Genomic DNA, 72089 nt, shown 5'->3' on the forward strand with positions numbered 1-72089 from the left:
ACCTTCCTGGTGAGGTTCAGGATTTGAAGGAGGGGTTGATGCACAAATGAAAATGCTATACAAGAAATATGAATTAAGAAGGCATTGGGAGGTCAGGTGGAGACCTCTTTCCTGAATTGGCACATCGACCTCTGGCCTGGTCTGCTTTTTATGTACTTTAATACACATTTGTCCATTAGCAATGCATAGACGCAGATGAAAGGTAAATTTTGGTAAACAATGTAAGGATTATCAGGTTAGGAAATTGCCTTGAGCCATTGATCCCACAGCAGGTCACTTTTATTCTGATTTTCAGCTCTGCTGAATATCAATGTCCATTGGCCTTCCAATGTTTTTTTCTACATTTTTATGCCAACTGCTTTTTGCTTTAGCCTCCAGCAAGGTCTTATTTTGTCAGACATAAGTATTGCTACCCAACCTTTTTTTTATTTGCCTGAAAAATATTTTTCCATCCCTTCACTATCAGCCTGTGTTACTCCTTTGTTTTGATGTGGGTCTCTTGTAGACAGCAAATATATGGGTCATGTTTTCTTATCCATTCAGCTACCCTATGTCTTTTGATTAGAGCATTTAATCCATTTACATTTAAGGTTATTGATTGGTACTTGTTTGTTGCCATTTTTATTCTTTATGCCCATGTTCCTTCTTCCTTTTCTATTTCTTCTCTTTAAAGCAATCCCTTAGCATTTCTTGCATTGCTGGATTGGTGGTAATAAAATTCCTTAGCCCCTTTTTTTTGTCTGTGAAGCTTCTGGTTTCCTCTTCAATTTTGAATGATAGCCTTGCTTGGTATAGTATTCTTGGATTCAGAACCTTGCTTTGCATCACTTTGTGTACTTCATTCCATTCCCTTCTGGCCTGATGTGTTTCTGTTGAGAAATCAGTTTATAGTCTAATGGGAGATCCCTTGTTAGGTAACTTTCTCTCTTTCTGGCAGCCTTTAAGATTCTTACTTTGTCATTGTTGTTTGCCAATTTAATTATGATGTGTTTTGGTGTCAATCTTTTTGGAGTCATCTTGTTTGGGACTCTGTTAGCTTCTTGGACTTGTGTGAGTTTTTCTCCCCAATATCAGGGATGTTTTCTGTCATTATTTCTTCAAACAGGTTTTCTATTCCTTTCTCAGTTTCCTCTCCTTCTGGCACTCCTATTATGCAGATGTTTTGTTTCGTGTTGTCCCAAAGTTCCCTTAGGCCAGCTGTAGGCAAACTACGGCCTGCGGGCCGGATCCGGCCCATTCAGCTGTTCTATCCAGCCCACAGAGCTGAAAGAGCAGAGGGTTCTCTTGCTCTCCCCTCCGCTCCTTTACTTTGAATTTATATTAGTTCACACAAACACTCCATCCATGCTTTTGTTCTGGCCCTCCGGTCCAGTTTAAGAACCCATTGTGGCCCTCGAGTCAAAAAGTTTGCCCACCCCTGCCTTAGGCTCTCCTTTTTTTAAAGTTTTTTTTTTCCAGTTCCTGTTCTGCTTGGGTGTTTTTTCTACCTTGTCTTCTAACTCTCCTGATGTAGTCCTCAGCTTCTTCTAGTCTCCTGTGGATACTTGCCATTGTGTTCTTTATTGCAGCTATGCCATTCTTTATTTCTTCTTGATTTTTCTTCATTTCTTCTTTATTCTTACACATAGTGTTTAATTTGTCTTTCATCCTTTCCAGCATCCTTATAACCATTGCTCTGAATTCTTTCTCTGACAAATTGCCTGCCTCCATTTCATTTATTTCCTTTTCTGGTGAATCTCCTTTTCTTCCAATGGTTGTTGTTGTTCTTTCTCCCCTCTTCTTTCAAATGGGTTTTGTTTCTTTGTCTTCCCATTTTTACTCCCCATTGTTCCTTTGTTGTTGTTTCTGTGTATTAGATCAAACTTCTATGTCACCCAGATTTTTTTGAGTTTGTCTTATATAGTAGACTAGAGGCCTGGTGCATGAAATTGTGCATGGGGGCGGGGTGTCCCTCAGCCCAGCCTGCACCCTCTCCAATCTGGGACCCCTCAAGGGATGTCCGACTGCCCGTTTAAGCCCGATCAGTGGGATCGGGCTTAAACGGGCAGTCGGACATCCCTGTCACAATCCAGGACTGCTGGCTCCCAACTGCTCGCCTGCCTGCCTTCCTGATTGCCCCTAACCACTTCTGCCTGCCAGCCTGATCACCCCCTAACCACTCCCCTGCCAGCCTGATTGATGCCTAACTCCTCCCCTGCCAGCCTGTTTGCCCCTAACTGCCCTCCCCTGCAGGCCTGGTCGCCCCCAACTTCCCTCCTCTGCCAGCTTGGTCACCCCTAACTGCCCTCCTCTGCAGACCTGGTTCCTCCCAACTACCCTCCCCTGCTGGCCTGATCACCCACAACTGCCCTCCCTTGCTGGCCATCTTGTGTCCACATGGGGGCAGCCATCTTGTGTGTTGGAGTGATGGTCAATCTGCATATTACTCTTTTATTAGATAGGATAGAGGCCTGGTGCACGGGTGGGGGCCAGCTGGTTTGCCCTGAAGGGTGTCCCAGATCAGGGTGGGGGTTCACTTGGGGCATGGGGCGGCCTGGGTGAGGGGCCTGTGGTGGTACGCAGGCCGGCCATGCCCCCTGGTGACCCAAGCAGAGGCCCTGGTATCTGGGGTTTATTTATCTTCTACAATTGAAACTTTGTAGCCTGGAGCGGAGCCAAGCCTTCTTCTTGCTCCGTGGTGGCAGCCATTTTTGTTGGGATTTATGTATCTTCTATAATTGAAACTTTGTAGCCTTAAGCAGAGGCCTGGGCCTGCCAGGGCTGCAGAAGCTTGGCTTCCTCCATCACCGCGGGCAACCCTAGCCTCCTGCTCTTTCCAGCTTCGTGCTGTCACCATTTCTGTTTGGATTTATGTATCTTCTATCATTGAAACTTTGTGGCCTTGAGTGGAGGCCTAGGCCGGCAAGGGCAGGCAGAAAGCTTGGCTTCCTCCATTGCCGGGGAAACCCAAGCCTCCCTCCTGCTCTCTGTGACCATAGCCATCTTGGTTGGGTTTATGTGCATATTTGCTCCTGATTGACTGGTGGGGGTAGCTTGTCGTCGTGGCTTGTGGGTGTAGCGGAGGTGCGGTCAATTTGCATATTACTCTTTTATTAGATAGGATGTTTTGTGGGACCCAGTGCTGCAATCTCTCAGGTCTTCTGGGCTGGTTATTCTAGGGATGCCCCCTACTTGGGATATTTGAGTTCTCTTGGTGTAGTTGAGTCTTGAATGTTACTGTCCCATTCATGGGTGGAGTCTCTTCTCACAGTGTCTGACTATGTGTTTCACTGTTTGCTACATTGATCAAACCACACAAAATACAACATGACAAGACACAACTTGAAGAACACAATACACGAACGTACTCACAACACCAATAACCCCAATAAAAGTGATCACCAGAGATAAGAGAATTAGGAGAGAAAAAAAATCAAAAATTATATTGAGAAAAGAAAAAAAGGTAAGAGAGAAAAGAAAAAGAAGAAAAAAGAAGGGGAGAAATATATTTGGGGATAAAACACCACAAAACAAACAAATACACCAAAAAAATGCAAACAACAAACACCCAGAGAAAGGGGGGGAGGGCAGAATCTTTAGAGGCAGAACTTATATACAGAAAGTAAGGTTAAGGAATTGAATGAATAGGAAAGGACTATGGTTCAGTATAGAGAAGGTAGAAAGAGAATAAATGGTTAAGAAGAAAAGTAAAAAGAAGAAAAACAAAAAAATCAATAAGTTGAAAAATAAGATAAAACAGAATTAAAAATTTTTTTTCTATCCTATATATTCATCTATTTTCAAAAAAGGAGAATAGAGGAGAGATAAGATAGGCTTGGGTTTAGTGAGTGAAACTAATTAAGCAATTAAGAGAAGAAGAAAGCAAGGGAGGAGAGGAAAAACAAAAGCATAAGAAAGTGGGCTAGTGAAGAAAGAGAAAAGAGCAGGGTGCATGGACTTAGAGCAGGGGAGAGGAAATTAGATATATGAGTAATTTCTACAGAATACAGAGACTACAATATAATACATCAATAAAGAAGGTCAATTTTTAACAAGGGTTAAAAAGAGAGAAAAAAATTAAAACAGGGATAAAAAAAACAGGATGAAAAAGGGAGAAGTGAGGAAGAAAAGGTTGGAAAAGGTGAAAAAATAAGATAAAAAATAAAAATAGAACGAAGAAAAATAATACAAAAAAAGATAAAATATTTTAAATAAGAGGTAAAAAAATAAAAAAGTAAAGTGTCATTCACTTCAGCTGAGTTTTAATGCCCCATGGTGGCTGGTTTTAGACCCCACTCTACTGTTCTGTCTGCCACTTCTCAGTTTCCTGCTTGGTAGTCAGCACCACGCTCTTCTGTTTGTGTCTATCTCCACAGCCTAGGTTATAAGCAGGCAGGACTAATCTGCTCACTTTGTTTGTCTGCCTGCTATCAGTCTTAATTATTCAAGTGTCTATTTCTGACATGGGCTTTAGGTGGGGATGTTGCAGTATTGGTTTCCAGGACCAAAGGGTCCCTCAACCTAGTCCCCGAGTTCTCCCTGGGGCTATTCAGAGTTTTTGTTTTTTCTGCAAAGCTGGGCACGGCTGCACTAGTTGTCCTGCAGCTGCTGAGAGGGGCTGATTCTTAAGGAGAAAAATGGCTGCTTAGGTTAGGAGGATCTGGAATATGTCAGTGCCAGATTCCCAGTCACCTTTCCCTGTCCTGCTCCTCTCCACAGCCTCCCCCCAGACTCCACAAAACTGCACCTCCATCTGCATCACAGCCTTGGTGAGTGTTTGTAATTGAAAGGTCCTATGAACTGGGTTTAGCGAATAAAAGCAAGGAAAATACAGATGCAAAACAACTGTGATAGTGTGAGTTTCTCCCTCCCTCCCCCTGAACTGCAAGGCTTAGGCAGTTCTTCAGGCTGTCTTTCTGGGCACAGCTTCTCATGGCTGTAGACTTAGATCTAGATTCCCTGGCCACCAATAGCCCTGTGCACCTCCCTTCCACAGTTGGGTATTACGCATGTCCCCAAGGGACGTGGGCTTCGTGCAGTACTGGTTCCTTCTGACCCTCTTGTCCCAGTGGTCACGCATCTTTCTCTCCAACCCAGATCCCCAATCCTACATTCTCCAGACATCCTCTGTCCTTTCTGGCCAAGGAGTGTCTCACCAGTTGTATTTAATTTGCCAATTCCAGGTGGATGTTATTTGATTTAGTTGTTCCTTCTGTCTGCCCAGTGAGAAGGCGCAGGACATGTCTGCCTGTTCAGCTGCCATTTTGAAACTCCCAAACCGAGCCCTTTCCTTTCTTTATTGAATGCCCACTATGCACTATGCATAGTGTATTGGAAACAGTTGAAAATACACAGTGCCCATAGTTGAATGTCAGTTTAGACACCAAGACTCTGTCTGAGATGTGCATTCAGGAGATTTAGTGCCCTTTAAATTAATGACTAAGAGGGGTGAGCAAAGCAGGGATGGGAGGAAGGAAGAGATGACTTGCCAGACAATTGCAACAGAGGCCTCAGAATATCTTAAGAGGACCTCTGGGCCTGGATGACTGACCCTTCAGAGCTATTTTACTTTGAGGCAAGGTGTTAAAGACTATATCTGCTCCTTGTTTGGTCACTAAATAGGGATCAGGCCAGCTTTTCTAGCTGGGGTAAATTCCTGGAGAGAGACTCAGAGGGAAACTGTCAACCACTAACACTCCCCTCCACCTGGGGAATGGTGTCTGTCCTGCAGGAGTCTGAATGGTGCACTCACTCATAGAAGAGACAGCTCTTCCCCACATTAGAATATAATGAATCAAATATTTTAATAGCTTTATGTACAAAGTGCCTGAGGGGAGCCAGGACAGGCTTTCCAGTCTTAACCTAAAAACAAAAGGCCAAAGTGAGAGGCAATAAGCATTTTTTTGTTTGTTTGTGATCAAAGAACAGCTCTTCAGGAAGCTCTGATTCAGGGGGCAATCCAATTAATATTCTGATTAGGACACAGAGGCAAGGGATATGCATGAGAAAGGGAAAGAAAGGCAGTTTTACTGGTGCAGATAGGCTAAACTTGTGTCACTAATGCTAAACAATGTTTTAAATTTTGATCTGGTAGTCATCAAGCCCTTAGTCATATTACTGCTTTCTTGTTATCTTTGCAAACAATTATTTGAGATACACTGTTGCTTTAGTACCAGTCCAAAGGTTATTTTGCATTGTTTGAACATTCCAAAGGTTTGAGGCATAAGACCTGCAAGACAATTCTTCTGGCATGGCAGCTCTGACTTCATTTTAAAGCAGCTCTCATTATTTGTTTATACCAGAAAGTCAAGGGTATGGAGAGAAAGGGGAGTGATTGTGAGAAGCTTTTAGGCAGTAGAATTGACAGACCTCAATTTTTGGGGGGGCCTGAAAAGGAGGAGCAAGGGGACATCAGTCTTCTGATCTGCAACGCTTGGTGAATATTGTGCCATTTGCCAGGAGGGCGAACCTTGGTGGGGGTGGGGTGGAAGAAAACGGGGCATTCCACTGATGAGTTAAGAATGGAGACATGTGAGACAAGGAGAGTGGGTGTGTAGCCTAGCCCTAGAGCTCTGTGAGCCAGGCTTCCATACATCTCCCTCCAAGACTTGACTCCTTGGAAACAGAACTGATCACATGAATGTACTTTTCCCTTTGCTTACCCTTAACTGTCTGTGGTGTATTTTCACAGAAGTCCCACCAAGATGAGAGCGCTTCCCAGAAGTGAGGTCATGCAGTGCTGAAGAACTGCCAGCCAAGGGCCTGGAGATTTTGGAGTGATCACTAATGGGCAAGGTGTTTGGGTTCCTAAAGAAATTTGCCAATCAGTCCTAGCTGAGTCTCAGCAGACCCTGTTGAGAAGAAGCAAGAGAACAGCAACATGAAGAAGAGGGAGCAGCTACCAAAACACTTGAGTGCCTGGAACTGCCCTCGGGGTCATTACCTCTCTCCCATTTTTCTATTTTTGACTATTTAGAAACGTTTTGTTTACTCACTATACTCTGAAGCAGTAGAGCTTTGTTGTTAATGACTCCCGATCCCTTGTGCCATCATTTCTGCATTTTTAAATGGGAATAATCATAGTACTGAGAGCATATAGTTGTTGAGAGAATAAATGAGATAATTTGTGGAAATTTCTTTAGACCAATGATTGGCATATAGTAGCAGTTAGTTCCTGTCTTTACTGTTGTACCTGTGTGCAAGTATGTCTAGAGGCAAGTGCTTCTGCTGATTCAGGAGTGTATATCTGTGATTACCTGTTACCCTTGGATTTTTACGTTCTTATTGCCCTATCTTATGTACACCAAAGTCCTTTCCACAGGGATCCTGATAATAGTGGTACTTGCTCCCTCTTTTTTTTTTTTAAACCCACACCCAAAGATATGCTTTCACTGATTTTGAGAAAAAGAGAGAGAGAGAGAGAGAGAGAGAGGAGAGAGAGAGAGAGAGAGAGAGAGATATCAGTTGTCTTTCCTTTGCCCCCCGACTGGGGAGGGAGCCCACAACGTGGTATGTGCCCTCACTGGGAATTGAACCCACAACCTTTAGGTGAACAGGATAAAGCTCTAACCAACCAAACCACCCTCTTAAATTATTCACCTTTGTGGGGTCTGTGGAACCCAAGGCTGTGTTTGGTTGCAAGTGGGTTAGAGAAATGCCATTTTTTGGTTGTCTCATAAGTTCCTTTTCGCTTCCAGCCCCTGGAGGTGAATTTAGATTAGTGGATTTCTCCCAAAGCTTTCTTCTGATTTCTCCAGCCATGAAGTGGGAACTGGGTAGGGCCTTTCCACTGGAATCTAAAATTGCTCTTATCCCTGAGCCCTATAGATGCCCATTATGACTCAACTCTGGCAGGAACTCATAATTCTCCCAGGTACACTTTCTGTAATGTTTCTCACTTTTCCTTTGCTCATACAACAATGGCTTGTACTACACATTTGACAATGAGTAATACAACTGTTGTGACATCTCTCTTTCCTAATGGATGACTAAACTTTTATTACTATTTCACTTTTCAGAGTTCATGCTTTATCTCTTCTCCCCAGTTATTTTGCAAGCTCCCTAGTGATTTCTTTGTGCCTCTGAGAGTACTTTATAGGATTTCATATCCTTAAGAAGATTCTAGAAGAACATATCACTTCTGTTAAATCCCTTAGCTAGTCCTTGTCCTCAGTATTTTTTCTCTTTTCCTTACAGGCCCAGTTGGTTTACACAACATTGGACAGAGTTGTTGCCTTAACTCCCTGATCCAGGTATTGATTATGAACATGGGTTTCACCCAGATACTGAAGAGGTAAGACTATTATTCAGGCTATCCTATCTAATAAAGAGGGAATATGCTAATTGACCATCACACCCTCACAAATATAGTGGCGCCCACAGCCAATAAGGAGGGAATATGCTAATTGACTGCCACACTCTCAAAGATGGCGGCACCCACAGCCACAAGATGGTGGTGCCCAGTCCCTTCAGCCCCCCAGCTGCCCAGGGCCAGCCTGAGGTGCAGGCAAGCCTTGGATGGCAGCTGCCCAGCCACCCAGGGCTGGCCTGAGGGATGACCAAATGACTGAACAAGCAAGCTGTGTGGGGTGACCAGGCTGGTGGGGGGGCCATGAGGGGTGACCAGGCTGGCAGGGGGGTTAGTTGGGGGTGACCAAGCTAGCAGGGCGGGAAGTTGGGGGCAACTAGGCCAACGGGGGGGGGGTGCAGTTGGCAACAAGGCCAGCAGGGGGGCAGTAAGAGGTGACCAGACTGGCAGAGGGGGGTAGTTGGGGGTGACCAGGTCAAGGGGGGCAGTTAGGGGCAACCAGGCAGGCAGACAGGTGAGCGATTAGGAGCCAGCAGTCTGGGATTGTGAAAAGGATGTCCTGGATTGGAGAGGGTGCAGGCTGGGCTGAGGGAACTCCCCCGCCCCGCACAAATTTTGTGCACAGGGCCTCTAGTAAACATGTATAATCCTTTATGTTTTCAAACATTCAATTATTCACAGTGACTTGGATTTTTTTTAGAATAATTTTTAACATTTTTCAATTACAGTTGACATTCAATGTTTTATTCAGGTATATAATATAGGGACTAGACAATTATATAACTTACCAAGTGATCAGCCTGATAAGTCTAGTATCCACCTGACAACATACATAGTTATTACAATACTAGGAGCCCAGCTCATGTGGTGCCGTCCACCCTAGAGTCGCCAGTCCGGCCCTGCCTCACTCCCTGGGCCCCACAGTAGCTGTGGCTACTGCTGATCAGGCCCTCCCCCAGTGCAGATGTGCGAAGGCCCCTGCTGCCCGCCCCTTGATGCTGCGTGTGCAACCTCCTCCTGTCCTGTCAGCCCTGGTTAATTAGCATATTTCTCTATCCTAACTAATAAAAGAGTAATATGCAAATTGACCATCACTCCAACACACAAGATGGCTGCCCCCATGTGGTCAAAGATGGCTGCCCCCATGTGGACACAAGGTGGCCACCACAAGATGGCCAGCAGGGGAGGGCAGCTGTGAGGGACCAGGCCTGCAAGGGAGGGCAGTTGGGGGCAATCAGGCCAGCAGGGGAGAGCAGTTATGGGCAACCAGGCTGGCAGGGGAGGGAAGTTGGGGGCAACCAGGCTGGCAGGCGAGGGCAGTTAGGGGCCACCAGGTCAGCAGGGGAGGGCAGTTAGGGGCCACCAGGCCAGCAGGGGAGGGAAATTAGGGGCAACCAGGTCTGCAGGGGAAGGCAGTTAGGGGTGACCAGGCTGGCAAGGGAGGGAAGTTAGGGGTGACCAGGCCAGCAGGGGAGGGCAGTTGGGGGCGACCAGGCTGGCAAGGGAGGGCAGTTAGGGGTGACCAGGCCAGCAGGGGAAGGCAGTTGGGGGTGATCAGGCCTGCAAAGGAGGACAGTTAGGGGTGACCAGGCCGGCAGGGGAGGGCAGTTAAGGGTGACCAGGCCAGCAGGGGAGGGCAGTTAGGGGCAACTGGGCGGGCAGGGGAGTAGTTAGGCGTGAACCAGGCTGGCAGGGGAGTGGTTAGGGGTGATCAGGCTAGCAGGCAGAAGCAGTTAGGGGCAATCAGGCAGGCATGCAGGTGAGTGGTTGGGAGCCAGCAGTCCTGGATTGTGGGATAGGGCCTAAAAGGGCAGTCGGACATCCCTCGAGGGGTCCCAGATTGGAGAGGGTGCAAGCTGGGCTCAGGGACACTCCCCCTCCGTGCACGAATTTTATGCACCGGGCCTCTAGTTATATATATAGATATAGATAATTGCCTATACTCCTTATGCTGTACTTTACATCTCTGTGACTATTCTGTAACTACCAGTGTGTACTTTTTAATTCCTTTACCTTTTTCGCCGATTCTCCCAACCCCACTCCCATCTGGCAACCTCAAAATGTTCTCTGTATTTATGAGTTTTTTGCTTTGTTTATTTTATGTTTTAGAATCCACATATAAGTGAAACCAGAAGATATTTATCTTTCTCTGTCTGACTTATTTCACTTAGTATAATTCACATCCATGTTGTCACTAATAGTAAGATTTAATTCTTTTTTATGCCAAGTACTATTAAATTGTATATATATATACCACTTCTTTATCCCTTTTTCTTTTTTTAAAAAAATTAAATTTATGGGGTGACATTGGTAAATATGATCATACAGGTTTCAGGTGTGGGTGTCTATGTTGCAAGATCTGTTTATTGCACTGTGTGCCCACCACCCAAAGTCAACTCATCTTCCATCACCTTATATTAGATCCCTTTAACCCCCATCATCCCCATCACTTTCCTTCTGGCTACCACCACACTACTGTTTGCGTCCATGAGTTTCAGTTTTATATCCCACATATGAGTGAAATCATATGGTTCTTAGCATTTTCTACCTGACTTATTTTACTTAGCAGAACATTTTCAAGGTCCATCCATGATGTCACTAATGGCTGTATTTCCTCTTTTCTTATGGCTGAGTAGTATTCCTTGTGTATATGTATCACATTTTCTTTATCCAGTTCTCTGTCACAGGACACATTGGTTGTTTCCATGTCTTGGCCACTGTGAACATAGGGTGCATATATCTTTGTGAATACATGTTTTGAGGGTGTTTTTTTTTGGGGGGGGTGTATATAAGCAGGAGAGGGATTGCTGGGTCATATGATACTATATTCTTAATTTTTTGAGGAATCGTCAGACTGCTTTTCATAATGGCTATACCAGTCTACATTCCCATCAGCAGTGAATGAGGGTTCCCTTTTCTCCACAACCTCTCCAACACTTGTTATTACTTGTCTTGTTGATAATAGCCATTCTAACAGGTGTGAGGTGGTATCTCATTGTAGTTTTGATTTGCATTTCCCCAATTGCTAGTGAGATTGAATATCTTTTCACACATCTGTTGACTGTTTGTATGTCTTCTTGGGAGAGATGTCTGTTCAGGTCCTCTGCCCATTTTTTGATTGGGTTGTTTGTTTGATGCTGAGTTTTATGAGTTCTTCATATATTTTGGACATTAAACATTCGTTGGAGCTATTATTTACAAATACCATTTCCCATTTGGTCAGCTACTTCTTTTTGTTGCCGGTTTCTTTTGCCGTGTAGAAGCTTTTTAGTTTGATGTAGTCCCATTCACTTATTTTTGCTTTACTTCCCTTTTGAGTTAAGTTCATAAAATGTTCTCTATGACCAAAATCAGGTGATGGTCTTCTGGGATCTCCTTGTAAGTAACTGACAGCTTTTCTCTTTCTGCTTTAAGATTCTCTGTCTTTAACCTTTGGCATTTTAATTACAATGTGACTTTATGTGGGCCTCTTTGAGTTCATCTTGTTTAGGACTCTAGGACTCTCAGTGCTTCCTGGGCTTGTATGTCTATTTTCTTTGACAAGTTAGGGAAGTTTTCTGTCATTATTTATTCAAATAAGTTTTCAATCTCTTTCTCTCTTCTGCTATCACTATGAAGTGAATATTAGTACACTTGATGTTGTCCCAGAGGCTCCTTAAATTATCCTAATTTTTGTTTTGCTGTTCCAATTGTTTTAAAAATTGTTGTCTTCAAAATTGCTTCTTTGAACTTCTGCTTCTAATCTACTGTTGATTCCTTCTAATGTACTCTTTATTTCAGATATTACATTCTTAACCTCTTTTAAAAGATGTTTTCTCTCTCCATTTATGTTTCCTGACTCCTGTTGAAGTTCTCAATGAGATCATTGAACACCCATATAACCAGTGTTTTGAACTCTGCATTTGGAAGATTGCTTGTCTCCATTTTATTTAGTTTTTTTTTTTTTTTTTTTAGTTTTGTCCTTTTCTCATTTGAAACATGTTTCTTTGTTTTCTCATTTTGGCTGCTGTTAGGTCTGATCAAACAATTGAATCGATACCCCCTCCTCTGGGAACTGACCTTTAGGCCATTTCACAATGGACATTCCACTTGCTTAGACCACATTCCACTTGCTAAGACCATTATCTCTCCTCTCTGGAGTTTCCCAGAATACGAACATCCACAGAGAATTCTCCACCCAGAAAAAGCCCACCTAGAGTCCTTTAAAAACCTCTGACTCCCTGTCTTTGGGTTCTGGTGCCATTTTGGGGTTCAGCCCACCTGGTATCCAGATGACCTAATAAATTTATAATTCCTTACCACTTTGGCCTCCTTCTGTGACCCTAACTTTTGGTGCCGAAACCCAAGGGGGTTCCGTGGGTATGGGGAGCCATCTCCCTGGCTTCAGACACCATGAATTTGCTACTCGGAGAACAGTAGGCAGTGGCAGCTCGACCTGGGCTTTACCACCAAATCCTACTGAGGTGACATAATAGCCAGCCTTGATTAGGCCTCCCTCCCTTATGGACTCGCCACCCCCCACCCCCCACCCCCCCACCCCCGAGCCAGCAAAGGAGAATGCTGGATCAAGAACCTCTCTTTCTCCATTGCTGATCCTCCATTCCACACTGGCCAGTCTTCTCTAAGTCATTGACATTCCATAAATTCCCTCATCTCGAGTCTTCTGCCTATTCTCTCTCACTGACTTCTCAAAAGTCTCTGGTCTTGAAAGTCCTAGTGCTAGGCCAGAAGACTCCTCAGCCATTTGGCTTTGGGTCCTTCTGGATTGGGGATGCCCAGTCCAGAGGGTCACCTCTCATTTCTCGTGGTAGTTTGTTTAGCAGTGGGGATGCCTGCCCTAAGCAGTCACCTTTGGATTTGTGGTCTGTGACTCACCCTTTCTCTTTCATGGGCCACGCCACACTCCCTCTGCACACTCATGGGGAAGATCATGTCCAAGAACCTCATTTTCTTTTGTAACACTGGCCACAATATAAACTAGCCTCAATGGCCTGAAAATGGCACTTTCAATTTTAACACACTGAGCAATTTCTGTCACCGCAATGAAAAATGGTCAGAGATTCCCTATGTCCAGGTCTTTTGCATCCTCCAGTCCCAACCCTCTCTCTGTCAGTCCTTCTCTACCCATCAGATCCTTCTCCTTCACACAAAACATCATACCCCTAACACTTCTGATTCTGAATCTACTTTTGACCAAGCAGACCACCGACTTCCACCCCCTTACACGTTCCCTCCCTCATCTGCAGTAGATTCCCAAAATACAGACCCTCCTAACAGCAACCACCTTCTCCCCAGGCCCTTGAGAGCCCAAATCCCAAGAACCTGAATTCTAATACAGCCTTTTCCCTAACACTCACTCTCAAGCAACGCAAAGACTGCCTTCCTCAATAGCCACTTCTGTTCCCATGCCCATTCCACCCCTGAGGGAGGTAGCAGGAACTGTGGGCATAGTCCAAGTCCACATCCCATCCTCTATGTCCAACCTCACACAGATTGAGAGGTATCTCAGGTCTTTTTCCACTGACCTGACCAAGGAATTGAGTACCTGACCCAGTCCTATCACCTGTCCTGTCATGACATTTAAGTCATCCTGTCCTCCTATCTAACCCCAGAGGAGAAGGAATGCATTTGGATATCAAATCAGGACCATGCCAATATCCTCCATAGACAGGATGTGGCAGCAAACCCTGTTGGTACTGATGCATTCCTCAGAACTGACCCGAGATGAAACTATCAGGTTACTTCTCCAGGGCACCAGCTCTGTAGCCATATAATCACCTGTCTCATTGCCAGACTCAAAAAAGGTTGCCCATAAAGTGGTCAACTATGACAAATGTAATGAAATCACTCAGGGCCCTGATGAAAACCCAGCTGTCTTCCTCTCCTGCCTCACGGAGGCCTTACAGAAATTTACCATCTTAAACCCACCTCCCCAGAGGGAACCCTTCCTCTGAATACCCATTTTATATCCCATTCAGTCCCCGACATACGCTACAAACTTAAAAAAATAGACACAGCTCCACAAACCCCTCAAAAAGACCTTGTTAACCTGGCCTTTAAGGTCTTTAATAATAGAGATGAGGAGACCCAAATCCAAAACAAAGGTAAGATCAGGCCAAGGCTGAGGCCCAGAAGATGCCTTCCAGCTCCTAGCCACCACTCTCATGAACCCCCAACAAAGTGCCGGTCCTCCAACCGTGGGTAAGTCAGGGGCCAAGCCTCCTCTGGGCCCATGCTTCAAATGCAACAAGGAAGGACAATGGGGCAAGTTCTGCTCAAACTTGAGACCCCCGCCTGAGCCCTGCCCAAGGTATGGAAGGGAAGGCCACTGGAAATCAGACTAGTCTGGCCCCTCCAGGTTGGACCTTGGACAGTCCAGCCAGGCCACCTTCTGGGTCCAGTTTGGAGCTCCCAGACCTCTTGGGACTGGCCACCAAAGACTGAAGCTGCCCAGGCCCCAGTAAGGCCCCACAGACTTACATCACCAGGACAGAGCCTTGGGTAATGATTGTGGAGGCAGGTAAGCCAATCTCTTTTTAATTGACATAGGGATCACTTATTATGCCCTCCCCGAATTCGCTGGGAACCTTGTCCTCCCCTCAGCCTCTATTATGTGGATTGACAGACGAATTAATCTCACAGCCATTAGCCACCTCTCCTCTACACTGCATCTTACTAGACACCCCTTTTATCCACTCTTGTCTACCTCAGTGCCGGGCCAGGACTACCGCACATCCCCTCATAAAACCCAGTTTTTCCAAATCATAGTCACCTGCCTCAGTTTCACTTTCACTCTCACCCCACTGAGCTGAGCCAGTATCTTGGACCTTAAACACCTTATCTCCTCCATGACTGTCCCCTCCTCTAGATAAGAAATAGGCTCCTTTCTTGGGATCACTGAATACTTTTGCCTCTGGGTTCCCAAATTTAGTCTTCTTGCAAAGCCCCTCTATGACGCATTGAAGGGAGCCCTCACTGAGCTTTTAGATCCCAACGCCAGCATTTTCATACCTTTAATGCTCTTAAACAACTCTTACCTCACTGCCCTCTCAACCCCCTTCTCAGTGAATACCTTTCTTTACTACAAAATTGCAAACACTTAACAGTCCTACTACTATCAGAAGCTGAACTCATTATCATTCCTTAGCATGTTATCTCTAAGGAAAAATGTGGCAGTTTTAAATCCAAGTGGCTAGAGACCTGGGAACAGGCTGCTGAGCCTGCTTCCTCCATAACCCGCCCCCCCCCACCCCCATATGCCTATAGATAATTTTCCAAAGTCTTTGGTAACTTAAAGACTTTGGAGCATTGCAGGATTAAATGATAAACATCAAAATATTTTAAAATAACATCAAATACTGAAACACTGATTGCTAGACAAGTTTTAATTTGCCTGCTCTTGGCTCTTATTATAGAAGGTCTCTTGTAGTTTGTTGAATGTATATTTTCTTGAAAGTAAGATTGTGTTTAAAGTGTGTTGATAAATGTCAATCTAAGAAATGCTGGTTGTTTACTTTTTGGCTAAAGCCGGTTATTTGCGAATGGGTAGAAGGTTTGTGTTGTTCAGTGAGTCAGGACCTGATCACCCCTGACGTTCGAAGGGATCCCTTCTCTCCTAGTAAGCTAAAGCAGTCCTTCCCAGGCTCTCTCCTATTGCTTAAGTCTTTATATCTAGACTTTATTTCCACTGCTCATTCACAGTTCTTGACACTATTATTGAAGTCATCAACAGGTCTTCCTGCTTGGTATTTAGGAATCTCTCTCCCCTTTTCTAGCCTTCTTAAAAGTCAGACACTGCAAAGGACACCAAGTCAGGAATGATCCCATAATACAGGGAAATAAAGCAGACCAGGAAGCCAAGGCAGCGGCTCAGAGGAAGCCTTTATCTCCCCTACTCTTAGCTATACCCCATATAACACCCTAATATACTCCAGAGGAACTGGACATGCAATGAGGAGTTTTAGGAGTTGTAAATGTATCCTATATGTAGGGAACTGGACCCAGAAGGTGGTCTGGCTGAACTGTCCAAGGTCCAACCTGGAGGGGCCAGACTAGTCTGATTAGCTCTTGGGGCTTCTCAGGAAGATCCATGGTTAAAATTTCAGGGAAAATATATCCTTCCCCAAGGCCAGGCCTATGATATCTTATGGGCTATTCACAATTCCCTACATATAAGATACATTTACAACTCCTAAAACTCCTCATTGCATGTCCTAGCCTAGCCTTCCTACTGCAAGATATCACCAAAACCTGTTCTACTTGTTACTCAGTATCTCTCCAAGGACAGGTTAGACCTCCTTCTTTCTCCATTCATCAGGCAAGAGGCCAAATCCCTGGACAAGACTGGCAAATTGACTTCACTCACATGCCCCCTATAAAAAGAACCAAATACCTCTTAACCCTCATAGATACCTTCTCAGGATGGGTAGAAGCCATTCCCCACTATGTCTGACCTACCTCATTACAATCATATAATGGACCTGCTTTCATATCTCAAATGACTCAACAGGTCTCCTCCACTCTGAACATCCAGTGGAACTTACACCCCCTCCTACCATCCCCAACCTTCAGACAAGGTAGAAAAGGCAAATTCCTTAATTAAGTCTAACCTAACTAAATTAACTCTTGAAACTAAAGAACCTTAAACTACTCTCCTACCTCTAGCCCTTACGCACATCAGGGCAACCTTCCTGTGCATGCTCCTTTCTTAGTTCACTTGAGCTTATGTATAAAATACCCTTCTTATTAGGCAACCTCCCTCCCATAGAGACCCCGCTAGGAGACTATGTTCCCATTTTAAATCTCATCCAACAATTACTGAGAGAACATGCTCCTCAGATCCTCCCTCAACCTTTTATGGGAGACACCACCCCTACTCCTCACATCCAGGGGACTGGGTCCTCCTAAAGGAAATCCATTCATCAAATAAGTTACAGCTCTGATGGCAAGGCCCTTATAATTACCCCAAGAGAAGCTAAATTATTGGGGTATACCCTATGGTTCCACCTTTCCAGATTAAAACCCATCTCAGGTACACCTCCATCACATGAGCTGGAGTCCCCTTAGTACTACAGCCACCTGATCAGGCCAACCAGACTCCACCTTATCCGCATCCCAGAAGAAGAGGATGAATGAGTGAGCACCCCTGCATGTGCTCCCTATGTATTAACCCTACCAATCCTGACTTCTCTGAAAGCCAACTTCCTCTCCCAATACAAATACTCTAGGTCTTAGCTACTGCCCCCTCTCCCTTTGCATCAGGATTCTCACCTTTCTATGGGACTCCCTTGTATAAGGGGACTTTGATTACCCATGGGAAGAGACTTCCTTCTTTCTAGACCCTGAACACACCCTTCCCCACCGTGGGACAATCCTTGATCCTGAAAGTGGGGATTAGCTCTCCTCCTCATCCTATTCCAGCCCTTCTCTCCAACACCCATAAGGAACTTTCTCGCCTCCACTCATTCAAATGAACACTTAACCTTACCCATTCCCTCCTAAACCAGACCAATCCAACCTTTGCCAGGGATTTCTGAATCTGGCTTTCCCACTGCTCTTCAGCATATACCCCTATCCCTACACCAATCACAAGATGGAATCAGGTAAAAATCACTCTAGCTTATAAATAGGAAAAGGGAACTACATTTCTCAAAAAGGCAGACACCCTTCTAGGTAATTATCCTGTAGCCCAGACAAATCAAGCCTCCCTTCTTTTCTGTATTTATATTCAATCTCTTGCTAAGGTTGCTCCTTCCTTCATCCCCGTCACAGGTCCTATTACTCTACTCAGCCCACTAATTGCCCAAGCCCTTTTATGCTTTACAAGTTCACAGGGCAATATAGCAATAAACCATCTCCCATCATCTACACCAAATGTAGAACTACCAAATGGCCACTGGTCCCAATGGGTTGACTACCATGTCTTCCCAGAAGCCAGTGGTTATTTCCTACAGCCAGTCAGCTTTATTTCTTATCCACCCATCCAGGCCCGAGGCTCCAACTGCTTCTTTCCTTCCCTTTCTCTTTTCCCTTGGATAACTGCCCATTCTATCATTCCCTTCCACTTTCACTGCAATAAAATCTCAACCACTCATCTGTCACTCCTTATTGGTAGTGCCATGGTGACTACCCTTTCAGCTTGGACTGCAGAACTGGGAAAAGTATCCTTTAGTCCACCTCTTCTCTCTATACCTTTCATCTTGTCTCCATGATCAGGGATTCTTTTTCCTTTGTGGAAAGAACACATACATCTATCTCCCCACCAACTGGACAGGAACCTGTACTCTCATCTGTCTCTCACCCAATGTAGATGTAGCCCCCAACAATCAGTCTTTACCTGTATCAACTCACCATATCCAACACAAGAGGGCAGTTCAGATAATCCCTCTCCTAATAATCCTTGGCATCACAGCAAATGTTGGAACTGGCATAGAGGGCCTAACCACTGCTTTCTCCTATTTTGAAATCCTGTCTCAGGACCTACAAGAAAGCTCTAGATGCCTACAAAACTGGGAAAACAAGAACCTCACCCCCAGGGTAACCTATCCTCCCCTTTAATATCACTAGTCAGGCAACATAGACCCCTGATCTTTTTCTCCCTAAAGATAACATCTAGGCCTCAGTTGTATTTCAACCCGAGGCCCAGAAAAACAGCAAAACTAGACAAGTGATGCTATGGCAACCTCAGGACCAGCTTTTACTCCCACGTCACTCAACAGGACCATTTTTGGGGAAATCATGCTGCTGCAACCAGTTTCTTGGGGAAATCATGCTGCTGCAACCAGTTTCTTGGGGAAATCATGCTGCTGCAACTCCTTGGTTAGCCCACTACTATCAAAGCCCATTCCCCTATAATCTCGATGTCTCACCTCAGTAGGAAATAAATATGAAAGATATGATCTTCGTCCCTATTCCAGAAAACAAAAAGGCTGGAATGTTAGGTCTCATCAAATAATTGAATCAATACTCCCTCCACTGGGAACTGACCTTTAGGCCACTTCACAATGGATACTTTCTTAGACCACATTCTAATTGTTAAGACCATTATCTCTCCTCTCTGGAGTTTCCCAGAATTTGGAACTGAACAGAGAATTCTCCACCCAGAAAAAGCCCACCTAGAGTCCTTTAAAAACCTCCGACTCCCTGTTTTTGGGTGCTGAAACCATTTTGGGGCTCAGCCCAACTGGTATTCATATGACTTAATAAATTTATAATCTCTTACCACATTGGCCTCATGCATTCTTCCTTCAGTGACCCTAACAGCTGCATCTCTGTGTATGTTTCTATGCATTAGGTACAACTGCTATGTCTCCTGGTCTTGGCAAAGTGGACTTTTTTGGGGCCAGTAGTACAGTCTCCCTCATCTCCTGAATTGGTGCTACAGGCGTGTGCTTGGTGTGGGTTGTTCCTTCCTGTTGTTGAGCCTTAATTGCTATTGGCACTATAGTAGGAGGGATTGACCCTTATGCTGATTGGTTGTGAGGTCTGGCCATGACTACTGTGGACAAGTTGTTGTGCAGGATCTGTCCAGATGAAGCAGGATCCACTTCAGCTGGGCTTTGGTGCCTGCTGGATTCACCCTTTTGGGTGTGTCATTTGTAGAGGTGGTTGGGTAATGCTCTGGTGTGGAGTGAATCTGGTTACAAGGTGTGTTGGTTCTGGGGCCTCTTGGGAGGTTAGGCAAAGGTTAGCCGCTCCCTGTGCCCTGCCTATGGCCACCTAGTATAAGCTACAATGTGATCTGCAGGTGGTTGACCCTTGTGCTGGGCTTGGAGGTTCCTGGGAGAGGCTAAGTTATGAACTGAGGCTTGCTTCTGCTAATGCTGGATTGGGGCTGCTTAGCAAGAGGATGGGCTATGCCAAAGGCCACATGCTGCTTTTTTGGGGTTTATGAACCTTTGAGACTCTTTAGGGAAGTCCTCAGCATGAGCCTAGATAAGCCACTGGAATAGGCTTGGATGGTCCTGCAAGTTCAGTGTGTCAGGGTCTCAGGGAATCACCAGAGCAAGGCAAACTATTAGCCAGGTTGATGGAGACTCAGATCTGGTGCTTGCCTGCACCTGCAAGGGGAGGAATCAGCAAATGAACAAAGGCTTCTGCCAGCGCTTCTTGCTGGGGAAAGCTGCCCCTCCAGCCCTCACCCCAAAGCCAGATAATTCAGTTCTTCTCTGTATGTCCCTGGTGCCTTTTGAGCTGCTGCCCCAGCAATAGAGCTCAGAGCCAGTGAGTCCATCAGCAGATAAATTTGTGAACTCCTGGGACTCCAGCAGCTGTCTCAGTCAGCCACAACCTCCATTAGTTTTCACACTTAGAAGTTATGAGGACTCCTCTTCCTGGCACTGGACCCTGTGCTTGGTGACCTTGTGTGGGACTGGGACCATTTGTACTTAGGGGACATGTGCAGCCAAGATATCCCTCCTGAAGTTTAATCACCACATGTGGATGTGGGAACAGCCTATTCTGCAACTCTGCTCCTCCTAACAATCTCTACATGACTTTTTCTGTATATCATTAGTTATAGGATTCTTTTCAGCTAGACTTCAGGCAGTTATCAGTGATGACTGTTCTGTAGTTTAGTTGTAATTTTGATGTGGTCATAGGAGGAGATGAGCATAGCATTTACCTATGCCACCATCTTGACTGGAAGTCCACAGTGACTTGAACTTTTAAAACTCTTCTTTCAAATGTTACCGGAGAAGAGTCTTGTTCTGCACACTTTGGACTACACATTCTAATCATCTGAGAAGTTTAAAATATAAATGCCTGGTACTACCCCAAGATATTTGGTTTCATTTGGCCTATGGTGGGAAACAGTCACTGGTACTTTTTAAAAAAGTATATTTTTATTGATTTCAGAGAGGAGGAGAGAGGGAGATAGAAACATTAACGATGAGAGAGAATCATTGATCAGCTGCCTCCTGGCATGCCCCCTCTACTGGGGATTGAGTCCGCAACCTGGGCATGTGCCCTGACTGGGAATCAAACCACAAACTCTAGGTTCATAAGTCAACGCTCAACACTAAGCCATGCCGGCTGGGCCACTGGTCCTTTTTAAAAGATGCTGCAGGTGATTTAAAAATGCAGTCAAGGGTAAGAGAAACCAAGATGGCGGCATAGGCAAGCACCTAAACTGCTGCCTCGCACAACAATTTCAAAACTACAACTAAAAGACAGAACAGACACCATCCAGAACCACAGGAAAGCTGGCTGAGTGAAAATTCTACAACTAGAAGGAAAGAGAAAAGCTCACAGAGAATTGGAGGTACGGCAAAGGGTCTTTGTGTGCACAGAGAGGAAGGGCGGCTGAGAGCCTGGCTGACTTTCTCTGGCAGAAGGGGGAAGGAGGCCCCCGACCGCAATGAACCCCAGTTCTGACTGCACTGAACCCCAGTTCCAGGCGAGCCCCTAGGGATCCACGCACTAGTGGGGGGAATCTGGACTCTTGGGCGGAGACTCGGGAGCTGGGGAAGGCAGAAGTCTGAAGGCGTGCGCGTGCCAGTGCGCACAAAGACTGCGGAGGTTGCCACAGGCTTTCCCTAGTGGAAGGGAGTCGGAGGCTCCTGACTGCACTGGGCCCCAGTTCTGACTGCACTGAACCTCAGTTCCAGGCGAGCCCCTGGGGACCCACGCTCTTGTGGGGGGAATCTGGACTCTCGGGTGGAGACTCGGGAGCCGGGAAGGCAGAGGTCGGAAGGCGCGCACGCGCGGGCAAGGGCAAGGCTGACGGAAGCCAAGACTGAGACTCCACCCCATCCAAGCTGAGCACAGAGGCTATTGCAATTTGGCAAGTCTAATCCTATAAGGCTGTCTCCAGCACCGAACCTCTCCCAGCGTAGACACAGCTGATCCTTACAGCCAACTGGCCTGGAGGTCAATTCTTCCCAGTGATACCAACAACAATCAAGACTTAATTACAACAAGGCTGTACATACAGTCCACAAAGGGGTGCACCAAGAGTGTCCACCTCAGGTTAACTGGGGAGGCAGACCAACTGGCCCATATTGGAAACCTAGCACACAAATCTACCTTACCAACTCAGGGAAGTAGTGAAAATGCGGGGTCAAAGAATCAGATCACAAACGAAAGAAATGGAGGAAAACAAACGACTGGATATAGAATTCAAAACCACGGTTATAAGACTGTTCAAGAATATCCTAGAAAAGGCCAATAAATATAACGAGACCCTCGAAGATATGAAAAAGGACCAACTAGAAATTCAACATACACTGACTGAAATAAAAAATATTAATACAGAGACCCAAAAACAGAAAAGAGGAACACAAAAATCAAGTCAAAGAATTGAAATACAAAGAAGCAAAAAACACTCAACCGAAAAAGCAAAAAGCAAAAAAAAAAAAAAATCCAAAAAGTTGAAGATAGTGTAAGAAGACTCTGGGACAACTTCAAGCGTACCATCATCAGAATTATGGGGGTGCCAGAAGAAGAGAGAGAGCAAGATACTGAAAACCTATTTGAAGAAATAATGACAGAAAACTTCCCCCACCTGGTGAAAGAAATAGACTTACAAGTCCAGGAAGCGCACAGAACCCCAAACAAAAGGAATCCAAAGAGGACCACACCAAGACACATCATAATTAAAATGCCAAGAGCAAAAGACAAAGAGAGAATATTAAAAGCAGCAAGAGAAAAACAGTTAGTTACCTACAAGGGAGCACCCATACGACTGTCAGCTGATTTCTCAACAGAAACTATGCAGGCCAGACGGGAGTGGCAAGAAATTTTCAATGTGATGAATAGCAAGAACCCTACAACCAAGATTACAATACCCAGCAAAGATATCATTCAGAATTGAAGGGCAGATAAAGAGCTTCACAGATAAGAAAAAGCTGAAGGAGCTCATCACCACCAAACCAGTATTATATGAAATGCTGAAAGGTATTCTTAAAGAAGAGGAAGAAGAAAAAAGTAAAGAGAAAAATTATGAACAACAAATACATATCTATCAACAAGTGAACCTAAAAATCAAGTGAATTAAAAACCTGAGGAACAGAATAATCTGGTGAATATAATAGAATCAGGGGCATAGAAAGGGAGTGGAGTGATAATTTTCAGGGGGAAAAGGGTATGGGGGGTTCAAGAAGAGACTGGACAAAAATCATACACCTATGGATGAGGACAGTGGGGGGGAGGTAAGGGCAGAAGGCGGGGTGGGAACTGGGTGGAGGGGAGCTATGGGGGGAAAAAGGAGAAATAATTGTAATAATCTGAATAAAGATTTATTTAAAAAATAAAATAAAAATGCAGTCAAGATTGACAGCCAATTTGATTAAAAAGAAATTGAGACTAGACCAGTGTCAAAGGAGGAATAAATCAGCAGGCACATGCAAAAGTTTCTCTCTTGATTTTTTCAAACAAAGCCAACACGCATATGTATTATTACACATTCTTTTCTGCCCCGTGTTTTCCATTTTTCCCCCCCTTCCATTGGCATGGACAATTTTGAGATACCTATAATGAAGTAAATCATTTCTAAAATGCACTGACATACCTTCATATTGCTCTTTCTTCCCAGGATCTAGTTGAGTATTTGCTTTTTCACTTTGGGGTGCTTCAGGATGGATATTGTGCTGCATGCCCTCTTTACTGTAGACCCAGACAAGACCTACTGCATCTGCCTTTTATTTTAGTGTGATTGTCAGGCAGAGTGGAGAGAGAGGTGGTGAGGCAGCAGTTGTGCTGATACCCTCTCAGGAGGTTAAAAACCATGGGGTTTTTTAATCCTGTCTGTACATTTAAATTATCTGGGAAACTGAAAAATTTTGATAACTGAGTCCCACCTCCAGAAATTCTGATTTAGTTATTCTACAGAGTGGCCTGGACATGGAGAAATTTGGAAGTTTCTTCAAGTGATTCTAGTATGCACCTAATATTGAGAACTGTTGTAACAGGAGGTTCATGGCTGTTCTAATTTGGCAGGGTAACAGTACCAAGGAGAGTGGAAGAGCAGAGGAGAAATGTCCCCTTCCAGTTGCTCTTACTGCTGGAGAAGATGCAGGACAGTCGACAGAAAGCAGTGCGACCCATGGAACTCGTCTACTGTCTCCAGAAGTACAATGTACCCCGTAAGACAGTGCTCCTAGCACTTGCTCTTGATCTAGTGCTCTAAAGGGTCCTTTGCACAGTTTTAAATTGGATTGTTTATCTTCCTTTGTTAAGTTGTATGAGTTCCCTATAAATCTTGGAGATTAACCCTTTATCTGATGTATCATTGGGAAATATGTTCTCCCATATAGTGGACTTCCTTTTTGTTTTGTTTTGCTATGAAGAAGCTTTTTATTTGTTTATTTTCTCCTTAGTTTGCATTGTTCTAGGAGATGTATCAGTAAATATATTTCTACAAGAGATGTCTGACATTTTGCTGCCTATGATTTCTTCTAAGATTTTTACGGTTTCATGTCTTACATGTAAGTCTTTCATTGATTTTGAGTTTATTTTTGTGTATGTTGTTGGTCTAGTTTTATTTTTTTGCATGTATCTGTCCAATTTTTCTCCCCAGAGTTATATTCTCTTGTTGTATCAATCCCTTTAGAATTATGAAGTGGAGCCCTTGTCTCTTTTTATGGTCTTCAATTTGAGGTCTATTTTGTCAGATATAAGTATTGCTATCTCAGTATTTTTCATTTCCATTTACCTGAAAGATATTTTTTCCATTCTTTCACTTTCAGTCCCTGTGACTCCCTTATTCTGAGGTGAGTCATGTTTTCTTTCTTTCTTTCTTTTTTTTTACTTAGTCTACCAATTCAAATTTTATTTATTTATTTTTATTTTTTATTTTATTATTTTTTATTGTTTAAAGTATTACATATAGAAGTACATATATCTCCTTCCTTTTTCCCCATTGATCTTCCCCCAGCCTCCCCTAACTCCTGTCGCTTGCCCTCATCCCACGCCCCAGTGTCTTGTGTCCATTGGTTGTGCTTATATGCATGCATACAAGTCCTTTGGTTGATCTCTTTCCCCCCAGCCCCAACACTCCCCAGCCTTCCTGCTGTAATTTGACAGTCTGTTCAGTGCTTTACTGCCTCTGTATCTATCTTTTTGTTCATCAGGTTATAATAGTCTTTATTTTCCATAAATGAGTGAGATCATGTGGTATTTTTCTTTCATTGACTGGCTTATTTCACTTAGCATAATGTTCTCTAATTCCATCCAGGTGCCTACAAATGGTAGTAATTCCTTCTATTTATGGCAGCATAGTATTCCATTGTGTAGATGTACCATAGTTTTCTAATCCACTCATCTGCTGATGGGCACTTAGGCTGTTTCCAAATCTTAGCTATGGTGAATTGTGCTGCTATGAACATAGGGCTGCATATATCCTTTCTGATTGGTGTTTCTAGTTTCTTGGAATATATTCCTAGAAGTGGGATTACTGGGTCAAATGGGAGTTCCATTTTTAGTTTTTTGAGGAAACTCCATACTGTTTTCCACTGTGGCTGCACCAATCCGCATTCCCAGCAGCAGTGCATGAGGGTTCTTTTTTCTCCGCATCCTCACCAGCACTTGTCATTTGTTGATTTGTTGATGATCGCCATTCTGACAGGTGTGAGATGGTACCTCATTGTCGTTTTGATTTGCATCTCTTGGATAATTAGTGACTTTGAGCATGTTTTCATATGTCTCTTGGCCTTCCTTCTTTTGAAAAGATTTTATTTAGGTCTGTTGCCCATTTTTTTATTTGATCATTTATCTTTCTTTTATTAAGTTGTATAAGTTCCCTGTAGATGTTGGAGATTAAACCTTTATCAGTGATAACATTTCCAAATATGTTCTCCCATACAGTGGGCTTTCTTGTTGTTTTGTTGATGGTTTCTTTTGCTGTGCAAAGCTTTTTATTTTGATGTAGTCCCATTTGTTTATTTTCTCTTTAGTTTCCATTGCCCTAAGAGCGGTATCGGTGAAGAAATTGCTTTGGCATATGTCTGAGATTTCTCTGCCTGTGGATTCCTATAGTATTTTTATGGTTTCCCGTCTTATGTTTAGGTCCTTGATCCATTCTGAGTTTATTTTTGTGTATGGTGTAAGTTGGTGGTCTAGTTTCATTTTTTTGCATGTATCTGTCCAATTCCCCAGCACCATTTATTGAAGAGACTGTCTTGACTCCATTGTATGTTCATGCCTCCTTTGTCAAATATTAATTGAGCGTAGTGGTTTCGGTCGATTTCTGGGTTCTCTCTTCTATTCCATTGGTCTATATGAATGTTCTTGTGCCAATACCAGGCAGTTTTGAGAACAGTGGCTTTATAATACTGCTTGAAATCTGGTATTGAGATCCCACCTACTTTGATCTTCTTTCTCACGATTACTGTGGCTATTGTGGTCTTTTTTTATTCCAGATGAATTTTTGGAGATTTCTTTCTAGGTCTGTGAAATATGCCATTGATATTTTAATGGGGAGTGCATTGAATCTATAGATTGCTTTGGGTAGTATGGACATTTGAATGATGTTGATTCTCCCAAACCATGAACATGGTATGTTCTTCCATCTGTTTATGTCTTCCTCTATCTATTTTTTCAGTGTCCTGTAGTTTTCCACGTATAGGTCTTTTACCTCCTTAGTTAAGTTTATTCCTAGGTATCTTAATTTTTTTGGTGCAATGGTAAATGGAATTGCTTTTTTAGCATCTCTTTCTGTAAGTTCACTATTGGTGTATAGAAATGCCATAGATTTCTTGGCGTTAATTTTGTATACTGCTACATTGCCAAATTCAATTATTAAGTCTAATAATTATTTCATGGAGTTTTTTGGGTTTTTTAGGTACAATATCATGTCATCTGCAAATAAGGACAGCTTTACTGCTTCTTTTCCAATATGGATGCCTTTTATTACTTCTTCTTGTCTAATTGCAATGGTTAATAATTCCAGTACTATGTCAAACAGGAGTGGTGAGAATGGGCATCCCTGTCTTGTTCCTGTTCTTAGGGGAAATGGTTTTAGTTTTTGCCCATTGGGTATGATGTTGGCTGTGGGTTTATCATATATAGCTTTTATTATGTTGAGGTATGATCCTTCTATTCCCACCTTGTTGAGAGTTTTTATCAAGAAAGGGTGTCGGATTTTGTCAAATGCTTTTTCTGCATCAATTGATATGACTGTGGTTTTTATCTCTTAATTTGTTTTTGTGATGTATCACATTTATTGATTTGCAGATATTGTACTATTTTTGCATCCCTGGGATAAATCCTACTTGGTCATGGTGTATGATCTTTCTGATGTACTGCTGGATCCGATTTGCTAGAATTTTGTTGAGGATTTTGGCATCTATGTTCATGAGGGATATTGGTCTGTAATTCTCTTTCATTGTGTTGTCTTTATCTGGTTTTGGTATTAGGGTGATGCTGGCTTCATAGAATGAGCTTAGAAGTGTTCCTTCCTCTTGAATTTTTTGGAATAGTCTGAGGAGGATAGGTTTTAGTTCTTCCTTGAATGTTTGGTAAACCTCCCCTGTGAAGCCGTCAGGCCCCGGGCTTTTGTTTTCTGGAAGCTTTTTGATGACTGCTTCAATTTCTTCCATAGTTATTGGCCTATTGAGGTGTTTAGATTCTTCCTGATTGAGTTTTGGAAGGTTGTATTTTTCTAGGAATATGTCCATTTCCTCCAGGTAGTCCAGTTTGTTGGCATAGTGTTGTTCATAGTATTCTTAACAATCCTTTGTATTTCTGTAGGGTCTGTTGTTATTTATCCTCTTTCGTTTCTGACTGTGTTTATTTAGGTCCTCTCTCTTTGCTTCTTGGTGAGCCTGGCTAGAGGTTCATCAATCTTGTTTATCCTTTCAAGGCACCAGCTCTTGGTTTTGTTGATCTTTTGTATTGTTTTTTTGGTCTCTATGTCGTTTATCTCCGCTCTGATGTTTATTATTTCCTTCCTTCTGCTTACACTGGGCTTTTCTTGTTGCTCTCTTTCTAACTCTTTGATTTGTAGGGTTAGATAATTTATTACCTTCCTTTCTTGTTTTTTGCAGTAGGCTTGTAGAGCTATGAACTTCCCTCTCAAGACTGCTTTCGCTGTGCCCCATAGATTTTGGATTGGTTTTTTTTTTTTTCATTGTCGTTTGTTGCCTTGATGTTTTTATTTCCTCTTTGATCTCTCTGGTAACCCAGACATTATTTAATAGCATGCTATTTAGTCTCCGTGTGTTTGGTTGTGTGTGTGTGTGTGTGTGGTTTTTTTTTTTTTTTGGATTGTTTGTATTGTAGTTTATTTCCAGTTTTATGCCATTGTGATCTGAGAAGATGCTTGATATGATTTCTATCATCTTGAATTTGAAGAGACTTTGCCTGTGACCCAATATATGGTCTGTCTTTGAAAATGACCCATGTGCACTTGAGAAGAATGTATATTCTGTGGCTTTGGGGTGAAATGTTCCTAAGATGTCAATTAATTCCATCTGGTCTAGTGAGTCATTTAGGATTGATGTTTCTTCGCTGATTTTTTGTTTAGAGGATTTGTCCAGTGGTGATAATGAGGTATTAAAGTCCCCTACTATGATTGTATTGCTGTCAATCTCTCCCTTTATATCCTCCAGTAGTTTTATTTGTGTATTTGGGTGCTCCTGTATTGGGTGCATATATGTTTACCAGAATTATTTCTTCTTGTTGGATTGCTCCCTTTATTGTTATGAAGTGGTCTTCCTTATCTCTTTTTATGTCCTTCACTTTGAGATCTAATTTGTTAGATATAAGTATTGCTACCCCAGCTTTTTTTTCATTTCCATTCGCCTGAAAAACCTTTTTCCATCTCTTCACCCTCAGTCTGTGTGCGTCTTTTTTTCTGAGGTGGGTTTCTTGTAGACACCAGATATATAGGTCATGTTTTCTTACTCAATCTGGTACCCTATGTCTTTTGATTGGGGCACTTAATTCATTTACATTTAAAGTTATTATTGATAGATACTTGTTTCTCGCCATTTTTATTCTTTACTCCTGTGTTCCTTCTTTGCTTCCTATTTCTTTTTTTACAGCAGATCCTTTAGCATTTCTTGCATTACTGGTTTGGTGGTAATAAACTCCTGTAGTCCTTTTTTGTCTGTGAAGCTCCTGATCTCACCTTCAATTTTGATTGATAGCCTTGCTGGGTACAGTATTCTTGGATTCAGACCCTTCTTTTGCATGACTTTGTATATTTCATTTCATTCCCTTCTGGCCTGATGTGTTTCTGTTGAGAAATCAGTCACTAGTCTGATAGGGGATCCTTTGTAGGTAACTTTCTGTCTCTCTCTGGCTGCTTTTAAGATTATTACTTTGTCGTTGGTGTTTGCCAATTTTATTATAATGTGCCTTGGTGTCAGTCTTTTGGGGTTCATTTTGCTTGGGACTCTGTGAGCTTCCTGTATTTGTGGGGTTTTTTCTTCCATATATCAGGGAAGTTTTCTGTCGTTATTTCTTCAAACAAGTTTTGTATTCCTTGCTTAGTTTCCTCTCCTTCTGGCACCCCTATTATTCAGATGTTGTTTTGTTTTGTGTTGTCCCAAAGTTCCCTTAGGCTCTCCTCCTGCATTTTAATTTTTTTTCTAGAAGCTGCTCTACTTGGGTATTTTTTCCTACCTTGTCTTCTAGCTCAGTGATGCGGTCCTCTGCTTCTTCTAGTCTACTGTTGATGCTTTCTATTGAGTTCTTTACAGCAGCGATGTCATTTTTCATTTCCTCTTGGTTCTTACACATATTGTCGAATTTGTCTTCCATTCTTTTCATCCACCTTACGACCATTTTTCTGATTTCTTTCTCTGACAGGTTGCTTGCCTCCATTTTGTTTACTTCCTTTTCTGGTGATGCCTGCCTTTTTTTCATATGCAGGCTGTTTCTTTGTCTCCCCATGATCTCTCTTCTCCGGGTGTCTGGTTTTGTAGTTCTCTCTCTCCTGCATTGATTTAAAGGCACAAAATACAACACAACAAGGTACAATGCACCAGGCACTGAACACAAATGTATTAATAACCCCAAATAAAGGTGACCACCAGAGAAAGGCGAATTAGAGGATAAGAGAGAAAGAAGAAGAGAGAAAAAACAGGTGCAAAAATGAAATTGGGAAAAGGAAAAAAAAGTAAGAGAGAAAAGAAAGAGAATAAGAAAGAAGAGGGGAAAAAACTATGTATATGGGGAGAAAACTCCAATAGAACAGCCACTTATCCCAGCAAATGCCAGCAACAAGAACCTGGAGATGAATGCAAACTACAAACAACAACTAATATCAAGAGAGGTGAGGGAAAACAGAAGCAAAAAAGAAACAAAAACAAAACAAAACAAAAAAGAAATAGCAAAACAATCTCACAAACAAGAATAAAAAAAAAACCCGCTATAATCAACAATCAAGCAAACAACAACAAAAGGACAGAGAGAAAAAAAATTTTGGATAGTGAAAAAAGAGAAGAGAGAGGTGTGTATGGAGTTGGAGCAGGGTATTGGAAATGAGATATATAAGTGAGGTGAAATATTAACAGGGGGTAAAAAGAAGGAATAGGGAAAATCTAAAGCAGGAATAGGGTAAGGGAAACAGGACAACAAAAGGGGAAAAGTGAGGAAGAGAGTGTTGGCATAAAGGTAAAGTTGAGATAGAGTCAAATGATGCTAAAGGAAAGATGAAAATAGAAGGTAGAACACTAATCCCAAAGTAAAATAAAGAGAAAATAAAATGACACTTTTTTTTTAAAAAAAAAGGTAAAATAGTAGTAGTAATAATACTGATTGAAAATAGAAATGTAATAATTAAAAAGATAAAATCGCTCTTTTTCGTGGCGCCTCCGAGGCTGTTGGCAGCTTCAGGATGAAGCTCAACATCTCTTTCCCAGCCACTGGCTGCCAGAAACTCATTGAAGTGGACAATGAACACAAACTTCGTACCTTTTATGAGAAGCGTATGGCCACAGAAGTTGTTGCTGACGTTCTGGGTGAAGAATGGAAGGGTTATGTGGTTCAAATCAGTGGTGGGAACGACAAACAAGGTTTCCCCATGAAGCAGGGTGTCTTGACCCATGGCCGAGTCCGCGTGCTGCTGAGTAAGGGGCACTCCTGTTACAGACCGAGGAGGACTGGAGAGAGAAAACGCAAATCTGTTCGGGGTTGCATTGTGGATGCTAATCTCAGTGTTCTCAACTTGGTCATTTTAAAAAAAGGGGAGAAAGATATTCCTGGTCTCACTGATACCACTGTGCTTCGTCGCCTGGGACCCAAAAGAGCCAGCAGAATCCGCAAACTTTTCAATCTCTCTAAAGAAGATGATGTCCTAAAATATGTTGTGAGAAAGCCTCTAAACAAAGAAGGTAAGAAACCTAGGACTAAAGCACCCAAGATTCAGCGTCTTGTTACTCCACGTGTCCTGCAGCACAAACGCAGGCGTATTGCTCTGAAAAAACAACGTACTAAGAAGAACAAGGAAGAGGCCTCAGAATATGCTAAACTTTTGGCTAAGAGAATGAAGGAGGCCAAAGAAAAACGCCAGGAGCAGATTGTGAAGAGACGTAGACTGTCCTCTCTGAGAGCTTCTACCTCTAAGTCTGAGTCCAGTCAAAAATGAGATTTTGTAACTAACAAATAAAAGAGAGCAAATGTCAAAAAAATAAAATAAAAATAAAAATAAAAATATAAAATCAAGTGAGGAAAAAAGAAAAAAATTAGTTTCTTTAGTAAAAGATGAGAAAAAAATTAAAAATGTGCAGTAGTGAAGGTCATTCACTTCCTCTACTGTTCTGTTTGGCATGCCTGTTTCCTAGTCAGGACAGTATTGAAGTTCCCTGTGTTCCACTGCTCCTCAGTGTTGTAAGCTAGTCTTGATTTTTAAGCAGGCAGTACGTCTTTATTTCTTTTATTTCTTTATTTGTGTTTACACAAGTGTCAATTTGTGATTCAACCCCTGGGTGTCAGTGTTTCAGGATTGACTTCTGGGTCTATGGGTCCTCTCTAGCTTGTGTTTAGATTTTGTTTTCCCTGTGGCACTTAATACCGGTTTGGGGTAGTGGGTTGCCCCAGAGTTTGTTCTCTGATGGTTATTTCCTGCTCTGATCCCCAGGTTCCATAAAAACAACTTCTCCCTGCAGTCTCTTAGAGTGTCCCCAATTGGGTAATCCTATATACTGGGCTTAGTAATCAAAAGCAAGGATTTAAAGGGGAAAAAAAGAAAAGTGCCAGAGTAAGTGTGCAAACTCCAGGGCTGCGTGCAAGTCTGTGCAGTCTTTTTTCTCCTTGGGTCTAACCAGCCGGCGCACTTTTTAAAATTTTTAGGCTGTCCTTTTGCACCCAGATCAAAATGGGTTGCTTTTTAGAATTTCCTTCAGTTAGCAGCTCTGCAGACCCCTTTCCACATTCACAGATCACGCCAGCCCCAACAGCTGCGGATTTTTCTAGGCACAGACTTCCCTACGTCCTCCAGCTCCCGCCGTGCACGTTTCTCTCTCCTGCTGGGACCACAGACCTCACCTTATCCCAAGGGAAATCTGACCTTTCCGTGAGGGACTGTAGAGCTCCTCTGAATCCATGTGCTTGTGCCACTTGGGGACCGGTGTTCTCAGGTTTCACAGCTGTTCAGTGGGTGCCGTAGTTGTAGATTCCCCGGGCTTTTTAGGCTTCCGATAACATCCACTTTCCCCTTCAAGATGGTGCAGTCTTCGCATCCGAGCCGGTCGCTCCGGGAGGGAACCCAGCAGCAGTGGGGGCTGCCCGGTCTGGGGAGCCCCATCCGGCAGTCCCCCACAGTCTCCTGGAGTATAGCTGTCCCTCAACTCACCAACAAACACTCCCCATGCGACCACACACTCTTTTGTTTTCTCACACACTGTCTTGTAGTCTGCCTTCCCGTCGGCAGCCATCTTCTTTCCTCGAGTCATGTTTTCTTATCCATTCAGTCACTGGATGTCTTTTGATTGGAGTATTTAATCTATTTACATTCAATGTTATTATTGATAGGTACCTGTTTGTAGCCATTTCTATTCTTTATGCCTGTGTTCCTTCTTCCCTTTCTATTTCTTCTTTTTACAGCATTCCCTTTAGCATTTATTGCATTGCTGGCTTGGTAATGATAAACTCCTTTAGTTTTTTTGTTTTGTTTTGTTTTTGTTGTTTTTTGTTTTTTGTTTTTTGTTTTTTTTTTTGTCTGCAAAGCTCCTGATTTCCCCTTCAATTTTGATTGATAGCCTTGCTGGATAGAGTGTTCTTGGATTCAGACCTTTGCTTTGCATCTCTTTGTGTACTTCATTCAATTCCCTTCTGGCTTGATGAGTTTTTGTTGAGAAATCATTTGATAATCTGCTGGGAGATCCTTTGTAGGTAACTCTGTCTCTCTCTTGCAGCCTTTAAGATTCTCTCTTTGATGTTAATGTTTGCCATTGTAATTACGATGTGTCTTGGTGTGGGTCTTTTCGGGTTCATCTTGCTTGGGACTCTCTGTGGTTGTGTGCCTCTTTTCTTCCCCATATCAGGGAAGTTTTCTGTCATTATTTCTTCAAATAGATTCTCTAGTCCTTGTTGCTCTTCTTGTCCTTCTGGCACCCCTATTTTATGTATGTTACTTCATTTTGTGTTTCCCAAAGCTCCCTTAGGCTCTCCTCCTGCTTTTTAATTTTTTTCTCCAGTTGCTGTTCAGATTGGGCTTGTTTCTCTGCTTTATATTCTAACTCACTAATTTGGTCCTCCGCTTCTCCTAGTCTACTGTTGAAACCTTCCATTGCGTTTTTGATTGTAGCTATATCACTTTTGATTTCTTCCTGATTTTTGCATAGGTTATTGATTTTTTCATTCATCTCGTTTATGAACTGTTTGACAATTTCTCTGAATTCTTTTTCTGACATATTTCATGCCTCCGTTTTACTTATTTCCTTTCTTGGTGATGCCTCTTTTTCTTTCCTTTGGGGATTGTTTCATTGTCTCCTCATTCTAGCTCTCACCAGATGGTCCAAGTGGCAAGATGCGGGGGCCTGAACCATATATTGCAGGAGTGTCACGCCACCTGAGAGTCACTGAAGAGCTCAGACACCAAGATGTGTGGCTTCTATGGTTTGGCAAGAGCCATGCACATCAAGAATCAGAGTCCCCTCGTGCCTGTGTCAAGAATCACAGTCACAGGCACCCAGTGCAGCCTCATGCATGCACTGAGAATCAGGGTCCCCGCATGTGCCGAGAATCAGAGTCACTGGTGCTTGGTGTGACTCCACGCGCACACCTACAATTAGCGTCCCTGCATGTGCGTGCTGAAAAACAGAGTCCCTGTGTGTGTGCACTGAAAATCAGAGTCCCCAAGCAAGCGCTGGGAATCAGAGTCCCCATGTGCACATGCCAAGAATTGAGAATCAGAGTCTCTGGCATTCGGTGTGGCCTCGTGCCCTCTCCAATAATCAGAGTCCCCATGAGCACACGATGAGAAACAGAGTCCTCACGTGTGTGTGCCAAGAATCAAAGTCATTAGTGCTCAGTGTGGCCTTGCATGGCATCAAGAATCAGTCCACAAGCGCCGATAATCAGAGTCCAAGTGTGTGCATGCGACGAGAAACAGAGTCCCCGCTTGTGCGTGCAGAGAAACAAAGTTACTGATGCTCAGTGCAGCCTTGCAAGTGCACTGATAATCTGAGTTCCTGGCCTGCTAGTGCGGCGGGGTTGCACAGATGCCCGGTGTTTCTGGGATGCCTGGTGTTGGTGGGAGGCCCGCTCATACATCACGGGTCACGCAGGCCCTTTGCCACTGAGGCAGGCTGGAGGGGAGGGGGTTGTGCTCTGTGACTCACAGAAATCTGCAGCCGGGATGTCTGGAGTCTTGGTGTCCCTGGGTCTGCAGCTGTGGTAGCACGTCTTTGTCCAGAGTGGCTGTAGGGTCCCGGTTTGCATCTGAGGCCAGTCTGGGTGGTGGTGAGGCTAGGATCCTAGTCACAGCAGTTCTTCCCTTCAAGATGGCATGGTTTCTGTGCCAGCAAGGGCTGCCCGGGAGTGTTTGCAGTGGCAGCAGGGTTTCACAGTCTGAGACATCCCAGTCCACCAGCCCCTGAAAGTCCTGCAGGATCTAGCTCACACACACACTCACCACACACATCCACACACTCCTCTTTCGCTTCCTCATTCTCTCACACACTCTCTTTCCCTGCCAGTTTGCTGGTTGCCATCTTCCTTCTCCCTGTACCACAGCTTTTTATCCACTCATCTACTGATGGGCACTTGGGCTGTTTCTGGATCTTGGCTATTGTAAATAATGCTGCTATGAACATGGGGGTGCATATATATATTTTTTTTATTGGTGTTTTGGGATTCTTAGGATATACTCCAAAAAATGGGATTGCTGGGTCAAAAGAAAGTCCCATTTTTAATATTTTTGAGGAAACTTCATACTGTTTGCCACAGTGGCTACACCAGTCTGCATTACCACCAATAATGCAGTAGGGTTCCCTTTTCTCCACATTCTCACCAGCACTTGTTTGTTGATTTATTGTTGGTAAACATTCTGGCAGGTGTGAGGTGATATCCCTTTGTACTTTTAACTTGCATTTCCCTGATAATTAGTGATGTTGAGCATTTTTTCATATTTCTCTTAGCCATCTGTATGTCCTCTTCAGAGAAGTGTCTATTCAGGTCCTTTGCCCATTTTTAAATTGGATTGTTTGTCTTCCTTGTGTTAAGTTGTATAAGTTCTGTACAAATATTAGAAATTAACGCCTTATTAGATGTGTCATTGGCAAATATATTCTCCCATACAGTGGGTTCTTTTGTCATTTTGTTGAAGGTTTCTTTTGCTGTGCAGAAGCTTTTTAGTTTTATGTAGCTCCATTTTTTAAAAATTTGCCCTTGTTTCTCTTGCCATAGGAGATATATTGGCAAAGATTCTGATATGAGAGATGTCTGAGATTTTACTACATTTGGTTTCTTCTAGGATTTTTATGGTTTTGCAAATTACATTTAAGTGTTTTACCCATTTTGAGTTTTTCTTGCGTGTGGTTTAAGTTGGTGGTCTAGTTTCATTTTTTTGCATGTACCTGTCCAATTTTCCCAACACTATTTATTGACAAGACTGTCTTTACTCCATTGTATGCTCTTACCTACTTTGTCAAATATTAATTAACCATAAAGGTAGGGGTTGATTTCTGGGTTCTCTGTTTTTTTCCATTATCTATATGCCTGTTCTTATGCCAGTACTGGGCTGTTTTGTTGTTGTTGTTGTTATGTTTCAAGTTTATATTTCATTTTTTTATTGTTTAAAGTATTACATATATCTCCTTTTTCCCCCGATTGACCCCCCCCCTTAACCCCTTCTCCCCAGGACAAGCCCCCACCACACTAGTGTCCCTGTCCATTGGTTATGCTAATATGCATGTATGCAAGCCCCCCCCCCGGCCCCCGCCACCTCTCCTGGCTGTTTTTTTTTTTTTTTTTGAATGTGTTTTTATTGATTTCAAAGAGGAAGGGAGAAAAAGAGAGAGAGAGAGAGAGAGCAACATCAATGATGAGAATCATTAATTGCCCCCTACTGGGGATCTAGCCTGCAACCCAAGCATGTGGCCTGACTGGGAATCAAACCATGACCTCCTGGTTCATATGTCGATGCTTAACCACTCTGCAACCTTGGCCAGGCAGTACCAGGCTGTTTTGATTACAATGGCTTTGTAGTATAGTTTGATATCTGGTATTGTGATTCCCTCCAACTTTGTTCTTCATTCTGAAGATTGCTGGGGTGATTGGGTCATTTTTGGTTCTATATAAAATTTTGGAATATTTGTTTAGATCTCTGAAGTATGCCATTGGTATTGAAATAGGAATTGTATTGAATCTATAGATTGCTTTGGGTAGCATGGACATTTTAATGATGTTAATTTTCTAATCCATGAACACAGTATATGCTTCCACTTGTTTGTGTCAATTTCTTCAATGTCACATAGTTTTCTGAGTACAGGTTTTTATTTTTTTTGTTTGTTTGTTTGTTTTTTACCTCTTTGGTCAAATATATTTTTAGGTACATTATTTTTTGTTGTTATAATATTAAATGGAATTGCTTCCTCAGGTTCTCTTTCTGAGAGTTCATTATTGGTGTATAAAAATGCCACTAATTTCTGTATATTTATTTTGTATCTGCTTTGCAAAATTCATTTGTTAGATCCAGGATTTTTGTTGGGTTTTTTTTTTGGGGGGTAGAGTCTTTGGGGTTTTCTATGTACAATATCATGTCGTCTATGAATAATGACAGTTTTACTTTCTTTTTTCCAATTTAGGTGCCTTTTATTTCTTTTTGTCTGATCACCGTAGCTAAGACTTCTAGTTCTTTGTTGAATAAGAGTGGTGAAAGTGGACATCCCTGTCTTGTTCCTAATCTTAAGGGAAACGTTGTTACGTTTTGTCTATTGAGTATGATGTTTGCTGTAGGTTTGTCATATATGTCCTTTATTATGTTGAGGTATGATTCTTCTATTCCCACTTTGCTGAGAGTTTTATCATAAATGGCTGCTGGATTTTATCAAATGCTTTTTCTGCATCTATTGACATGTGATTTTTATTCTTCATTTTGTTTTTGTGATGTATCATTTTGCAAATATTGTACCAACCTTGCATACCTGGAATAAACCCCATTTGGTCATGGTGTATTATTTTTTTAATGTATTGTTTGGATCTCATTAGCTAAAATTTTGTTGAGGATTTTAGTATCTATGCTCATCAGGGATATTGGCCTATAGTTTTCTTTGTTTGTAGTATCTTTATGTGGTTTTAGAATTGGAATAATGCTGGCCTCATAAAAAGATCTTTGAAGTCTTCCCTCTTTTTGAATTTCTTGGAATAGTTTTAGGTGAATAGTTATTAGTAGTTCTCTGAATATTTGCTAAAATTCACCAGTGAAGTAATCTGTTCCATGAATTTTGTTTACTGCTTCAATTTCATTTGTTGTTATCTGTCTATTCAGGTTTTCTGATTCTTTTTGATTCAGTTTTAGAAAATGGTATGTTTCTAGGAATTTGTCCTTTTCTCTTGGGTTGTCCAATTTGTTTGCATAGTTGTTCATAGGATTTTCTTGCAGTCCTTTGTATTTCTGTTTTTTTGTTAATCCTCACCTGAGGATATTTTTCCATTGATTTTTAGGGAGAGTGGAAGAGAGAAGGAAAGACAAAGAGAAACAACAATGTGAGAGAAACACATTGATTGGTTGCCTCCTGCAGGAGCCTCGACCAGGACTCCAGCTGGAGAGGAGCCTGAAACAAATGTACATGCCCATGACCGGAATCAAACCCAGGACCCTTTGATCCACAGTCCGATGCTCTACCTAGTGAGCTAAAATGGTTAGGGCTGTGATATCAATTTTTACTTCTGCTCATTCATTTCTGGTTTTATTTATTTGGGGCCTCTCTTATTATTTCTTGATGAATCTGGTTAAAGATTCATCAATCTTGTTTATTTTATTTTTTCAAAGAATCAGCTCTTGGTTTCATTTATCTTTTGCATTTTTTTAAGTCTGTATGTAATTTATTTCTGCTCTAATATTTATTATTTTCTTCTTTTTTCTGAGCTGTTTGTTGTTCTTTGTCTAGTTCTTTTAGGTATAGGATTAGATTTTTTATTTGATGTTGTTCTGGTTTCTTGAGGTAGGGCTGTAATGCTATGAATGTTCCTCTAAGGATTGCTTTTGCTGGGTCCCATAGATTTTGGATTGTTGTGTATTCATTTTCATTTGTTTCCAGGTAATATTTTTATCTCTTCCTTGATCTTTTTGGTAACACATTCATTATTTAATAACATGCTATTTAGCTTCCATGTGTTTGAATGTTTTGGGGTGTTTAAAATTGTAGCTGATTTCTAGTTTCATGTCATTGTGATTTGAGAAGATGATTTCACTCTTTTTGAATTTGTTAAGACTTAAGTTGTGTCCAAATATGTGGTCTATCTTTCACTCTTTTTGAATTTTTTAAGACTTAATTTGTATCCTAACATGTGGTCTGTCTTTGAGAATGTTTCATGTGCATTTGAGAAAACTGTATATTCTGCTTGCTTTGGGATGGAATGTTCTGTAAATATCGATTAAATTCATTTTATCTATTGTGTCATTTAAGGTACCTGTTTCCTTTTTGATTTTTTGTCTGGAAGATCTATTCAGTGTTGATGTGGGGTGTTAAAGTTTCCTACTATGACTGTACTGCTGCTCACTCCCTTAAATTCCAGAAAATGTTTCTTATATACATAAATGCTCCCATATTGGGTATATATACGTTTACCTGGGTAACATCCTCTTGTTGGATTTATCCTTTTAGTATTATGTAATGCCTTTGTTTATCTCTTGCTATGGCCTTTGTTTTGAAGTCTATTTTGTCAGATACAAGTATTGCTACCCCAGTTTCTTTTTGGTTTCCATTTGCATGGAATATTTTTTCCATACCTTCACTTTCAGTCTTTGTGAATCTTTTGTTCTTAGGTGGGTCTCTTGTAGACAGTGTATAAATGGGTCATGGGTTGTTATCCATTTAGTTACCTTATGTATTTTTTTTTTATAAATTTTTTATTGATTTTTTACAGAGAGGAAGGGAGAGGGATAGAGAGTCAGAAACATCGATGAGAGAGAAACATCGATCAGCTGCCTCCTGCACACCCCCCACTGGGGACGTGCCCACAACCAAGGTACATGCCCCTGACCGGAATCGAACCTGGGACCTTTCAGTCCGCAGGCCGACGCTCTATCCACTGAGCCAAACCGGTTTCGGCACCTTATGTATTTTTATTGGAACATTTAATCCATTTACATTTAATATTATTATTGACTAGAGGCCCGATGCACGAAATTTGTGCAAGATTAGGCCTTCCTTCCTGTGACTGCCGACACTGGCTTCCCTCTGGCACCCAGGAGCTCGGCTTCCTCATAGCCCTTGCTTTGTTCAGAAGTTTGTCTGAAAGGATGTCTAGTCTAATTATCATATTATGCTTTTATTATTATAGATAGGTACTTATTTACTGTGATTTTATTTTTCATATCTACGTTCCTCTCTCTCTGTTTCTTTTTCTTAAAGCAGTCCCTTTAACATTACTTACAAGGTTCATTTGGTTGTAATGAACTACTTTAGCCTATTTTTTTGCCTAAGAAGCTTTTTATTTTGCCTTCAGTTTTTAATGGTAACTTTACTGGTTAGAGTAGTTTTGTCTGCAGGTCCTTCCTTTTCAATGCAGCCTTATCAGAACTCCCTTGTAGGTAACTAACTGCCTCTCTCTTGCTACTTTTAAGATTCTCTCTTTGTCTTTAATCTTTTCCATTTTAATTATTCTGTGTTTTGGTGTGGGTCTCTCAGGGTTCATCTTGTTTGGGACTCTGTGCTTCAAGAACTAGTGTGAGTTTTTTCTTAATGAGGCTAGGGATATTTTTATTTTATTCTTTTATTTTTTTTTCATTTTCTTTTCTTTTATTTATTTATTTATTTTTAAAATAAATCTTTATTCAGATTATTACAATTGTTTCTCCTTTTTCCCCCCATAGCTCCCCTCCACCCATTTCCCACCACACCTTCTGCCCTTACCTCCCCCCCACTGTCCTCATCCATAGGTGTATGATTTTTGTCCATTCTCTTCATGAACCCCCCATACCCCTTTCCCCCTGAGAATTATCAGTCCACTCCCTTTCTATGCCCCTGATTCTGTTATATTCACCAGATTATTCTGTTCCTCAGGTTTTTAATTCACTTGATTTTTAGGTTCACTTGTTGATAGATATGTATTTGTTGTTCATAATTTTTCTCTTTACTTTTTTCTTCTTCCTCTTCTTTAAGAATACCTTTCAGCATTTCATATAATACTGGTTTGGTGGTGATGAACTCCTTTAGCTTTTTCTTATCTGTGAAGCTCTTTATCTGCCCTTCAATTCTGAATGATAGCTTTGCTGGGTAGAGTAATCTTGGTTGTAGGTTCTTGCTATTCATCACATTGAAAATTTCTTGCCACTCCCGTCTGGCCTGCATAATTTCTGTTGAGAAGTCAGCTGACAATCGTATGGGTGCTCCCTTGTAGGTAATTAACTGTTTTTCTCTTGCTGCTTTTAATATTCTCTCTTTGTCTTTTGCTCTTGGCATTTTAATTATGATGTGTCTTGGTGTGGTCCTCTTTGGATTCCTTTTGTTTGGGGTTCTGTGTGCTTCCTGGACTTGTAAGTCTATTTCTTTCACCAGGTGGGGGAAGTTTTCTGTCATTATTTCTTCAAATAGGTTTTCAGTATCTTGCTCTCTCTCTTCTTCTGGCACCCCCATAATTCTGATGTTGGTACGCTTGAAGTTGTCCCAGAGTCTTCTTACATTATCTTCAACTTTTTGGATTTTTTTTTTTTTTGCTTTTTGCTTTTTCAGTTGAGTGTTTTTTGCTTCTTTGTATTTCAATTCTTTGACTTGATTCTTGTGTTCCTCTATTCTGTTTCTGGGTCTCTGTATAATATTTTTTATTTCAGTCAGTGTATGTTTAATTTCTAGTTGGTCCTTTTTCATATCTTCGAGGGTCTCGTTATATTTATCGGCCTTTTCTAGGATATTCTTAAAAAGTCTTATAACCGTGGTTTTGAATTCTATATCCAGTCGTTTGTTTTCCTCCATTTCTTTCGTTTGTGATCTGATTCTTTGACCCCGCATTTTCACTGATTCCCTGAGTTGGTAAGGTAGATATTTGTGCTAGGTTTTCAATATGGCCCAGTGGATCTGCTTCCCCAGTTAACCTGAGGTGGACACTCTTGGTGCACCCCTTTGTGGACTGTGTGTACAGCCTTGTTGTAATTAAGTCTTTATTGTTGTTGGTATCACTGGGAAGAATTGACCTCCGGGCCAGTTGGCTGTAAGGATCAGCTGTGTCTATGCTGGGAGAAGTTCGGTGCTGGAGACAGCCTTATAGGATTAGACTTGCCAAATTGCAATAGGCTCTGTGCTCAGCTTGGATGGTGTGGAGTCTCAGTCTTGGCTTCCTGTCAGCCTTGCCCTTGCGCGCATGTGCGCTTTCAGTCCTCCGCCTTCCCCAGCTCGAGTCTCCCCCTGAGAGTCCAGACTCCCCCCACAAGAGCGTGGGTCCCCAGGGGCTCGCCTGGAACTGGGGTTCAGTGCAGTCAGAACTGGGGCTCAGTGCTGTCAGGATCCTCTGACTCCCTTCCACTAGGGAAAGCCTGTGGCAACCTCCGCAGTCTTTGTGCGCACTGGCCCGCGCGCGCCTTCAGACTTCTGCCTTTCCCTGCTCGAGTCTCCGCCCCAGAGTCCAGACTCCCCCCGTAAGAGCATGGGTCCCCAGGGGTTCGCCCGGAATTGGGGTTCAGTGCAGTCAGAACTGGGGTTCAGTGCGGTCGGAGATTTCCTTCCCCCTTCCGCCAGAGAAAGTCAGCCAGGCTCTCAGCCGCCCTTCCTCTCTGCGCGCACAAAGCCCCTTTGCCGTACCTCCAATTCTCTGTGAGCTTTTCTTTTTCCTTCTAGTTGAAGAATTTTCACTCAGCCAGCTTTCCTGTGGTTCTGGATGTTGTCCGTTCTGTCTTTTAGTTGTAGTTTTGAAATTGTTGTGCGAGGCAGCAGTTTAGGTGTTTACCTATGCCACCATCTTGGTTTCTCCACCGCTAGGGATATTTTTAGCCACTATTTCTTAAAACAGGTACTCTATCTCTTGCTCACTTTCTTCTCCCTCTTGTAACCCAATAATGAGGATGTTGTTACATTTCATTTTGTCCATGATATCCTTTAACCTATACTCATTCTCTTTAATTATTTTTTCTTTTTGTTGTTCTGATTGGATGTGTTTTCCTACCTTGTCTTTTGATTCAACCCTCTGCTTTATCCAACTTACTTTTTATTCCTTCTAGTGTATTCTTGATCGCATTCTTCATTTATGATTGATTATTTTTTTATGTTTTTTTATGTTCTTTGTCATGTTGTGGTAGTTTTCACTAAGCACCTTGGGCATCCTTATAACCATTACTTTGAACTCTATTTCTGATAAGTTCCTTACCTCCATTTTTTTTTTCCTGGAGATTCCTCCTATTCTTTCATTCTGGGCGTGTTATTTTTGTTTTCTTCCTTTTCTTTTTTATCTCCCATTTTGGCTGTCTCTTTGATTTGTTTCTATGTATTAGGTAGAACTGCTGACTCCCAGTCTTTGTGGGTTCACATTATGTAGTAAGTGTCCTATGAGACTCAGTGTGAAGTCTCCTTGATCTCATGAGTTAGGTGATCTAAGAATGTCCTTTGTGTGTGGTAAGTGGACCCTCCTGTTGTAATTGGGTATTGATTGCTGTTAGTTTGTTCATGGGTGGGATAGACTCTCAGGCTGGTGACTTGAAGCTGAACTCTGTACACAGCATGCAAGCTTCTATACAGGTGATGCAAAACAAAGAAAAAAGAAAACAAAAAAAACAACAACAAGAAGGAGAACGAGAAAAGAAAAAAGAATCAGAAGAGAAATAAGAAAAAAAAGAAAAGAAGAATATACAAAGAATTAAGGAAAAGAACAGAAAAGAATATAAAAATTAAAAAGGAAAAATACTAAAGAATAAAAAATAGAAATGAAAGAATAAGAAGAGATAGAAAAATGGAAAAAAAGAAAAATATATAAAAGAAAAAAGCAAAGAAACATAAAAGAAAAAAAGAAAGAAAATAAACAAAAAATTGGAGTTCGCCTTAGCAGAGTTTAGTGAATGCTGTGTTATCATTTTGGATATACTATTTGTGAAGTTTGTTGGATTCTGCACCCATGATTGAAGCTTTCCACTAGGTGTGTTGGTTCTGTGCTTCTTGGGAAGAACTCTGGTGTAAGCCAATGTTAAACTCTGCCTATGTTTGGCCCTTGGCAACCTGTTTGAAGCTACAAGCAATCCACAGTTTGTGGCTGCCTCTAGTGGACTTGGCTGTGCATGAGAAAGACCAAGCTGTGCTCCAAGGCTAGCTTATTTTCAGTACAGGGTCTAAAGATGGAACAGCAAGCATCTCAAGGCACTCTGGGACCTGCCTCCAAATGTTTCCACCTGCTGTCTGGCTGTAAGTTTTAGTCACTGAAAGGGCTCAGTCACTGGAAGTGCCTCTGGTAGAATCAGGAAGATGGGACTAGTGGATCTCCTGTGAGGGGGAGGTGCCTTTCAGATTTCAGGGAAGATAGTGGGTATGATTCCCCCATCCCAGAGCCACACATCTGAGTCTGTCCATGATTTTTCTCTGATCTTGGCAAGGCAGAGCCCCTGGTAGTCAGGTGGGTGGAGCTTTGAGAACCCAGAGGTTGAGTCTGCTGAAAGCTGGGAGGGTGTTTCTATTGGGTCTCCCTTGACGGAGAAGTTTCTGTCTGGTTCATGGGGAAATAAGGGGAATGGCTCCACCCAAAAGCCAGTCACTGACCCCTTCCCTGAGTCTGTTCAGACTTCTACACCCTGGCCAATGCTGCTGACTCTTCAGCAGAGCTTAAGACCTACAGGGTGGTGTGAGAGGAATTGCTGAGGGTGAGTAGTAGCTTTCCCCCAGGCTGATTCCTCTCAGTGGGGATTGCTCCACCCAAGAAAGATGGCTGCTGCAGGATTGGAGGATGACTCAGTACAGGGATCCTGTTGGGTGTGCCCCCTACTTCTCCCCAAAGCCACAAACCTCAGATTCTCCTCAGGTGACTCCAGTCTGCACTGCACTCCCTCTGCTGGAGTCCAGGGTGAGTAGAGGCAAACAAAATTTTGTGTGTTAGCCCTTTAAGAGCCTTTATCTCCAGTGGGTTCCACCTCTCCTTGGCAGACAGAAACCATGCCAGAATTTCACAGCCAGATGGTATGTGGGCATCTGTTCCTGCCTCTGGTGCTCTGGTTGGGAGCCCATTCTCAAGTTTAGGCTTCACAACTCTCAGAGGGAACTTCCCACAACTGAGCTATCCCTCCATAAATTAAGCTTCTGCCCATGGGAGTGTGAGGCCAGCCCCTTTCGCATCTCTGCCCTCCCTACCAGTCTCTTAGTGGTTTCTTCTGCCAGTCCTTGGTCATAAGTATCCTCTTCAGAGTCTTTAGTTTGAAATTCAGGGTGATTGTTCCCCAATTTAGTTGTCTTTCCAGAGTGGTTCTGGGAGGAGGTCAGGGTAAGATCCATCAAATCAGTCACCATCTTGAAAAGAGCTGAAAAAGCCTCTTCTTACTTAGATTCTGTACTTTTTATTGTGTAAACATTTTAAAGATATTTGTAAACTTTTGGTTAATTTCCAGAGTTGTGAAAATATTTATTTTGACAATTTTTTAAAACCAGTATTTTCGTCGCCCTATGGAGGAATAGATTTGCAGAGACCCTCACTCTACTATTACTGTTTTATTCTCACCATCCTTTAACTTTCCACAGCTGTTTGTACACCCGGGTAAATTTCCTTATTCTTCTTTGAATAATGATTATATGAATATTTGTCCTCCACTAGACTATACGTTTCTTTGGGACAGGAACTTTTTTTGGTGTGTACAATGCCTTGCACATAGCATGTGTTAAGTCAATTATCGGTTGGACAAATATCCCTGTATTGTTAGGTACGGTCAGACAAGGCAAAATGTCTCTGCATGGCAACTGCTTTTATGTTCAGTGTTGGCTCTGTAGCAGGCAGTAAGTAATTTTCTGGAGACAACATCAGTTCAACCTTGCTGTTTGTCTTTAAGTTTTGGGATTATTATCTTAGAATATGGCTGAATTAATCCTTTCAACTAATATGTAATATTTACTTATTATGTGCAAGGTGTTGTGCTAGTGCTGTAGACAAGGTAATAAGAGTAATAGGGATCATTCTAAATGGAAGGTAGAGGAGAAACCAAGATGGCGGCATAGGTAAGCACCTAAACTGCTCCCTCGCACAACAATTTCAAAACTACAACTAAAAGACAGAATGGACACCATCCAGAACCACAGGAAAGCTGGCTGAGTGAAAATTCTACAACTAGAAGGAAAGAGAAAAGCTCACAGAGAATTGGAGGTATAGCAAAGGGTCTTTGTGCGCGCAGAGAGGAAGGGCGGCTGAGAGCCTGGCTGACTTTCTCTGGCGGAAGGGGGAAGGAAGCCCTTGACTGCACTGAACCCCAGTTCTGACTGCACTGAACCCCAGTTCCAGGCGAGCCCCTGGGGACCCACGCTCTTGTGGGGGGAATCTGGACTCTCGGGCGGAGACTCGGGAGCCGGGAAGGCAGAGGTCTGAAGGCGCGCGTGTGCCAATGTGCACAAAGGCTGCGGAGGTTGCCACAGGCTTTCCCTAGTGGAAGGGAGTCAGAAGCTCCTGACTGCACTGAGCCCCAGTTCTGACTGCACTGAACCTCAGTTCCAGGCGAGCCCCTGGGGACCCATGCTCTTGTGGGGGGAATTTGGACTCTCGGGCGGAGACTCGGGAGCCGGGGAAGGCAGAGGTCTGAAGGCGCGCGCGTATGCTCAAGGGCAAGGCTGACGGGAAGCCAAGACTGTCTGCTCCGCCCTGAGACTCCACCCCATCCAAGCTGAGCACAGAGGCTATTGCAATTTGGCAAGTCTAATCCTATAAGGCTGTCTCCAGCACTGAACTTCTCCCAGCGTAGACACAGCTGATCCTTACAGCCACCTGGCCTGGAGGTCAGTTCCTCCTAGTGATACCAACAACAATCAAGACTTAATTACAACAAGGCTGTACACACAGTCCACAATGGGGTGCACCAAGAATGTCCACCTCAGGTTAATTGGGGAGGCCGACCAACTGGGCCATATAGGAAACCTAGCACACAAATCTACCCTACCAACTCAGGGAAGCAGTGAAAATGCGGCGTCAAAGAAACAGATCACAAACGAAAGAAATGGAGGAAAACAAACGACTGGATATAGAATTCAAAACCACGGTTATAAGACTTTTTAAGAATATCCTAGAAAAGGCCGATAAATATAACGAGACCCTCAAAGGTATGAAAAAGGACCAACTAGAAATTAAACATACACTGACTGAAATAAAAATATTATACAGAGACCCAAAAACAGACTAGAGGAACACAAGAATCAAGTCAAAGAATTGAAATACAAAGAAGCAAAAAACACTCAACCGAAAAAGCAAAAAGAAAAAAAAAATCCAAAAAGTTGAAGATAGTGTAAGAAGACTCTGGGACAACTTCAAGCGTACCAACATCAGAATTATGGGGGTGCCAGAAGAAGAGAGAGAGCAAGATACTGAAAACCTATTTGAAGAAATAATGACTGAAAACTTCCCCCACCTGGTGAAAGAAATAGACTTACAAGTCCAGGAAGCGCACAGAACCCCAAACAAAAGGAACCCAAAGAGGACCACACCAAGACACATCATAATTAAAATGCCAAGAGCAAAAGACAAAGAGAGAATATTAAAAGCAGCAAGAGAAAAACAGTTAGTTACCTACAATGGAGCACCCATACAATTGTCAGCTGATTTCTCATCAGAAACTATGCAGGCCAGACGGGAGTGGCAAGAAATTTTCAATGTGATGAATAGCAAGAACCTACAACCAAGATTACTCTACCCAGCAAAGCTATCATTCAGAATTGAAGGGCAGATAAAGAGCTTCACAGATAAGAAAAAGCTAAAGGAGTTCATCACCACCAAACCAGTATTATATGAAATGCTGAAAGGTATTCTTAAAGAAGAGGAAGAAGAAAAAAGTAAAGAGAAAAATTATGAACACCAAATACATATCTATCAACAAGTGAACCTAAAAATCAAGTGAATTAAAAATCTGAGGAACAGAATAATCAGGTGAATATAATAGAATCAGGGGCATAGAAAGGGAGTGGAGTGATAATTCTCAGGGGGAAAGGGGTATGGGGGGTTCATGAAGAGACTGGACAGAAATCATACACCTGTGGATGAGGACAGTGGTGGGGAGGTAAGGGCAGAAGGTGGGGTGGGAACCGGGTGGAGGGGAGCTATGGGGGGAAAAAGGAGAAACAATTGTAATAATCTGAATAAAGATTTATTTTAAAAAAAAAAAGAGTAATAGGGTCTTTGACTCCATGGAGTTTAAAATTTAGAGGAAAGGCCAAAACAAAAATAAAACAACAACAACAACCACCCCCAAACATTAAGTACAAATTATGATAAATATCATGAAGAAATATAATGGTGTCGAGATAGCAAATGTGACTATTTAGTACACTTATAACAATGGCCTTTTGTTGCAATGCCTTTATATTTTTGGCAGATATATGTCCTTTTGCAAGATAGTCCTCAGTGTGTTTTCATTTTTTTTGTCTTCCTAGGTTCCCCCCCTCCCCGCCCCCAGGAGATCTGTACATGCCATTTTAGCTTTGTGTTTAGTTATATAACATATACAGAATTCACTGCTTCATTCTTGCCTCCTCTTAGCCATCATATTCTAACACTGCAATGGTCCTTTTTCTTGTTATCTCAGACACTGTTGGGGAAGACCTAGGTCAGATACGAGTAATGGGAACATGCTACATTTTTAGGAGATGGAATAAAGAAAATATATAAAAGCAAAATTAACACCCAAATATCTATGGCATTTTTATACACCAATAATGAACACACAGAAAGAGAAACTAAAAAAATAATCCCGTTTACCATTGCAATAAAAAATTAAGATACCTATGATTAAACTTAACTAAGGAGGTAAAAGACCTATACTTTGAAAGCTACAGGACATTGAAAAAAGAGATAGAGGAAGATATAAATAAGTGGAAGATTATACTATGTTCATGGATTGTTACAATCAACATCATTATAATGTCCATACTACCCAAAGCAATCTACAGAGTCCAGTGCAATCCCCATTAAATTACCAACGGCATATTTCGAAGACCTAGAACAAACTCTCCAAAAATTTATATGGAATAAAAAAAGACCCCAAATAGCCACAGCAATCCTGAGAAAGAAGAACAAAGTTGGAGGGATTACAATACCAGATATCAAGCTATATTGCAAAGCCATTGTTCTCAAAACTGCCTGTTACTAGCATAAGAACAGACATATAGACCAATGGAACAGAACAGAGAACCCAGAAATCGACCCAAGCCATTATGCTCAATTAATATTTGACAAAGGAGGCAAGAGCATACAATGGAGTCAAGACAGTCACTTCAACAAATGGTGTTGGGAACATTGGACAGATACATGTAAAAAAAAATGAAACTAGATCACAATTTACACCATACACAAAAATAAATTCAAATTGGATAAAAGGTTTAAACATAAGATGGGAAACCATAAAAATCTTAGAAGAATCCAGAGGCAGCAAAATATCAGACATATGTCATAGCAGTATCTTTACTGATACATCTCCTATGACAATGGAAACTAAGGAGAAAATAAACAAATAGAACTACATCAAAATAAAAAGCTTCTGCACAGCAAAGAAACCATTAACAAAATAACAAGAGTGTACACTGCATGGGAGAACATATTTGCAAATGTTATATCCAATAAGGGTTTAATCTCTAAAATTTATAGGGAACTCATACAACTTAACAAATGAAGATAAGCAATCCAATTAAAAAATGGGTAAAGAACCTAAATAGGCACTTTTTGAAAGTGGACATTCAGAAGGCCAAGAGACATATGAAAAAATGCTCAAAGTCACCGATCATTTGAGAGATGCAAATCAAAACAACAATGAGGTACCACCTTACACTTGCCAGAATGGCTATCATCAACAAATCAACAAACAAGTGTAGGCAAGGATGTGGAAAAAAAGGAACCCTCCTGCACTACTGGTGGGAATGCAGACTGGTACAGCCACTGTGGAAAACAGTATGGAGTTTCCTCAAGAATTAAAAATGGGACTCCTATTTGGCCCAGTAATCCCACTTTTAGAAGTATATCCCAAGAAATCGGAAACACCAAAGAAAGAATATATGTACCCCTTTGTTCATAGCAACACAATTTATAGTAGCTAAGATTTGGAAACAGCCTAAGTGCCCATCAGCAGATGAGTGGATTAAAAAACTGTGGTACCTCTACACAATGGAATACTACGTTACTATAAAAAAGCAAGAACTCTTACCAGTTGCAACAGCATGGATGGACTTGGAGAGCATTATACTGAGTGAAATAAGCCAGTCGGAGAAAGATAAATATCACATGATCTCACTCATTTGTGGAATATAATGAACAACATAAATGAACGAAAATATATCCAGAGACATAGAAGCATCAAACAGACCAACAAACCTCAGAGGGAAGGCAGGGGAGGGTGAGGGGAGGAGGTAAGAGATCAACCAAATGACTTGTATCCATGCATATGAGCATGACCAATGAACACAGACACTAGAGGGGTGAGGGCATGTGCTGGGGGGTAGGGGTGGCCGGGGAGAAGCCAATGGAGAAAAAAAGGAGACATATGTAAAACTCTCAACAATAAATAAAAATAAATAAATCAATCAAAAGTACATAAAGGCACAGAGTAATGGGTGGCCATAGGAATCTAATTAGAGTATTGTTTTGGCATACCTGGTAGACATAGGAAAGAATCCACTGTTGACTGTTGGTTTTATCTAGCTGTGTTGCTGAGTAGAGGCCAATAGGTATGGGTGGCAAATCAGAGGACAGAAAACTTGGATTTTAATTTTTAAGAGGAACTCTCAAAATCAATACAACCTTTTTTTCCATTTCTAACACCTAACATATAGTGGAAACAGCCTTAAAATGAGAGAAAGACTAGGAAAATGCAAAGTGGTGAGTGCTCATATGCATCTAGGTAGCTAGGGCAGAAGGGCATGAAAAGTATTCTTGGTGACCTCACTAACTGGGCTATTTCTTGTCTCTTTGGCCAGTGTTTGTCCAGCATGATGCTGCTCAACTCTACTTCACAGTATGGAACCTAATTAAGGGCCAAATCACTGATGTGGACTTGGTAAGATTCTAGAAATAAGAACTAAGAAGTTTAAGATACTGCTCATTTAACTCATTAAGCAATTGTTAATGTAATGTATAGTGGGTATTACTAGTAAAAGAAAATCCTATAAAATGCTTATCACAATTCCATAATATTATTAATATTATTATTTTGTACCTTTTTTAATAGAGCAAGAGCATTAGTGGCTGCCATTTCTGGAGCTTCTATCTCGTGGCTCCCACTTCTGGAAATTATCCTGACCACGTCCATTCATGGCTCTGTGTCCTTATCTCTCCCCTCCTCTGTATTATAGGTAGAGAGACTGCAGGCCCTGTATACAATCCAGATGAAGGAGTCCTTTATTTGCCTTGAATGTACCATAGAGTGTAGCAGAAACAGTAGCATGCTGACTCTCCCACTTTCTCTTTTTGATATGGACTCAAAGCCCCTGAAAACAGTGGTAAGGAATTTCTCTTGGTGAATTTCCTGTTCCCATACAACCCAGTGTTGTCAATGCCCCTTGATTCTTTTCTTAAAAATTGAATTTATTGGGGTGACATTGGTTCACAAAACCATACAGATATACAACTCAATAAAACGTCATATGTACACTGCATTTTGCATCCATCACCCCAAGCAAAGTCTCTTTCCATCCCCATTCTCCCCACTTTACCCAACTCCACCTACCCCTCACCCCCTTTCCCTCTATTATCACAGTGTTGTGTATGTTTCTGTGCGTGTGTGTGTGTATGCAAAAGTAGGTTTACAGTTGTTTATATGGAAAATATATAATACAAGAATAAACTCTGTGTTTCATGTACTCACAACTGTAAACCTACTTTTGCTCACCTGTATGTGTGTGTGTGTGTGTGTGTGTTTGTTTTTTGCCTAATCCCTTCACCTTCTTGCTTCTTTAGTTCACTAATTAGGCTTTTTTAGCTCACCCTTGACTTTTTTTAAAAATTTCTTTATTGATTAAGGTATCACATATTTGTCCTCATCCCCCCATTCCCATCCCAAACCCCTCCCCACGCATGCCCCCACCCCCCTGCTGTCCGTGACCACCGGTCAGGCCCATATGCATGCATACAAGTCCCTTGGTTGATCTCTCCCCCTACCCCCCACCCTCCCCCACCTTCCTTCCGAGGTTTGACAGCCCGATCAATGCCTCCCTGTCTCCGGGTCTGTCCTTGTTCATCAGTTTATGTTGTTCATCATTTCCCCTAGATGAGTGAGATCATGTGATACTAGAAATACACTTATAAGAACCGAAAATGAGATAAGCAATAATGGTTATGCTGAGAGGCAAATGAATCAGTCTGTAGTGAGTTTCTTTCTGGGCCAACAGTTCTTTTGAGTCCCAATTTCAATGTCAAACAGTTCCTTATGTGTACATGTCAGCAATGATATTTCAGTTCTGGATGGTGTACAAATTATGGTAATGCAGGTCCGACCCTCTCTGGTTTGGTCCTGGGCAACCTGCCGCGACGCACAGCTGCTGACTGCTAGCGTGGCAAGGCGTCGTCAGCATCTTCCATCTCTGGACTGTTTCTCTTCTGTCTTCATGGCTGGAGCAGTCCTGTCAATTCCTTTCTGTTGCAGGAATCCACATGGTCTTGGAGTTGTTTTCTGAAAATATACAAACATATTCTCGACCAAAGGTTAATAAAGGAATCTTTTCTATAAATTTGACTTGGGATCCTTTTTCATTTTTTGCCCAAATGATTTTCCTTTGGCTTGTTTTGACACCATGTGTGTTTTTCATGGGTGTCTTGCTGTTAGCATTACAAATGAAAGTTAATTTTCTAAAGTAATAATTTTCTAGATGTAATTAACTTTCATTTGTATATTATATCACCCTTGACTTTTAAAAAGTCATTTCTGTTTTCTTTGCATGGCTCTGCCTAAGTTCTCCTTTGATTTGACAAAAAAATATTTTCCCCTTCTATTTCCACTTTCAAGTGCCCCTCTTGTTTTTTCTCTATAATCAGTAGGTTCTTTTTGAGATCCTGACCTCTGGGCCAGACATTAAGGGGGACATAGGGATAACTAGAAGAAAAGCTTAAATCTCCATCTGCAGGGTGAGGGGATGTATTCTAGATGGGAATTACCAGCCCTGTTTTATTTCTTGTTCTCCTGGGTCAGGAGGATGCCCTGCACTGCTTCTTCCAGCCCAGGGAATTGTCGAACAAGGACAAATGTTTCTGTGAGAACTGTGCGAAGAAGACCCGTGGGAAACAGGTACTCACTCCATGAAACTAGATTCTTCCCCAGTCCAGGTTGCCCCACGAAGATTTCCCAAGAGACTTCACAGAGCCACCAAGGCACCTCATGGTGATTGAGGGTAATTGGGCCCATGGATCATAGGGCTCCTCAGATCACATCACTGAGACGGGCAGAGCCTTTAAGGATAAGAAGAGAAGGTCTTAGAGCAGGGGCAGAGCTTTTTCCTCAAGAGTAGACTAACTCCCTAGAGCAGATTCTATTGTTGCCCTGGATTCCAGGGCCTGTATATTGTTGCCCTGGATTCCAGGGCCTGTACAGAACCTGGGCTGCTCAGGCCTTCTGCGGGAGAACTCAACAGACAGCCAATAGGACCTCCACTCTGTATTGTATCATTCTCCTCCCCCTCTTTTTTTCTTTTACAAGCTCATGTATTATAGTAGTTTAAACAGACATTTCAGAAAACAATTAGAATAAAAGATAACACTTCAGAAACTGCACTGTGTTCACTGAAAGTACATGTAGATAATTAATAGAGGATTGCTAATACACTCTTAATTTTTTTATCATTTTCACACTCATAACAACTTAAAAATGTTGGTAATATATTAGGAAATTCTCATATTAAATGCTATAACAATATTTAGTATTTAAGTTTGTCAATATTTAAAGTTTTGAACATGATGAATGTACTTTTTGCTTGTTAAATTATCTAGGTTGGATTAGTGATAATGCCAATAGTATGTGATAATGTAGTATATCTAAACTGTTTCTATGTTTATTTAACAACACTCATAGCAGAGAAAGCAGTCTCTCAAATGTATACTTATGGGAATGGAAGAAGAAGAATCCATAGGCAGCAAAATATCAGACATATCTCATAGCAATATGGGACTACATCAAAATAAAAAGCTTTTGCACAGCAAAAGAAACCATCAACAAAATAACAAGAGAGCCCACTGCATGGGAGAACATATTTGCCAATGTTACATCTGATAAGGGTTTAATCTCTAAAATTTATAGGGAACTCACACAACTTAACAAAAGGAAAATAAACAGTCCATTAAAAAATGGGTAAAGAACCTAAATAGGCACTTTTTGAAAGTGGACATTCAGAAGGCCAAGAGACATATGAAAAAATGCTCAAAGTCACCGATCATTTGAGAGATGCAAATCAAAACAACAATGAGGTACCACCTCACACATGTCAGAATGGCTATCATCAACAAATCAATAACGACAAGTGCTGGAGAGGATTCGGAGAAAAAGGAACCCTCGTACACTGCTGGTGGAAATGCAGATTGGTACAGCCTCTGAGGAGAACAGTATGGAGTTTCCTCAAAAATTAAAAATGGAACTCCCATTTGACCCAGTAATCCCACTTCTAGGAATATATCCCAAGAAACTAAAAACACCAATGAGAAAGGATATATGCACCCCTATGTTCATAGCAGCACAATTTACAATAGCTAAGATTTGGAAACAGCCTAAGTGCCCATCAGTAGATGAGTGGATTAGAAAACTGTGGTATATCTACATAATGAAATACTATGCTGCTGTAAAAAAAGCAAAAACTCTTAACCATTTGCAACAGCATGATGGATCTGGAGAGCATTATGCTAAGCGAAATATGCCAGTCAAAGAAAGATAAGTATCACATCTCACTCATTTGTGGAATATAATGAACAACATAAAGTGATGAACAAAAATATATCCAGAGACATAGAAACATTGATCAGATGGTCAAACCTCAGAGGGAAGGCAGGGGAGGGTGGGCGAGGGGGAGGGTGGTAAGAGATTAACCAAAGAACTTCTATGCATATGAGCATAACCAATGGACACAGACAATAGGGGGTGAAGGCCTGGCTGGGGGGGGGGGGGGGGTAAGCGGGGAGGTTGGGCTGGGAGAGGACAATGGGGGGAAAAGGAGTCATATGTAATACTTTTAACAATAAAGAATTAAAAGTAAATAAATAAAAATTTAATTTTGAGAAAATAAAAAGAAAAAATATTTTATGAAAAAATAAGAGATTTTATTTTATTTATTTACTTATTTATTTTTTCAGTTGTTTACACTATTACAGATGTCCCCATTTCCTTCCTTTCCCTTTGCCAACCTTCACCCAGCCCCCACCACCCTACCCCTGGCCTTCACCACACTGTTGTCTGTATCCATGGGATATGTATCTGCTTCCCTTTTAACATACCTTTTGCTGTGGTATTTCTCTGAATTTACCCATTTCAAGTGCCTTAGGATTTCATCTCCATAGTGATTTTGCTTTTGCAGGTCTTGAAGCTGACGCATTTGCCCCAGACCTTGACAATCCACCTTATGCGGTTTTCCATCAGGAATTCACAGACAGAAAAAATCTGCCACTCACTGTATTTCCCCCAGAGCTTGGATTTAAATCAGTTTCTTCTGACTGATAAAGACCTCTGCAATGCTGAGTACCAGGTGACATGCTTCTCACCTCCTGTCTACTGCCATCTCATTAGATACTGTGTCCTTTTGATTTTGCCCACCTCCCCTAGGCTGCTTGAAGTTACACACTCAGAAATGGCATTTTGGGGTGTCTCATCTGTGTCATTCTCTCATCTCAGAAATTATGTCTTCTGCTGTCCATGTTTGGTATACAAAAAGGAAGGAAAACTCACCAACAACCAGATGTAATTAATAGAAACATTTTCGTATATTCAAGAAACACTTATTTTTAAAAATAGTATTTTAATGATTGAGACCTGTGTGTTCTTGAACAACACTGGTGAATTGTTATCACCGTGCCACCACCACCCTCATTTGCTCTTTATAGCTGCTTTTCTTTTCTTTAAGATTCAAAAGACTATATTTATAAATATTGGGTTTGTACTCATACACCTTATAGCATGGGGAGAAGGAATCTGAGGGAAAGAACCCATAATTCAGGACCTTCCTTTTAATAAGATGTGTAGTACTTACATGTACATAGGTAAACACAATGGGCTGTAAATAGAACACCAACCAAGTTTTCTTCTTAAAGCAGCTTATGTCCACTTTGAGGGTAATAAGGAAGTGGCCAGTACATTGCATCAAATTTAATCAAAGTAAAGTTGAATTCAATTGTCCTGAGCTAATAACTTATTGGAAAATTCTGAAAAAAAAGTGACATAGATATCTTTTCTCCATACGTTTGAAATTATACATTTAGCACATTCTACTTTTAGCTGTATATATCCATTTCTGAACTGTTTTGTTCCGGTGGTCTGTTTACTGTTCGTGCTCTATTATTTTAAATACTGAGGCCTGATAATATGTTAGAAAAGCTTATATTATAATATAGTTTCTTTATCAACTCAGGGCACATACACTTCATAGGATTCTCATTTTTTTCCTAGTTTTCTTTATTTTTATTTGCACAGTTTACCTGATGAAGTATATCTTAAATTTTTTTCTGCTTTAAAACAACACCCCCCATGGAACCACCGATTTGTTCCCCTGCAGATCACTGGGGAAAGGGATAGAATAATGAAGGCAGAGGTAAGCACATGCCTTAGAAGTCAAAATGATGCAAAGAGAGGTGCTTGACCATAGAGGCCTGTCCATCTAACCTGGAGAAAGAATGGATTGGTCAGGAGGCAGGCCCACTGCAGGCTTGGGAAAGCTTGAGAAGTTGATTGTTTATTTTGAAAAAGCTCCTGGTGCAACCCACGCCCGAGAAAATATAACTCAAGGAAACAAATAGTTATCTTTCTTCCTCAATAATGTGCACTCACCCATTCTTTCCTGTATTCTCTCTATAGCAACCATGTAGGGTTAGCAGCCCAGCCTAGGGCCCATGGCAGACTTCCTGAGCTTCAAAGGACTAAGTTTTAATATGAAACAGAAACTCTGGACATTGACCTTTGTTTTGATCTTGATGAAGACAAGATTGGGATGGAGGGAGATGTATCATTCTCCTCCCCCTCTTTTTTTCTGTCCAAATTTTTTGCTACCCCCTTTCCATAACTTGTCTACTAATCTTGTTCATTCTGAAAGATCATTTCAAGCATGTCTTCTCTGGAGAGCTTTTCCCCCAGCTCCTCAGCCTTTCCTCAGCTGGTTGTTCCTTTTCCTTTTTTGTGCAAAAGTTGAGTTTTCCAGAATTTACCTGTATATACATCTGGTATAAAACATGACATTCTAATTCTGCCTTACTTAGCTATGAAATTCTTGAAGTCAAGGAATGTTTTCTAGTCCCCTTGAAGTACCAGGGCCTGGCATGGAGTAGTCACGGAATAAACAAGTAATGAAATGTTTCCTTATTTTAAAGTAGGGCTAGAAAAAGAAGGATGATGGGTGAATCATTTTATGCCTTGTGTTCTTTCAGCTTGAAGGACTGTATGAACTCTTTGCTGTGATTGCCCATGTGGGGCTTCCTGACTTTGGTCATTACTGTGCCTATATCAGGAATTCTATAGATGGAAAATGGTTCTGCTTCAACGATTCCAGTGTTTGTTGGGTGAGGAACATCATCTAAATTGCCTCTTGCCCTAGATTAGCTACCTGTGCTATATTCTGAGCCCAGGGCTAGATGGGTCCTCAAGGTCAAGCAAGAGACATTATTGTTCTCTGTGGGTGGGACCTTTTATAAGCTTGAGAGCTGTTTTCTGCATGGTGTCCAGATGGTCTCTAAGAGTCCACTTAGCTCAATGTCTATATTTTTGGTGTTCTAAGCTCAGCGCCTTAAGCTCTGTGGGAAATTTATGGAAAGCAAGAAGAGTTGGAAATATGAAGTTAGAACTTTGGGCTGAACATAACCAAGTGTAAACAGAGAGACAAGGGTACTAAAAGGACTTCATTTACACGGCATTTATCACTAGATGCTGTGGGTTTTGGGAGTTCCTAGGGGTAGGTTTGTCTGAAGGAGTGAAGGAGGGCAGATTGTAGCACCCTGAACTCTGGATGCTTCAAAGATGTCAGCTGGTTGCTTCACTTTCTATGTTATATACTTCCAGGTATCCTGGGAAGATATCCAATGTACCTATGGAAATCATAACTGCCGCTGGTAAGAGAATTGTTAGTGATGGAAACCCAATGAGCTTACACAGGATTCTTATTGCTGTGTGACACTCTCATGGATTCAACTGTCCCTTATCCTAATTAATAAAGAGGGAACAAGCAAATTGACGGTCACGCTGTCACAAAGATGGTGACACCCATAGCCACAAGATGGCAGCGCCCAGTCTCCTCAGCCCTGCCGGAGTCCCCCAGTCCTTTCAGCCCTGCTGGGGGCGGCAGGCACACGGTGTGGCCGGACCCGCCCTCAGCCCCCCAGCTGCCCAGGGCTGGCCCGAGGTGCATGCAAGCCTCAGATGGCTGCTGCCCAGCCGTCCAGGGCTTCCCGAGGCTCAGGTAACCAGGGCCAGCCAAGGCTTGTGCTGCTGGCAGTGGCAGCAGCAGAGGTGTGATGGGGGCGTCACCTTCCCCTGATCGCCATGTTGCCTCCCGCCCCTGAGGGCTCCCAAACTGTGAGAGGGGACAGGCTGGGCTAAGGGACTCCCCCATCCAGTGCATGAATTTTCATGCACCAGGCCTCTAGTATTTACATAACTCCTCAGTGACTAACCGGCCAGCCTCATCTTTCAATACCCATCCCATTGCACCATATTTTCTCACAATTTAGACTCCAAGAATAACTAAAGAGGAAGTTGCTCCCTAAACATCAGATCCTCCATTTTTTCCTCATGGCTTTGCACATGCAATTCTGGTCAGTATTACCCTCTCTTAACTTATCATCAAGGCAAAGTCCTATCCATATATGCTTCAGTACCTCTCTGATCATGGCCTTTTCCTACTCTTTTAATGCCTTGCACTGATTCACCCAGGCATATCTGTAGGGGCTTCTCATGTGCTTTCACTGTGTTTTGAGCATACTTCTTTTATAGAAAGGGTCACACTGTTTTGTCATTTTTGTTTATGAAACTTTCACATTAGACCACAAACTCTTTGGGGGCAAGGATCACGCATTTTCTCTTTCTTTGTCTGTTGCAGTGGCTTGTGTTAGTAAATATCAATAACTATTTTTTTACAAATCAATAACTACAGAGAGGAAACTGGAAAGAAAAAAAGCTGGGTGAAATTAAATCAGAGACTTTATAAGTTTTCCCAGCTGAGTTTCTGGGTTAGGGTGATATCTGAGGTTACTTCAGCCACAGAATTAGGTCAGATCATTTGAAAAATAATGAATGAGCTAGAATTTGTGTTTGAAATACTTCTCCAATGTTCCTTTTCTCTTCTTTCTTATAACCACCTCCTTTGCTCACTTTTTGTCACTTTCTGGTTGTCAGCTATTCCCCCATTGTTTAAGTAACAGTTTGGCAGATTTTCTCTATAAAGGGCCAGAGAATAAATATTTTAGGCTTTGTGGGCTACACAATTTCTGTTGCAACTATTCAACTCTATCTTTGTAGTCAAAAGCAGCCACAGATGACATATGAATTAATAAGTGTAGCTGTGTTCCAATTAAATTTATTTGCAAATACAGGGTCAGATTTGACTAATGGGTTCCTAGTTTGTCAACCCCTGATTTAGATGTTAACTAACTGCAGGTTAGTTGTTATTTTCCTAGGTCACACATTTTGTTTTCCTCTGGGGTGATGGATAGATGAACACTTTATCTAACAACCTGGAAAGTTTGTTGGCTTTTTTCCTATTGTGAATTAATAATGTATGAATGTTTCATTTCTGCTATGATATTGCATTTTTTTCTTTCTAGGCGGGAAACTGCCTACCTTCTGGTTTACATGAAGATGGAGTCCTAATGAATGTATCCTAAATCTTTAGGGACTGACAAAGTATCGTTTTCCTTGTTTATTCCTGAATCTGCTCTTTTAAAAGATTTTGCAATGAGGAGAAGCACTGTTTTCAAAATGTATAATTAAACTTTATTTATAATCAGGGTAATTATCAAAAGATTTAACAGTGACACTGCACAGGTCTAGATCAGTTAGAATGGATATTTCCATCCGTTGACTCTGGCTACATGGTTGGAGCAATGTCCTGTGTGTTCCCAGCTGTGTAAGACATTAAGTGTTTAGTTGGGAGATTGTGGGAGTCCAGATGCTTTCAGGGGAAGAGAGACCTGGCCACCAATGGTAGTAGGAAGCATTCAGGTGGCAAGGGGCAATGGTAGGGAAGTATTTAAATATTTTACAACTTAGTATGACTGTACTAGTTTGTATTGACTGAATATAATTTGTTTATACTTCTAAATTTTATTTTTAAAACCCATGTTAATTTCATAAAACTCAAGTGACAAATATGTATTGATTACCCACTCTTCATAAGAATGCATGCTAGGCACAATAATGAATAAAGTTTTTCTCTCAAAGGCATTTGCAGTTTAATGGACAGTGGTTAAAATACATAAGATACTAAGGGTTTGTGCTATAGGAATTCAAAGGAAAGGGAAATCACTTCCATTGTGGAGCCATGGGAGAAGACTTCAGGATAGAAAAGGGCTTAGGATGCCCTAACCGGTTTGGCTCAGTGGATAGAGTGTCGGCCTACGGACTGCAAGGTCCCAGGTTCGATTCCGGTCAAGGGCATGTACCTTGGTTGCGGGCACGTCCCCAGTAGGAGGTGTGCAGGAGGCAGCTGATCGATGTTTCTCTCTCATCAATGTTTCTAACTCTCTATCCCTTAGGGCTTAGGATGGAGGACAGTGCATTTATAGGGAAAAGCATACTCAGTGTCATGGTTGAAAAGGCAAGGCTCAAGGTTCAGAAATTGTCTGTCAACCTTGTTTCAAAAGAAGAAAGCAAGTGATGAGTGATAATGATGGCAGGTATGTGGGGCTCTGGATGTACAGGATCTTGAACTGAACTAAGAAGTTTGGATTTAATTAATTAATTTTAAGTTATCTTTATTGTTGAATGTATTACAGATGTTCCCCCCCCACCAGCTTTTCCCCATTGACCTCTTCTAGCCCACACCCACTCTATGCCCCAGGCCTTCACCATGGTATTGTTTGTGCCCCTGGGTTACAAGTTATTTGGTTAATCTCTTCCCATCCACCCACCCCCACCTTCCCTCTAAAATTCGACAGTCTGTTCCATGCTTCTATGTCTTTGGAACTATTTTGTTCATCAGTTTATTTTGTTCTATAGTATCATATGAGTGAGATCATGTGATACTTATCCTTCTCTGATGGGCTTATTTTGCTTAGCATAATATTCTCCAGGTCCCTCCATGCTGTCTCAAATGGTAAGAGATCCTTCTTTTTTACTGCTGCATAGTATTCTATGGTATTGATATACCACAGCTTTTTTATCCACTTGTCTACTGATGGGCACTTGGGCTGTTTTCAGATCTTAGCTATTGCAAATTGTGCTGCTGTATTCTTTCTGATTGGTGTTTCAGTTTTCTTAGGATATATTCCTAGAAATGGGGTCACTGGGTGAAGTGGCATTTCCATATTTAATTTTTTGAGGAAACCCCATATTGTTTTCCATAGTGGCTGCACCAGTCTGCATTCCCACCAGCAGTGCATGAGGGTTCCTTTTTCTCCACATCCTCTCCAGCACTTGTCATTTGTTGATTTGTTGATGGTAGCCATTCTGACAGTTGTGAGGTGATAACTCATTGTTGTTTTAATTTGTATCTCTCTGATGATTAGTGACTTTGAGCATTTTTTCATATTTCTCTTGGCCATTTGTATATCCACTTTGGAGAAGTGTATATTTAGGTCCTTTGCCCATTTTAAAAATTGGATTATTTGTCTCCCTTTTATTAAATTGTATGAGTTCCTTATATATTTTAGATATTAACCCCTTATCAGATGTATTATTGCCAAATATGTTCTCCCACACAGTGGGCTCCCTTTTTGTTTTGTTGATGGTTTCTTGCTGTGCAGATGCTTTTTATCTCAGTCATCCCATTTGTTTATTTTCTCCTTAGTTTCCTTTGAGATGTAGCAGCAAACATATTGCTACAAGAGATGTTTGAGAATTTCTTGCCTATGGTTTCTTCTAGGATTTTTATGGTTTCACAATTTATATTTAAGTCTTTTATAACAATTTTCAGTTTATTCTTATCTACACTAATAAAAGAGAAACATGCAAACTAACCATCATTCAGCTACACCCACAAGCCATACCCACCAGCCAATTAGGAGTGAGTATGCAAATTAACCCAACTAAGATGGCGGCCAGCCACGGGGCTGGAGCAAGCAGGAGGCTTGGGTTGCCCCGGCAATGGAGGAAGCCAAGCTTCCCGCCTGCCCTGGAAGGCCCTGGCCTCCATTCAGGGCCTGCCAGGCTACAAAGTTTCAATTATAGAAGTTAAATAAATCCTAGGTACTTGCTTCCAACCGGCCCTGGCCTCTGCTCAAGGAGGTGCTGAAAAAAAAAGAAAAAGAAAAAAAGGAGGGCTGAGAGCTTGGGTCGCCGGGGGGGGGGGGGGAGATCAGGCCAGGATGGGACGGCAGGGTCCGTTGGGGGTAAGCAGACCAGCAGGGGGGCTAGTTGGGGGTGAGCAGGCCATCAGTGGGGGTCAGTTGGAGATGATCAGGACAGCGGGGGGGGGGGGCAGTTTGGAGTGAGCAGGCCAGCAGGGGGGCAGTTGGGGGTGAGCAGGCCAGTGGGGAGGAAAGGTGGGGACGAGCAGGATAGCAGGGGGGGCAGTTGCAGGTGAGCAGTTGGGGGTGATTTGGCTGGTGGGGGGCATTTAGGGGCGAGCAGGCCAGCGGCGGGGGGCTGTTGGGGGTGAGCAGGCTGGCAGGCAGAGTGGTTAGGGGCAATAAGGCAGGCAGGCAGGCAGGCAGGTGAGCAGCTGGAGCCAGCAGTCCCGGATTGTGAGAGGGATGTCTGACTGCTGGTTTAGGCCCGATCCCTGTAAACCGGCAGTGAGGGGTCCTAGATTGGAGAGGGTGCAGGCCGGGCTGTGGAACACCCCCCACACCCCCATGCACAAATTTTGTGCACCGGGCCACTGGTTTATGGTATAAGTTGGTTGGTGGTCTAGTTTCATTTTTTGCATAAATCTGTCCAATTTTCCCAACACCATTTATTGAAGAGACTGTCTTGACTCCCTTGGATGTTCTTGCCTCTTTTTTCAAATATTAATTGACTGTATTGGCTTGGGTTGATTTCTGAGCTCTCTGTTTTGTTTTGTGTGTTTTTTCCTTTGATCTATATGACTGTTCTTGTGCCAGTTCCAGGCTCTTTTGATTACAGTGGCTTTGTAGTATAACTTGATATCTGGTATTGTGATCCCTCCAACTTTACTCTTTTTTTTAATTTAAATTCTTTATTGGTTAAAGTATTACAAAAGTCTCCTTTTCCCCCCATTGATCTCTCCCCAACCGCCCTCACCCCCCAGCACATGCCCTCACCATACCCCCCTGTCTGTGTCCATTGGTTATGCTCATATGCATGCATACAAGTCCTTTGGTTGATCTCTTACCCTCTCATCCCCCGCTTTCCCTCCATAGGTTGGACAGTCTGTTCAATGATTCTATGACTCTGATTCTATTATTGTTCATCAGTTTATGTTGTACATTATATTCCACAAATGAGTGAGATCATGTGATATTTATCTTTCTCTGACTGGCTTCTTTTGCTTAGCATAATGCAAATGGTAAGACTTCCTTCTTTTTTATAGCAGCATAGTATTCCATTGTGTAGATGTGCCACAGTTTTCTAATCCACTCATCTGCTGATGGGCACTTAGGCTGTTTCCAAATCTTAGCTATGGTGAATTGTGCTGCTATGAACATAGGAGTGCATATATCCTTTCTGATTGGTGTTTCTGGTTTCTTGGTATATAGTCCTAGAAGTGGGATCACTGGGTCAAATGGGAGTTTCATTTTTAAATTTTTGAGGAAATGCCATACTGTTCTCCACAATGGCCGCACCAGTCAGCATTCCCACCACCAGTGTAAGACCTCCAACTTTACTTTTCTTTCTTGATTGCTGAAGGTACTTGGGGTCTTTTTTGGTTCCTTATAAATTTTTGGAGTGTTTGTTTAGAACTGTGAAATATGCCATTGGTATTTTAATAGGGATTGCATTGAATCTATAGATTGCTTTGGGTAGTATGGACATTTTAATGATGTTTATTCTACTAATCCATGAACTCAACATATTCTTTTGCTTGTTTATATCTTCTTCTATCTCTTTGTTCAATATCCTGTTGTTTACCAAGTACAGGTCTTTTCCTCCTTGGTTAAGTTTATTTCTAAGTATCTTAATTTTTTTGTGTGGCAATGATAAATGGGATTGTTTTGTTTTGTTTTTTAGTTTCTCTTTCTGAGAGTTCATTATTGGTGTATAAAAATGCCATCAAACCCTAACTGGTTTGGCTCAGTGAATAGAGTGTTGGCCTGTGGACCGAAGGGTCCTGGGTTCGATTCTAGTCAAGGGCACATGCCCACATTGTGGGTTTGATCCCCAGTGTAGGAGGCTGCTGGTCAGTTATTCTCTCTCATCATTGATGTTTCTAGTTCTCTCTCACTTCCTCTCTGAAAATCAATAATATCCTATCTAATAAAGAGGGAATATGCTAATTAACTGTTACACTCTCACAAAGATGGCGGCACCCACAGCCAATAAGGAGGGAATATGCTAATTGACTGCCTTGCCCTCAAAGATGATGGCGCCCACAACCGCAAGATGGTGATGCCCAGTCCCCTCAGCCCCGCTAGGGTGGCAGGTTCACAGCACGGCTGGGCCCACCCCCAGGTGGGTCCAGCCACTCTGTGCACCTGCCTCCTGAGTCCCCAAATCCCCTCTGCCCCTGAGCTGCCCAGGGACAGCCCGAGGGACTACCAAACGACTGAACAAGCAGGCTGCATGGGGCGACCAGGCTGGCATGGGGGTTAGTGAGGGATGACCAAATGACTGAACAGCAGGCTGTGTGGGGTGACCAGGCTGGTGGGGGGGGGGGCTGTGAGGGGCAACCAGGCTGGCGGAGGGGGCAGTTGGGGGCAACCAGACCATCAGGGGGGCTGTTGGGGGTGACCAGGCCAGCAAGGGGGACAGTAAGAGATGACCAGGCTGGCGGGGGGTGGGCAGATGGGGATGACCAGGCTGGCAGAGGGGCTGCAGTTTGGGGCAACCAGGCCATCAAGGGGGCAGTTGGGGGTGATTAGGCTGGCAGGGACAGGCAGTGAGGGGTGACTAGGCCGGCAGCGGGGGGCAGTTGGGGGCAACCAGGCTGGCAGGGGGGGGAGTTAGGGGCGACCAGGCCAGCAGAGGGGGATAGTTGGGGGCAACGAGGCTGGTGGGAGGGTGGCAGGCAGGGTCAGGCAGTTAGGAGAGACCAGGCCAGCAGGGAGGGGGCAGTTGGGGGCGACCTGGGCAGGTGAGCGATTAGGAACCAGCGGTTCTGGATTGTGAGAGGAATGTCCAACTACCAGTCTAGACCAACAGTCGGACATCCCCCAAGGGATTCCGGATTGGAGAGGGTGCAGGGTGGGCTGAGGGCCCCCCGTGCACAAATTTCATACACTGGGCCTCTAGTGTATGTGTGTGTGTGTATATATTTTTTTAAATGCTATCAATTTCTGGGTGTTAATTTTGTATCCTGCTACATTGCCAAATTCATTTATTAAATTTAGATTTTTTGTGTGAATTCTGTATGGTTTTCTATATACAATGTCATGTCATGTGCAAATATTGACAGTTTTACTTTCTCCTTTCCAATTTGGATTTATCTCTTCTTGTCTGATTACTGTGGCTAGGACTTTCATTACTGTGTTGAATAAGAGTGGTGAAAGGAGACATCCCTGTCTTGCTCCTGATCTTACGGGAAATGATTTAGTTTTTTCCCATTGAATGCATGCTAGGCACAACCCTTCTGCTGATAGTTTATTTATTTATTTTTTATCAAAAATGTGTGTTGAATTTTGTCAAATGCTTTTTATGTGTCTATTAATATGATTATGTGATTTTTGTCTTTCAATTTGTTTATGTTATGTATCACATTTATTGATTTGTGAATACTGTACCAGACTTGCATCCCTGGAATAATCCCACCTGATCATTGTGTGTGATCTCTTTAATACATTACCGGATCCAATTTGCTAATATTTGGTGAGGATTTTAGCATCTAGGTTCATCAGGGATATTGGCCTGTAATTCTCTTTCTTTGTAGTGTCTTAATCTGGTTTTGGAATTATGACAATGCCAGCACTCAATTTAGCCTCATGTGCACACCTAGAATCAGGGACCCTGCCTGTGTGATGCTGAAAAAGAGACCCCACTTGTGTGTGTTAAAAATCAGAGTCCCTTAGCACATGCCAGGAGTCAGAGTACCCCTGTGTCCGCACCGAGAATCAAATATTGGAGTCTCTGTTGGTTGGTGTGGTCTCGTGCCGAGAATCGTGGTCCCTGCGTGTGCATGCGCTGAGAGTTGGAGTCACTGACTTTTTGTGTGCGTGCACTGGGAATCAGGGATCCCAGGTGCGCACGATGAGAAAGAGTCAAGTCACTGGTGCTCAATGCTGCCTCTCTTGCGGAGAATCAGGGTCCCTGGTCTGCTTGGGGGACCATGTGAAAAACCATAGCCAGTGTGGCTTTTAGGTTCAAAGGCTTGGAGAAAGAGCTGACACACAAATTGACACATAAGACAAGAAATATTGATTTGATTATGGGGGGAAGCCAGGGAAAAGCTCAGCTGTAGTAGTCAAGTTCCACTGAGTCTCAGTTCCAGTCTGCTTTTATTTACTAGAATACACAATTGCCTCTCAGGAATGCAAACAGACATATCAATGGTAATGTTTAGTAAACAGTAAGATTATCACATATGGGGGAGTTTGCTTTAGGCCATTGAGTCAGCTGTAGGTAATAAAATGTAAATATTCACCCTGTGACTATCAAAAGGAATCCAGGTCAGCCTTCTGCCAGACTCCTTGCATTTATATTATTTACTGTTGATCTTGGTTTCCAGCATTTCCCTCTTTTCTAAATTCTTAATAGATGTTGATATGCTGCTTGCAGAGTTTCAATTCTTTTAAGATTTTTACTCCGCATCTGCAGACTCAAAATTAAATAAGAACAAGAATGGGACAGGTAATAGTGGTTATGCTAAAAGGCAAAAGTAAAGGAGCAAATTCTTTCTTTAAATTGCTGCCAGCATCTAAGGAATTAGTTTGTAAGTTTGCCTGGGATAATTATACAATATGCTGCTGTAATTCCAAAATATCAAGGGTGGTGTTATTTTTACTTTAAGCACCAAGAAGTTGATTTTTCATTGAAGTTATCCTTTTAAACTATATCATTTTACTGGTGCAATTGCAGCAGCTGATTTTCATTGATTATTACTATATGCACACCCATAGGGGCTTCAATCCACAAAAGAAAAAACTGTTCTTAAGTTTGCTGGTAGTGGGTGCCATTCATAAGACTTTTTACATAATGGCTGGGAGGTCTTAGTAATGTTAAATTCTCTTTGCCTCTCCCAGAAGCAAGCAGTGATAGTAATTGCATTTAGGTTTTCGCTTCTCTCTCCTTCGGTGTGATGCTAGCCAGCTTTAATTCTACACACAAAGGAGCAGTAGTTTGATTCTTGTGTCATATAAAAAAGGGAAGCCGGGTGGGGACACCCGTGTAATTATACTTTGCCATATATTTACTATACTAGGTGGGGAATCAGTCCACATAAGGGATTTTACCCAGGGAGGACATCCCCATTAGCCCTTGGTAAAATTACCACACAGCTGGTTACTGCCAGCATGGCAAGAAAGACATTTTTAGGCATTCTTGGGGTTTTGGTCTCTTCACAAATTCGTTCATCTTTCTGGACCGTCTTCTTTACCACTCCCCAAGTCATATCTGGGCTGTTCATCATCCACCGTGTTCTTCTTCCACTCCTTATCTTCAGTGTGTTGCCAGGGGCTGCTATTTGTGGCTGGGGTAGCCAATTGTCTACAGCTGCATGGTGTGGCTCCAGGGGCAAGGTCCTCATTAATCTGGCTTTCTCAGGTTCATGTTGCAGTTTAATATTTCTAGCAGGAATCCACACAGGTTTGGAGAAATTTTCTGGAAATATATAAGCATACCCTCTGCCAAAGGTTAATAATGGATCGGGTCCCTTCCATAAACCAGATTCAGGATCTTTCCATTTAACTAGACCATTTTCCTTTGTTTTATTCTGATACCAGTGTAACTCCATGGGTGTCTTGCCAGCAGCATCACAAGTGAAAAAAATTTAAAGTAATTAAGGCTTGGTGCAGCCTACCTACAGGTGATTTCTCAATCATAATCCCCCCTTTTTGTTCTTCAAGTTGGGATTGTAGCCGCTGATGCTGTCGTTCAATAATGATCTGTCCTTGGGAATTATATGGCATTCCTGCAATGTGCTGAATTTTCCACTTTTTACAAAATTGCTGAAAATGACAGCTTGTGTAAGCAGGCCCATTATAGTTTTAATAATTTTTAGAATTCCCATGACGGCAAAAGCATCTAGGCAATGATCAATAACCTGTTTTGCTGTTTCCCCTGTAGGTGCAGCAGCCCATAGGACTTTTGAAAAGGTGTCTACAGAGACATGCAATGCCCCAAGGCATCCAAAGAAAGTATAATGTGTCACATCAATTTGCCAGATATGGTCCCTTAGCAAACCTCTAGGGTTGACTCCTGTGTTAGGCCCTTGAGGTAGATGTAACATGCAAGTGGGACATTCTCTGATAATCTCTTTTGCCTGCTGTTGAGAGATTGAGAATTGTCTAGACAACATTTTGGCAGGCTGATGTAAAAGCTGATGAGATTCTGAGGCCTGTTTTAAAAAAGCAACCAATTGTTCAGCATATGCATTTTCTTTTGCCAATGGGCCAGGTAATAAACTGCGAACCCTTATGTGAGTAATATAGAAAGGATATTGTCTTTGTTGCATAATCTGCCAAACTTGTTTAAATAGTAAAAATAAACTTTGGTCACTGAGCCATTTTAAACGAGCAGTTTCAATTCTATTTAATAAACCTGCAGCATAAGAAGAGTCTGAGATAATATTAAGAGGCTCTTGCAAATCCTGTAATGCAGCCTTAATAGCTTCCAACTCAATTCTTTGTACAGAAGTATGACTAGTTTGGATGACTGGGTCTAAATTCATTGTATGATAAGCAGCTTTGCCATTTGATGATCCATCAGTAAAAAACAGTTAATGCTTCAGGAATAGGTTCCTGCCTAGTATTTTTTGGTATAATAATAGGAGTATAATATAAAAATTGTAATAATTTGTCTTTTAGTAGGTGACAACTAAGTTCCCCTGAATATCCACACAGTCCAATTTGCCAATTTAAGTCAGTCTGAAATAACATTTCTAATTGCTTCCCAGTAAGGGGAAGGTAAATACATTGGGGTTCTTGTCCTCTAAGCTGTCTGCAGCACTTTGTAAGCTGAAAAATCAAACTGAGCCATAAGTTCTATATATGTAACTGCAGTTTTAGAGGATTGATGTCCTAGGTGGACCCATTCAATAATAACAAGAGAGTTTTTATTTTGGAAGATGACTCCAGTGGGAGTATTTGCAGGAGGATTAATCTGTCCCAATAAAGGCAATTCAGGCAGTACTTGTACCACTTGGGCTAAGGAGATTGCCTGCTCAATTCTTAGTAACTCCTTCTTAGCTTCATCTGTCAATACTCGGGGTGAGGAAAGATTAGAGTCACCTCTGAGTATATTAAAAAAATTTGTCATTTCTCCTGTGGAGGTTTTTAGATAAGGTCTTAACCAATTAATGTCCCCTAATAATTCTTGAAAGTCATTTAAGGTTTTAAGGCAGTCTTTCCTTATTTCTACCTTCTGAGGCCTAATATATTGGTTTTCAATTATGGTACCTAGATATTTAGAAGGCATTTCTTTCTGTACTTTTTCTGGAGCAATTTTTAAACCCCATTTAGGAAGTTCTTTTTCCTAACACTGGGAATATTTGTCCCTAAAAGGCTAAATAGCTTGAGCTACATATTTTTGACATAAAGTAGGGCTATTGGCCATTCCTTAAGGCAAAATTTTCTATTGATATATTTTCATAGGCTCTATATTATTATTATTTTTTTAAATAAATCTTTATTCAGATTATTACAATTATTTCTCCTTTTTCCCCCCATAGCTCCCCTCCACCCAGTTCCCACCCCACCTTCTGCCCTTACTTCCCCCCCACTGTCCTCATCCATAGATGTATGATTTTTGTCCAGTCACTTCATGAACCCCCCCATACCCCTTTCCCCCTGAGAATTATCAGTCCACTCCCTTTCTATGCCCCTGATTCTATTATATTCACCAGATTATTCTGTTCCTCAGGTTTTTAATTCACTTGATTTTTAGGTTCACTTGTTGATAGATATGTATTTGGTGTTCATAATTTTTCTCTTTACTTTTTTTCTTCTTCCTCTTCTTTAAGAATACCTTTCAGCATTTCATATAATACTGGTGTGGTGGTGATGAACTCCTTCAGCTTTTTCTTATCTGTGAAGCTCTTTATCTGCCCTTCAATTCTGAATGATAGCTTTGCTGGGTAGAGTAATCTTGGTTGTAGGGTTCTTGCTATTCATCACATTGAAAATTTCTTGCCACTCCCGTCTGGCCTGCATAGTTTCTGATGAGAAATCAGCTGACAGTCGTATGGGTACTCCCTTGTAGGTAATTAACTGTTTTTCTCTTGCTGCTTTTAATATTCTCTCTTTGTCTTTTGCTCTCGGCATTTTAATTATGATGTGTCTTGGTGTGGTCCTCTTTGGATTCCTTTTGTTTGGGGTTCTGTGCGCTTCCTGGACTTGTAAGTCTATTTCTTTCACCAGGTGGGGGAAGTTTTCTGTCATTATTTCTTCAAATAGGTTTTCAGTATCTTGCTTTCTCTCTTCTTCTGGCACCCCCATAATTCTGATGTTGGTACGCTTGAAGTTGTCCCAGAGGCTTCTTACACTATCTTCAACTTTTTGGTGTTTTTTTTTGCTTTTTCGGTTGAGTGTTTTTTGCTTCTTTGTATTTCAATTCTTTGACTTGATTTTTGTGTTCCTCTTGTCTGTTTTTGGGTCTCTGTATAATATTTTTTATTTCAGTCAGTGTATGTTTAATTTCTAGTTGGTCCTTTTTCATACCTTCGAGGGTCTCGTTATATTTATCGGCCTTTTCTAGGATATTCTTAAAAAGTCTTATAACCGTGGTTTTGAATTCTATATCCAGTCGTTTGTTTTCCTCCATTTCTTTCGTTTGTGATCTGATTCTTTGATGCCGCATTTTCACTACTTCCCTGAGTTGGTAAGGTAGATTTGTGTGCTAGGTTTCCAATATGGCCCAGTGGGTCGGCCTCCCCAGTTAACCTGAGGTGGACACTCTTGGTGCACCCCTTTGTGGACTGTGTGTACAGCCTTGTTGTAATTAAGTCTTGATTGTTGTTGGTATCACTGGGAAGAATTGACCTCCAGGCCAGTTGGCTGTAAGGATCAGCTGTGTCTATGCTGGGAGAGGTTCGGTGCTGGAGACAGCCTTATAGGATTAGACTTGCCAAATTGCAATAGCCTCTGTGCTCAGCTTGGATGGGGTGGAGTCTCAGTCTTGGCTTCCTGTCAGCCTTACCCTTGCGCGCACATGCGCGCCTTCAGACCTCTGCCTTCCCTGGCTCCTGAGTCTCTGCCGAGAGTCCAGACTCCCCCCACAAGAGCGTGGGTCCCCAGGGGCTCGCCTGGAACCGGGGTTCAGTGCAGTCAGAACTGGGGCCCAGTGCAGTCAGGAACCTCTGACTCCCTTCCACTAGGGAAAGCCTGTGGCAACCTCCGCAGCCTTTGTGCGCACTGGCACTCGCGCGCTTTCAGTCCTCTGCCTTCCCTGGCTCCCGAGTCTCCGCCCGAGAGTCCAGATTCCCCCCACAAGAGCGTGGGTCCCCAGGGGATCGCC

The 72089-nt window shown here is 42.1% G+C and overlaps 2 protein-coding genes across 2 annotated transcripts; both read left to right on the forward strand.

The window, feature by feature from the left end:
* Positions 1-6765: 6765 nt before the first annotated feature.
* Positions 6766-60589, forward strand: USP18 (ubiquitin specific peptidase 18; the record flags this gene model as incomplete). Its single annotated transcript, XM_080660819.1, is given in 12 exon segments — positions 6766-6793; positions 6796-6825; positions 6828-6914; positions 8176-8272; positions 24224-24369; positions 50956-51035; positions 51331-51477; positions 53163-53258; positions 55528-55695; positions 57584-57715; positions 58212-58261; positions 59972-60589. Coding segments are annotated over 12 exon segments (1107 nt in total). The 3' UTR covers positions 60018-60589.
* Positions 31035-31850, forward strand: LOC308244661 (small ribosomal subunit protein eS6-like). The gene has a single exon (XM_080660820.1). It carries the CDS (start codon positions 31068-31070, stop codon positions 31815-31817), a length of 750 nt encoding a protein of 249 aa, XP_080516946.1. The 5' UTR covers positions 31035-31067; the 3' UTR covers positions 31818-31850.
* Positions 60590-72089: the final 11500 nt, after the last annotated feature.

This window comes from Plecotus auritus, assembly GCF_963455305.1.
Source record: "Plecotus auritus genome assembly, chromosome: 3".
Classification (NCBI taxonomy): Eukaryota; Metazoa; Chordata; class Mammalia; order Chiroptera; family Vespertilionidae; genus Plecotus; species Plecotus auritus.

Bases quoted from the DNA above. Each gene is read 5' to 3' on its own strand.
- LOC308244661 (XM_080660820.1), top strand. From the start codon at position 31,068: ATGAAGCTCAACATCTCTTTCCCAGCCACTGGCTGCCAGAAACTCATT.